Here is a 54,360-nt window from a genome sequence, read left to right as displayed (position 1 = left end):
ATATTGTTCAAAAATGAGGTGCTGCTTTTCCGGTGAGGACGGGCGAACACCCCCGCCGTAGTGCCCGCCGGACACTTTAATTCGTGACACCTGGCAGTCCGGCGTGTCGAGCTTTGTCTCCAGCAAAAAACATAGGAAAGACGGATTTGTCGAGAGAGTCAGTTTACATATAGGAGAGAGAGAGAGAGAGAGAGGAGGCAACTTGTTGAGGAAAAGGAAGAATATAGAAGTGAAGTATCGAAGTATGATGTATGGATCGAATATTGCTTTAAATACTGTAAGTAAAGCACATTGATTTCTATATAAATGTACTGAAGAGGTACAGACAAATGGAGGCAATAATGAATACGAATTGTGAGTTCCCAGACGAGGTTCGAAATCGAGTAAATAGCGAAATTCTTGCGCTAAAAATTATAGCGATAAATTGTGTCAAGAAAGAGAAAAAAAAAACCTTTGATCTAAACAACGAGACTCAGAACTGCTCGAACACGTGTTAAACAATCTGTCAATGTCAAACTGGAAGGTAAACTCTAACACGAGCGCTCATAAACAGGTAGATCTTTGACTCGAGTATCTATAAATTTTTGACTCCATTTGTCTATACCAAAAAATTACAAACAACGGCCTGAATTATGAGTGCAGGTGTTATTGTTTTATAAACAATCTCCGAGTAGAGTCGACAAAGAGGTATCTGATGGACACCTCGAATCGGATCTTTCCCGCCACCCGAGATGGTCTCGTTTTGCACCTGGAGACAGAGGAGCGACCAATCAGAGAAAGAGAAAGGGGACGAGAAACCAATCAAAAGTACAGTTGAAGGGAGAAAACGTATAAAAATTGGGACTTCAAGGTCGAAGGAGATTCTGTCTGACAGTCTCCTCTAACCGTTCCCTGGAGATAGCTCACCGTGTGCTAGTGTGGAAGTTTGTGTCGCCTAGAGTGCCGCGGCGATTCTCATCCTGTCGACAACGCCCAAGGACATAAACTCGTTCGCCCCGGGGTCTCTACACACTAAGGTCGAGGAAGTAGAACTATAGACCTGATGTGAGCTATGAACGTTCCCAAATAAACGGTTGTAAATTGTAAAACACTTGTTTTTCATTTACCTCCTTCGCCACAGTCCATATACGTGGTTTCCCTTGGACTCATCCTGACGCGGGATTGACTGTACCCCTTTTAGTCGACGAATCTTACAGAATGATGAAACATTTTTATAAGCACCGGTTTTTATTTTTTATTTTTACAAAGTGCAAAATAAAATAATAACGAACTAAATACGTACAATACATTAATTTTATTAGAACTGAAAGTAATCTAGATACCTCCAACAAGGACTTTCCTATTATGTCTAATGGTAATAATAGATAAATATAATACAAAATAAGAATTTTTTTAGCAGCTTAGGACACGGGAAAAGCTAAACATGTCTCAAGTCTACGTTAAATACTTGTACCAACTAAATGTGTATAACTTTTATTTATAGTTTTCTCTATATATTTGTAATACGTGTAGAAGCAAAGTTGTACCCATCTTTGCCGGATAATTTTGTACAATAATGTCGACCATTCCCCATATTAATTTCATTTTCTTTCGTCATTAAAAAGTCGTGTAAAAGTAAACAAATACAAGTTTTCACTATAGCACCTACGGTTTCTGGAGATGCCTGAAAGGATTTTATAAGGCATGTTTCCAGGATTCTGTCTATTTATGTGTGTTTATGGCCATTTCAATTTATCCGTTTTAAGTAGTCTTCTAAGAGTACAATTATACAATGCTCCTCTATCACTTTTATCATTTGCAAGAAAGACTTTACTTTATAATTATAGTATGTGCAGCGTAAATTCGGAGGGCATATTATTTACACAGGCTTTCGTAGACAATGAGGGAAGTTCCATCTATTTTCAATCTTGGAAGCAATACTTATCAACTCTTCATAACTTGGAAATTTAGTTAAGTGATGTACATTTTATTTGGCACGATGCTACTCACGGTTGGTCTCTCTGCACAAGCCGTATGATGGGAAAATTTGGTAATCCCAATTACATACCCGGAGTTAAAAGAAAGTATATTACTTTCTTACAAATATTTTACATGTATTTGTTTATCGCATATTTCTTTCTTTCAAATCACTTATAAAGGCAATCTCGTAGGTAGGAACATATCATTGGAGATTGAGGGACAAGCTTAAGAAATAGTAATTGTATATGTTTCTTTTCGATCGGTACTAGGCCTATTAGCTACAATCCAAGTGTAAAAAAACTAACAGTAGCTTAAGTTTACATAATGAAAGCGAAGCGTATAGGTATACTGTCTATGAAGCACACTAAACTGAAGGAATCGACTTAAAAGGTCCTTTGTGCACTATGGAGGTGGTGGCAACGATAGAAACGATTTGCCCTCAAGTTGTTTTGTTTGCCTTCCAAAATAAATTATACTTTTTATCTTAATTCATGTCAGTTGCTACGTACAAACGAAGACCAATCGAAGTTTATTCGTAGGCAGTGCCCGTGATTTTGCGCCCAAGACAAAGCTTATAAGTGCGCCCCTTATTTCACAAGTTGAAGTTTAAAAAAAAAATGAAATTTTGAATATAAAAAATAAAGTAATTGATTACTTACTGTTCTCGCAATTAGTTGTATGTCCTGTGGAATTAGCGCAAAGTTACTGTTGAGAACAAATCACATAGGAACACTCCTTTTTTGATGGAAAAAAGTATGTTTATTTTCTTTAATTTAGAAAGTGTCATTCTGTAATTTCTTACATAGGTTTTTTTGTCTGTATATTTAATAAAATAAGAACTGAAGAGGAGAATAAGGTCCTAAATGCACATCCTTTCTAAATTAAAGAAAATAAACCAACTTTTTTCCATCAAAAAAGGAGTGTTCCTGTGTGATTTGTAACTTTGTGCTGATTTCAATGGACATATGTACAAGTAGAAAATAAATATTATTTTGGCATGCTATATTGATAATATACAAAGTAGTATACAATATGTAATCCTTCTTAAAATAGAGCCTTTTTTATTTTCTTTTTTAATTAATTTACAATAAAAAGTTATAAAATACCGTTTTAAAATGTTTCGGTTAATTTTTCCCTTTTGCTGATAGGAATTACTTTTTAAAGTAGGTTGTTTTAATAGAAATGGCCCAGTCTGACAAGAAAACACCAGTAAATTTCCTGTTTTGTCACGCGAACATTTTTATTATAAGTTTTTCTGAAATACGCAGAATATTTAATTCTGTATGAATTATTTTGTACGGAAAGAGGAAATGTTTCTTGAGTGATGTGATCATTTTTATTTCCTCTTTTAAGATATATTCTAATAATTGCTACAGAAGCGAGCGCATGAGAACACCGGCGAGGGAACAGAAGGGTTGATTTTCTGGACATTATCAAATAAGAAGTGTTCCAAATCGAAAATTAGAGAGGATTTTTGGACGAATACGTACTTTTACACGTCTACTCTCTCTATCGAAGCCGAAAAATTACTTAAATCTCTATCGAGCCGCGTGTGAAAAATATCTCTTCTGACTCAAATTACTTGTCTGGAGCGTGACAGCAGACGTTCCGTTTTGATAAAAACTACATATCTCACTTCCATGGAAATTCCAGCCACATATATATATACAGTATATAATTTATATTTTACAATTTTGCTATAATTAAAACGTATTTATTTTATTTATCGTAACAGTTTTGATAAAGAAAGAAGTGAAAAAATATCGCCCAAATCGATACATCATTGGATTTAAAACAAGAAATTTCTGTACGATATGCAAATTAAAAGCTTTGTTGTCGTCACAAGTGAAATTTCTACTTCTGTTTAAAATCGTAAATCGAGAAAGGAACGAATAAAACATTTTCCTAACGAGTTGGCTTATTTAACGAACAAAAAACGTTTGTTCCGTTTTTATCTCTTCATCGGCAAAAACAATATTCCATTTTCTTTTAATATTTTTATTTGTCATTGTCTTCCAATTTACTGCAGATTTTAATTAAGCGATATTTATTCCATTTTCTTTCTTTTATAACAGATAAAACTTTTTTTTTATCTGTTCGCACTTTCAAATATTTGACGGAATTGGCGAATTCTCCGAATTGCAGCTCAAAATAGAATCAACTGGAAAGAATCTCGTAAAGAATCTTGTTTTTTCTTTGAAATTTCCGAATTTTCTCCAATACAAGGCGAATATTTCACTTTTGCTCTCTGTTATTTTAAGTATCGTCGAATTATGCTAATAATAACTGCATAGATCGGAAGATTAAGAAATTTTTCGCTGCTGGAAACACGGAGAAAGCTGCTTTGTCAAAAATCTATGATAATATCGACGATATAATTAAGGTATTCGTGTTAAAATCTCGTATCTTCTACGTATAAGAACTGAATCGAGACACGTGTTGGATTTATATCGCAGAACACGGAGATGGTGGCTACGATAACAAAAGTTCAAACCGATAAAAGGTCGCCATTGTGATTAACATCATCGACGTCACTGCCGCATTGTAAACACCAAATATACTCTTACAACAAACTGTTTATTGACTATAACGATAAACAATGCATTAGAAATACCTCTAATGTCACTGCGAATAGTGACATTAGAAAATATATATTCCGAATATAACGTAGAATTAGTGAAGAATTTTATATTTAGAAAATTATACACAATTTCTGTATTATTAATAACGACGTATCCGTGTTATCATAGTTAATGTCTAATCTTTATACCCACTGTATAAGATCGATTATTATGATTCGAAAGGTGATAAATATTTATATTTATAAATATACAAGGAATTGTTTCCGTAAGTGAATGGCTAAAGTATCTTCTTTATAAACACTCTTTCATTGCTGCAATTATGCGCGATATATTTTTACTCAAATCGGCAAAAAGAGCTTAAAATATAGAAATTCTCATCCGAATTAATAATTTTTTCTCATTTACTTCTTCTCTGTAGGAAAATAATTGACACTTTCAAGGTCGGGATAATTATTTTCTTACGTAACTATATATAAATTTTGCATCTCGTTAGTGCATATATATATTATATATTATGTATCAATAATATAGATATGGATACATACACGTGTTCTATCGTTAATTGTAAAATTAGAGAGGTAACGAAGGAGTAACGGTCATAAGGAATCATTGATTGATTAATCTGTAGAATAAAGTTATCACTTTTTTATCTGCTCCGTTTATACGACACAATCGCTAATCTTGTCCGATAATTGACGAAATCGGGGATGATATTTATAAAAGCGATAAACAATAACATCTCGGATTCGCCTAGTCTCTTACACCAGAACAACGTGTACTGTACTTTCCTTAAAGCACTTTTTACGGTTTTCTAGACATTCGGCCGGATAAGTAGGAGAAGGTAATTAGATTTAACGGTGTTGTGCCGTGTTTTCATTCACGCTGAGACGAAAATGACGTCGTTTTTAACGAGGAGTTATAACCGGATATTTTAAAGTTTTTGTAATAGAAACTAAAGAAAAATGGAAGAATTAACAAGTAAACAGTTGCTGATATTAAAAGAGGCAAGTGTATATTAATTTCTTTATCTCCATTTTTTCAAATTTAATTTTAATAGAGAATACATAACTTTAAATTTAGGTAATACAGACGACGAAGCAGTTTCTAATCGTCTTTAACATATATATATGTATATATTATCTGTTTTCCTCTTTGATCTCTACAAATTCTTATTCTTTGACTTTAGGCCAGATTGAATGTTATCTAATTTCTATTTGCTCCGAGTCAACTTCGACCGTTCCAATAATCGTTAACATTTTGCAGATAAATACTTGTTTATCTTTATACATTGTTAAAAATGAAATTAAAAATTTCAAGCGGAAGAATAAGCAGTCAATTTTTTAAGTAGTACTTAATACAGGCAATAATATATTAATGCTAAAGTATTTCTCCTCTTTCGGGCCACTCCATAATGTATGAAGTATCGTTTAAGTTCGTTTATACGTTATTATATCGGGGAGAATTTTTTTTTATCGACACTCCGATAATCCTAGTGCAATGTAATAACGTCATGATTTAAGTTTACAAGGTTATCGTCAGTGTCTGCTACATCGTATTTTACATTAATTTACTTTTCGAATTTATTTAAACTATAAGGTCGACCACGGTTTTGCTGATTAATGGAAATTTTGAGAAGTGGTGTGTGTGTGTGTCGTGTAGTTTCTTACGTCATGAATTGAATTACCCATTGTTAAAAGTGTATAGAATTCATACTAGTCGTACGCTAAAAATGTCTCTTAAACCCCGAAACTACTACTCTCGTGTACTGTCTTATATTAAAACCTCAAAACGGTAAATAATTTTTATCTAGAGTTATTGCTCAATTAAATCTATTTCTAGACTTTTTTTATTTAAAAAATAAATTGTGGAATAATACCGTAATAAGTTAAAATTTTCTGAACTTATATAGGCTATTTTTTATAAATACCGTAGTGTTTCAAAGTCCAGCACGTGCTCGACTGTCGAGGACTGTTTTGATACGTAACAGAATGTTCCACGTGATTATAAATTTATTGAAATATATATAAGTATAACCGATAGTATGGTCTTGACACATATTACTTTTCTATACTTACGTAAATAATCCTACTAGTAACGACGAACAGAAAGTATGGTACGTTTATACAAATTCCAGTGTTAAAATTTGTGATGATATCCAGGTATTACTTTCCAAGCTGTTATATATAACAGAAGAAAAGTGTTTTTTAACACTTAGTCTAAGTCAAATAGACACATATACATACGGGCTTATCACATCAGTGTGATAAGCCCGTATGTATATGTGTGTATTTGATCTAGACTTAAGTCTAGTGTTAAACAATATTAAGGGCTAAAAGCGATAGATTATTCCATTGAGAGGAAAAGAATGGCGATCGGTCAGAAAATGATCCCCAAGGTTTTTACATTTTTGTACTCGGGACACCTTGAAACGTCGAGAAATTCAAAAAAATTCGGTTTTTTTTTCTGTATGATGGATGTTAGCGTGTATCACGATTTTGTTCTCTCTTTGAAGCTTAATAACTCCCGTGCTTCTTGTCGAAAATTTTGCAGGGAGATTTGTTTATTAGGGGATCGATTAGACGTGGAGGGGTGGAGAGATAAAGGGGGTCTTGTGTATCTCCAGCAGGATCGGACTTAATGACGACTTTATTGTTCTCTTTCACTCTCTCTCTTCGGCCCTCATAGTCCTTGAAGGACCTTGGCCTCATCCAGGATTTTCATCCATTCCTCTCTATCTTGGGCTTTCCCTTTCCAACAATTCACATTCATCTTTCTCAAATTATTTTATCGTTGCATTTACAAATTTTTTATAAAACCAATCCCTACCCTGAAAATTAAGCTTTTTGCCCTTTTATAATAGTTAAAAATTTTATAAAATTTTAAAAATAAAATATGATAACAGATGGAGTCACCAAATGCTGCCGGGAAAGTTAAGCAATTCATTGCTGGATTTATTTGCTCAACGTATTGACAGAGTGATACATTTTTAACATTAAAATATCGTTATCTTTTTTACGTATTTTATTTTTGAAGTAATAAATTACATATTTTGAGGTACAGTTTTATATTTTGCACACCTGATATTAAATATTGGTAGTATTGTATTTTAACGACAATAAATTTTATGAAAAATAATTTGGATACTCATAAATGATAAGATTTATAATATCTTTTAAAAGTTCTTATTACTGTATAGCCTAATATTACCTAAGCAACACAAAAATGTGAAATGCTTTTCGACAAAGAACTTGTCGAAAAGCATTCGACAATTAATAAAATGTCAAATGCATACATCATTGTTAATCGACAAATACTAATGACGCTGGTTCGTGTGATTTTCTCATACACTTACTATAGATCATATTACAGTTATAAATTCCTGTTTTTTGCCAAATACGAAGGTGCCTACGTATCGTAACCCTGTATCAAAGGATGGCGATACGTAGGCATATTTAACATGTTATAAATAAAGACAGGTTTTACAAAGACTTTATGTAGGAAACCATTACTTTTTAAAGGCAATGTTCGTTGACCATTTCTTTTTAAAGGCACACGGATGCCTTTCTCGCACTCGTGTCGAACTCTGAATACAAGACACCTAATTAAACTACCTTTGAAGTGAATGCGTTTATAATAAGTTTTATCGATATTGTAGAGTTTCAACTAAATGGAAGTGATAAAAGCCATTTTTTTTTTCTTCTTTCGGAAAATGTATTTCTAAGATGTACAGTGGCGTAGCGAGGGGGGTGCAAGGGGGTGTATCATGCACCGGGCGCCACCCTCAGAGGGGTGCCCAAATGGTCTCCAAGACAAACTATATGTGTTTCTGGAGGGGGGCGCCAATAAAGTGTTGGGCGCCAGTTATGTTCGCTACGCCACTGAAGAAGTAGACTCTATTTGGAGACAGAACACAACGAATTTACCTCGCCAAATAGAGTAACCGATATAGATGAAATAGTGGTTATTTCCATCCGTTTGTAATAAAATCGACCCACTGGACGAACAAGTCATTTAGATAAGTAATTGTGAAATAATCGGCAATCTTCGATCGAAATCGTACGTTAAGATGAGGTTAAACTGTAAATTTCTTAAGAATCTAGGTATTCCTTCTTTCTTTATTATTTACTTAAGTTATATTAACTTGTTAACTTCTTATAAAATACATTTAGAAAATTTTAACTAATGATTTGTTTTTAATTAATTAAATTTAAACAGTTTAGAAATGCGGTAGCAGACGTTCTTTCACCCAAACACGACGATAACTTTCTGGTAAGATGGTTGATAGGTAAGTAATATTTAAAGAAATATAATAGATTTATTATTTTTATATATACTTTCTGCACAATTTTTTAATAAATTTTATTTTTACATTTTCATATCAGCAAGAAAATTTAACATCGAAGATGCGGAAGCCATGCTGAGAAAGGTCGGTACAACTTTATCACTATCATTCGTATTATAAAATTGTGTTATATTTATTAAAGTAAATTAAGTACTGTACACAAGGATGAAGAATCAAAGACTGTTCCATTGTTATAAAGGAAAATAGTGAAATATTCAAAAATCTCACTCCTCTCGGGAGGACATTTTTGAATCGAAAATGATGTTAACAGGTGGAGAGTTTTCAAAATTTGATGTAATTTTTCTTCGAATTCGCCTTGTTTATAGCATATATATTAACATAAATATTCAGAAAGAGACGATTTTTTTCTACTTTACAAAATTATGTAAATTCATAATATCTCGAATGGCGAATTAATACGAAAATATGTATTTTTACAGAGCCTGTTATGGAGAAAACAGTTCAATTTGGATAATATCATAAATTACACGCCTCCAGAGGTAAGAAAATATTCACTAATAAAAAAGGAAAATAACGAAATAAATACTTAGAAAATATAACTTATTATTTAGATTTTTTCGTATTATTGGAAATTCAATACTTCATCTCACGACAAAGAAGGAAATCCCGTGCTTTTTATTCGATATGGTTGCTACGATATGAGAGGTATTCTTTTTCTTTTATACTCGATTACTTCCAGCTATAAGTCGAATTTCGACTACTTTATAGCATTTAAAATATGAAAAATTATAATTGTAGGCATGTTTCAAGCCGCAAAAATAAGTGATATAAAAAAATATTTCGCCAAGTCGATGGAAATTATAATTAGAGATTGCGAAGAACAAACTAAAAAGGTTAGTCTCTCGTCTCTCTAATTGGCATTCTGGGTGCTTGTGCCAACATTCCTCTCCGATTTATAAAATATTTTTTCCTTTTTTGACACAGATTTTGTAGAGTTTAATAAGAGATTTTCTATTACAAATTAATATTTTTTCGCCTAATATTTATATGATAATAAGCAAATGTCAGGTTAGGTTAGGTCATTAAAATTTATATTAAATTAAAAATAAAAGAAATAAACAGTTTATAAAGAGTTTAACCTTTCCACAATTTTATCATACGTGTCAATTATATTATTTTATGGATAGAATGTAGGTTTGTATGAATTTCTTCATTTTTAGTGCGTACGAGTCGTACCAAAGACCTCCTTTATATCCTCACCCCCTCGACATTTAACCACCAAAACTTAATAGAATCGATGCCCTTTATATACAAGCTACTGTAACAAATTTCGTTTCTTCATCATTATCCTGTCCTGAGATATTAAACAAAACAGACACCAAAACACACACACTACATATCCACGGAACTTTTTTTTCCCTTTTTTTAAATTACTTTTTTGGGTTAATGTTACCCTCGGTGCCAAGATGGAGGCTCGTCTCTGATTCCAGCGAGGAAACAGTGGGACCCACGTTCTAACCTAACCTAACCTATTCTGATAAATTACTATAATTATTAGCAATCAAATTATTAGAATAGGTTAGATTAGGTTAGAACGTGCGTCCCAATGTTTCCTCGCTGGAATCAGAGACGAGCCGCCATCTTGGCACCAAGGGTAACATTAACCCTTTGTTTGTGTTCAAGAGGTCTTAAACGTAGAGATATGCAAAAAACTCGGAGGGCCAAACTGACACGATTCCAATATTTTCCCTCGTTAAGTATACATAACGGTCGGGAAAGTAAATGTATATTATTTAATTTTTAATTAATATTCGCAAAATATATTACACTTACAACTATTATTATAATTTATTATTAATAACAATTCCTGGAGAAGGGGAAGATACAGAAATTGTTGCTCTTCAATCAAAAGAACGAGGAAGATAAGACAGGTTTCAGGAAGGACTGAATGGTGAAGACAGTCGAAAGATCTATGAGACAAAATGATTCTTGGAATAAATGAACGTTGAAAGCTTACAAAAGAAATTATAATATAAAAAGATATATTATCATAATAAACGTGTCGCTTCTAAGAAGAGATGACACTTGATATATTGAAAAAGTTTTTATTGATCCCAGTCGAAACCGAAATTTATAAAAAAAAAAAAGATTATTTTTATTTTATACATAATTTCATTTAAAAATACTTAAATTTTTATATAAAATAGTAAAATTTCCGTATCATTATTTCGTCAGTTTAAACAATAATTAACTGGTTAATGTTACCTTAGGTAGCCAAGATGGCGGCTCGTCTCTGTAACAGTAGGGACGCACGTACTAACCTAACCTAACCTATTCTAATAAATTACCATAATTATTGCCAACCAAAATATTAGAATAGGGGTAATTTATTAGAATAGGTTAGGTTAGGTTAGTACGTGCGTCCCCACTGTTACAGAGACGAGCCGCCATCTTGGCTACCTAAGGTAACATTAACCAGAAATTGAATACCGTTAATCTGTTGAAAGTTTCTGGGAGATATTCGAAATTTTCGGCTCTAAAAATACTCGAAATATTTAAGAGATTGAAGACTGTACAAATAATTTAAATGTATTTTTATTCATAAATAGCGCACCAATATTTTATAAATGCCATACAGCTTTCGAAGAGTTTTGACAATTAAAGTGTATTTTTCAGTTAGGACGGTACGTAGGAAAACTTTTTGTTTTGATCGATTTGGATCAATTTTCTCTTCATCAGTTTCTTTATAAACCTGGTAATTTTGCTTTTGTTATTAAATATCATTCATTAATTAAACCCGATTTCATTTTAATTAATTAATTAAAATTTTTTTTCCTTATAAAAAAGCGTTTGATGTGTTATCTCAAAGTTTAGTTATGATGGACAACAATTATCCGGAATTACTAAGAAAAGTAATGATAATAAACGGTAAGAATTTCGAATAACTTTTCATTTATATTTTATTTATTTATTTGCTTATTTTCGTGTCGATGCAGCTCCTGCTCCATTTTCTATCGCATATAATCTTATAAAACCTTTTCTGCACGAAAGAACACAACAAAAAATCCAAATTTTTGGCAGAAGTAAGTACTTATATATTAAATTATTATAGGAAAAATGTAAAGAAATACGTAGAATTTATAAGGTTAAGAAATATATTTTGTTCTTGTAATGAAGAGAATTTTTGGTTAATGTTACCCTCGGTGCCAAGATGGCGGCTCGTCTCTGATTCCAGCAAGGAAACAGTGGGACGCACGTTCTAACATAACCTAACCTATTCTAATAATTTGGTTGGTAATAATTATGGTAATTTATTAGAATAGGTTAGGTTAGGTTAGAACGAGCGTCCCACTGTTTCCTTGCTGTAATCAGAGACGAGCCGCCATCTTGGCACCAAGGGTAACATTAATCGAATTTTTTTAATTAAAAACTTATACCGTTATAAATTAGTACAGTTTACGATTAGGATAATGTAAAATTATTATCCAGGTGGTTGGCAACAGATGCTGTTTACGTATATATCTCCTAATGAAGTTCCGGCAATCTGGGGAGGAAAGAAAGTGGATCCGGATGGTGATCCCGCTTGTCCGTCTATGGTAGTGGAATTAACTTTTCGATATCTTTATTTTTCCAATCCATTGATATCATTCCCGTACCTTCAGGTTAGTCCCGGTGGTCCCGTTCCGAAATCTTTTTACTCGTGCTCCAATAAAATTTTTATGGACGAAAATGCCGAAACGTTGATTGTATCACAAAAATCTCATGTTAATGTAGAAGTGCCAGTGATGAAGATTGATTCCATATTATCGTGGGAATTTCAGACCGAAAAACACGACATCGGTTTTGCCGTGTCTTTTAAAAATTCCGATAACAATAATTGCAGATTAGAAGAAATAATCCCCCTTGAAAGAGTGGAAAGTAGTTTGATTCCCGAACAAGGAGAGTTGATTTGTATCAAAACAGGAACGTGTAAGTTTTCTTTTTACGTGTTTATTTATGTTTGATTTCTCGTAATATTTTTATCAATAGAGAGGTTGCGTCCGACGTTTTCATCGCTAAAACGTGTACGTCGGTCGTTTAGCGCCGCCTTTCCGTAAGTCTAGAAGTTTGACAATGGCGTTTGGAACGTCGAGCGTGATTCCACGTGGGACGCAACCTCTCTAATATTTGAGAAGATCGATTTTCTGAGCTGAAATCAATTTAAGCTTATATTTGTTAAATATATTTCGTATAATATTTAAATATTTATTTCAGATATATTAAAATTCGATAATTCGCACAGCATGTTCCGATCGAAGAGGGTTAAGTACAAGTACGAAGTAAAAACTTCTCCAAAGTAATCCGTAAAACAAATATTCAAACGTATTTTATTGTCCAATTAACGTAGTAACGAGATCAATTTATGAAGTTTTTAGGATTCGGAATTGTAATTATAAAAAAACAGAAAATTTTCTGCTTATTTTAAACACGTTTATTGTTTTGTAAATAACGCATTATTCGTATATTCAAGGGAAAAGAATATTTATAAAATATCCCAGATTTTAGGTATCGTTGAAGAATACGAAAGAGGATTTACAAAATATTCGTGGAATTTAAATCGTGTTATTTGTTTATTATTAATATAAATATTGGTTAATGTTACCTATGGTTCCAAAATGGCGGCTCGTCTCTGATTCCAGCAAATGGAACAAAGGAAACACTGGGGACGGACGTTCTAACCTAACCTAACGCCCTATTCTAATAATTTTGTTGGTAATAATTATGGTAATTTATTAGAATAGGTTAGGTTAGAACGTGCGTCCCCACTGTTTCCCTTTTTCTGTTTGCTGGAATCAGAGACGAGCCGCCATTTTGGAACCATAGGTAACATTAACCTATATATTTAAAACTGTTAAGTATTATAATAAAATTTATTTGAATTCTGTACATTCGTAAGATTTGGTCAACTTTTTATTCAGATATATAGTAACAGAACTTGTATCAACACGAAATGAACGAGTAAGTAAATTGTTTTCACCTTAGAAAACTGTTACGCTAGTACTTTCAACCATCCAAATGAATTATAATAGATTCTGTATAATGTCAGAATCGATAAAAGTGTGATTTTTAGGAAGCAGAGAACTGATAAATAGTGTAATAAAACACTAGAAAAGAACGATAAGAAAGCGCAAATGTGAAATTTTCTAACTTAAAAGGAATAAAGTTTATTATTATTACTATTATCATTTTGATAAATGAACATATCGTACCACATAAATATTAAAGGAGTTTCGAAAGTTGTGAAATTATTCATTCTGACTGAGTATCTAATCGAATAATGCAAGATTGTTTCCTACGATATCTTTTAGAATCTCAGATTTTTTCTTTCTATGTAATTTATTTTCTAATTTCATTTGTTTAAATTTACAAAAAAAAAGCAAATATTCTTTTGCACAACATATTTCGGGATTATTGGTAGAATCCAATTACACGTTCTGTAAACAGTTATCGATACGTCGACTGTCGGCATTCCCATTGATAAGAAAGGCTTTTAAATTTAATAATATCAGTAAATAAAAAGTATGTTTTATATATAACAGCAGCCCGTAATAATGAGAATGCAAATGTCGGCTTGTCTCGAAACAGATTGATCGACGTTGTCTGTATATCGAGGTCACACTCGAGGAACTATTTTAAACAAAGATCTCGAAGATAATTTCCAAGTCGTTTTTTGAACCCGTCTTTTTTATTTATAATTCTCTTTATTCTTTCTTTGTAGAAATTTATGCGTTTTATTTATGATTTCTGTAAATTACACATTGTTAGGCAAGCGCCAATAGAAAAATATAAACAAATTACAATAGGACTGTAAAACCCATTAATTATTCGTGAAATTTATTATATCGCCTGCACTTTTTTCATCTTTCCTATATTCGAATGTCGCTGTGATAACGATAACTTTATTTTCTTATCAGATACTCACTGATAGACGTTGTTGGTCTCTAAACCACTTAAATTGGCGATCGATTCCGGACGTGTATTATCGATTTGTTTAAGAATAACTGATAATCGAGAGCGATAATGCGGACATTTGTTACGTTTGTTACTTTTTAAATATAGAATAAAATGCATATATATATATGTATAACTAATTAATTAACTAAAATCGATTTTTATAGTTCCCGAGGCATATATTTTCTTTAGAAAAATGTTGACAATGCAAGATAATATACAATGCCATCTCCTTAAAATTTTAATCCAATTATCATACTTATAATTTAAGTCTATAAAACCAAAAAATTTCTTAATTAAAAACCGAATAGTGTAGTTGTAGCATTATGTTGGCCTCTTTACTCCTAAACTTATTACACCGTCGCTGGGCACAAGATCGGCCTTAGAAAATCAGTTTATTTTCCAAAAACACTGATCTTATGCCCGGTGACGGTGTAATAAGTCTAGGATTAAAAAGGCCAACATTGTGCTCACAAGTATATACCAAAGCTAGACAAGAAGCGTATTATAGTAGAGATTGAGTGATTTGGAATTTCTTTCTATTGAAAATTCAGAAGCTAGGAAACTGGACTAGTCTTTTACAGCGGATGTACTGGCTACAATTAAGCCCGAAATAAGATTTAGGTGGCCTTTTTTAAATGGAACGAATTACTTATCAATTTACAACTTTATGTGTATTAAGCCGCGTGGCGAAAAATTATAGAAAGCCAGTTGTTCACTTTTACGTAGTCGCGCCACTGTTTACGTAAACCATATCTATGTAATGCCGAGTCTCCTAGTTTTTTATATTGTATATCTTGTATATTCTTTATGTTAAACTTAAAAATTGGGAAACTGATTTTTCCTCGCCGTCCTTAATCTATGATCATTCGCTTAATGTTTTTTGGACGGTATAAAAAAAAAAACAGGTAAACGTTGTAGACCTACTAGAAGTAATATTTCGCGACGGTGAACGAAAGGAATTGCATTTCTCTCAATGAGAAGCTTTACAGTGGTTAAAATGAATTATATTCTCGTACATCTCGAATTTCCAGTTATCTGCGGATAAAGTTGGAAAATTTTCGCAGTTGCGAACAATAACTAATATAGAAATTATTCTCGTAACGTGAGAACAAAAATTTTATTTCCGTCAGCGCGAATGCTATATTTGCGTTTCCAATATTTTCGTTTGAACAAGTAAAGATGATCATCAAACTCTTTTGAATTGTCCATTAATATTACTTTTTACGTTTATAAACTAGGTGTTTTATAGGAAAACGATACTGAATTCCTCTGCGTAGATTTTTCTGTTTAGTTTTCACACGAAAATAAAAACACGGTGACACGCGTCTAACGTTCTGTCTAAAGCAGTTTAAAACACGCAAGTTCCGGGGAGGACGTGCATGCCCGACGTCACAACCGACAAAAACATCTAGAAACGTTTAAAACACGCAGGTATGCGGGCGCAGACCATGCGTGTTAAAGGCTCGTCGGAATGATAAAAATAAACGATTGTCGTAGAGATCAATATAAATTTTCAGTAATCGGACACTCGATTGACACGTAGCGCGCGACCGGCTTGCAATCATTAATCGACCCGTAGACTTTATTTTGATCTCGAATATCTCGGCCCGTAGACCGAACATCAAAATTCCGGCTTCGCCACGACATCCTTGCACCTGTTATTTGCACCTGTATACAACATTTTCTTGTGTTTCGGACCTTCTCGTCCGTCATCGGCAGGTGTTTTATCAGTTATATTTCTAAAATACAAAGGTATAAAAAATATATATAACTGATAAAACATCTATCGACGAGAGACGAAAAGGTCCGAAACACAAGAAAATGTTGTATACGGGTGCAAATAAAAGTTTATTTTTTTGATTCAATCTGACTGATTTCATCCGCGAATTAAATCAGTATAAGCCCTATTAATTGATTTTGGTTACAATACATTAATATTGATAAAACATCAATAAATTATTGTTTATCTAGAGAAAATCCCATTCTTATTAACTACCGATTGAAATTATTTACGTTTCTTTTCGGAAAATTCCGTTTCGGCTGTCTTCGGTAGAAATTTCGCCTTGGTATTTCTAAGTAATTCGTAAAAAAAGAGACACATTTCTGTTAAAAAATAAGAAAATTTTTGGTATTTTTCTCGGAGTTATACAGAATTATTTCTAATTCAAATTTCCGTATTAGTTACATGTCGTTTCGAGTTTTAGTGTAGTCTAGTACGTACTGTGTTGTGTCGAGTTAGTGCGATTGAGGTGAGATTTTCGATTCTGGTTATACTCCAAGTTCGAACGTATCCACGGAGGAAAGAAAAACATAGAGTTAAGTGTTGCAATCGTCGCTGAGATAAAACTGCCCATTACATCCACGGGATGAGGTATGAGTCTTTTTATTGTTTTCGTTAGTTTACAACTTAACGTAATGCGCGTAGATGTGTATTTCGGTAAATTTAGAAAATGTAGAGGTATGGTTCCTTTGACATTTTTGCTCCAATTGGTATGCTCTACAACTCTGGTAAGGTGCCAACTGCCTCATTCAGAGCTTGAATTGTGCCTACTAAAGTGTGTTTGGGAGGGGCGCGAATTTGTTTACCCACTTTGAACACTAATAACTCCTGTCCTTTCTGTCGAAAATTTCTGAAATTTTGCAGACAGGTTTGTGTATTAGGGAGATTTATACGAAAAAATTTTGGTGGTTAAAGTGTTCCAGGAGAATCTATAATGAACCAAATATTATACATTATTGTAAATAATGTGTAATATTGGTTGCTGATGTAGCCCAAAGATGGCTAATTGTACCGACTTATCACACCTTGTTTGTTAAGAGATGAAATAGTCCGAGATCAAGTTTAAAAATACTCGTACTGTATTTCGCTTTATTAGTAACTTATAGAAAATGCATTTCAGACTCATAGTCTCTCATCGGTGCGAACAACGAGAGTAAATTACTTCAGTTTGTCGACCTCTTCTTCCAGTTTCTTCCTCTTCTCCAGGGATGTAGGAATCCTCGATATAGTTATTTCTTAAGAATATTCTAACTTCTGTTTGGACTGATGAGGGACTACGAGTCCGAAATGTATTTCCAATACTAATAAAGTGTATATTTTTGAACTTGATCTCTCATTCTGCTGAGAGAAATATAGACTATCGTTAAACCTCTCCCTTGATTTCATCTCTTAATAAACTCCTAAACCTTTTGCCCGCTCTGCACCAAATTTTTTATACTTATTCTCTGGGACTACGAGGAAAATATAGACTTTCATGAAATTTGAACGCCTCCCTCTCTTCCCGATTGGATCTCTTTGACACTTCGTGATAAACGTAATAACGGCAGACTAAAACGACCAGATTTGTAATATAGTTTTTATTTTAATGTTTATCCTTCTTACTTTTTGACTGGACGATACCACATGTATCTGGTAGTCTATATATGTAAATGAAGATGTTTGTTTGTTCGCTATACGCTCCTAGGCCGTTCGATCAATTGCTACGAAACTCGGCAGTTACGTTCAAATACTTCTAATTTTGATCATGTCGTACTTACCACCCCAAAATATATGTTGCATTTCTATAAGTCAATTAATTATTATTTACATTCGATTTTCTGAGTTACACGTAGCGCCATCTTTTGGCAAAAATGTTAACAAAATAAACTAAACATAATTTTACAAAAAAAGGATATATTTAAAAAAATTTATATTATATTCACTTAATAATTTTTCTATAAACGTAATATTTACGAGAACGTACTTTCCCACGTAGTTTATACAATATGTTGCCAAAATTTAAACACTATTATCACATAAAAGCAATTATTCTAGCATTTTTACAACTTTTTTTTTTATTTAACCAAGTTTTATATGAAGTCTTTTGGACGTTAAGGTTAGCAACTTCGATCACGTGCGGGGCCATCACAACCTGTTTAACACGGATAACTTTTCAAATATTAATAGTAGACCCGGTATTAATGAGTAGTCGTTGACCATTCTCGCTTTCGGGAGGAGGTGAACCCCTACTTTTGGTCGAATTACTTCAACCCTTTTCCGCAACTGTCCTTTTTTTCTATCGGATCAGCGGTATGATGGCATTCAAATAGGAAAATTACATAATGGGAGGTTACCGGCGAGCACAAAACAATGTTTTAAGTGGTTTCGAGGGCGCGGAGTTTAAATAATTGATCCGTTTTTCGAGAAATTTGATTGGTTGACTATGCTAGAGCTAACATTAGAAAAAGCGTATCTTAAGAAATTTAATATATTATATTTTTAATTACTGTTTACAAATAAAATTGTGCTACTTTCTTATATAACGAAAGACTTCCATCTCTTTCCTGAACTGAAAACAGTCAGCTAGCAAGGCAGACATTTGAGACTGCCGTGCTAGCTGAATGAACTAATGGCCACGTTGTTAAGGCCATCTCAATTCACTGGCGGCAACATTCTATGACAAGAGGATGGCAAAGCTCGTCCACGATACAAATGACATACGGGATACGTCGAGATTTCTGGTGAACGTTAAATCAATACAGGTATTGCCTAGCGTTGTTGGAGGAGTTTCGATATAAGACAAATTAAACTCGCCTAGCATCAAGTCGGGCAACGAGCGGTCTTGCGAGACATTAACAATAAAGTCTCTGACAATCATGATTGGTATAGTGAGATCTGGTCCGGGTATAATCTTAATGATGTTTTTAGGATACTTAAGCAACGATCGCAACATACAGAGCTTAATTTCTGCTAACGCTGTGCCCGGATGGATGTACACACAGCCGAGTATTTTACGTTCCCGGCATCGCTTCACTCTATCATATGGTGTTTTATGGATATCACTGGATTGCTCTCGAGAAGCCCTTTCCAACCGTATACGTTTTCTATATTTTGATTTGGCTTTTCGACGAGTATAGGCTGACATTGTATTAAGTTTTCTTAATTTGTAACTTTAACATTATATATTCACCATATATATTCACACTAATGTTTTGTGTACGCAATCGATAAATATTGACGAGAACTGTAAATTGAAACTCAAACGAGCGTCGTAGCTTCTCCGAGTCAAAATGTATATTAAACGGAAATTATGTGGCGGCGAAACGACCTCAAAATGGCGGCGCTTCTCCCTCCGCCGCGCGCGATGCGTCGCAGTCCCCACTCAACGTAATGAATTCTTTGATCCTTTAACTATCGAGTGGTGTAATGAAGTTTTGAATGTAGATGATAAATATGTAGCTGCAATGCCAAACTGTATCTCCCGATTTTGTTATCACCAGTTTTCTGAATTGTCTCCCACTACGGAAGCAAATTTAAAGAGGTATTCACGTCAAAAATCTACAAATACACTCCACTCGCCCAAGAAATAAGGCAGCTGTGGAGGAAGGATAGAGTATTTCCTCTCTTCCACTGGTGTTATACCACACAAAAGTCTAGAAATATTAAACCTTAATAAAAACATATACATGGCACTACAGAAAGTTGCAATACTGAAGACATGTTACATTGTTAGGAAGTTTTTAGATGTTGACACACATACCAATAACACAGAAGCTTAATGTAGCACTTGTTTGAGTAGCTAGGCCTTGACTTTAGTCCGTCATAGCACCAGTATCAGCTTAGCGTGACATTCACAATATAATACATTTTCGGTTAATGTTACCTATGGTTCCAAAATGGCGGCTCGTCTCTGACTCCAGCAAATAGAAGAAAGAGACTGTGGGAGGACACGTTCTAACCTAACCTAACCTATTCTAATAATTTTGTTGGTAATAATTATGGTAATTTATTTAGAATAGGTTAGGTTAAGTTTTTTTTAACTCTCCACCCTGTGGCACTAAGAGGGCCTCTTTTAGTAGGCCCATTATGGGTTCGGCCAGGCTCACAATGGGGCGACCGGGTGGTGAGGGACGGGGCCCGACATATCCGAACGGACCACCCTCCAAAAACTTCCTGGGGATTTCTCGACCCGTTCGGATTCGATCCCGGGTCCCCCAGAGCGGTAGGCTTCTACCTTGACCGCTCGGCCATCCGGCCACCGGTTAGGTTAAGTTAGAACGTGTGCCCCCACTGTTTCTTTCTTCTATTTGCTGGAATCAGAGACGATCCGCCATTTTGGAACCGTAGGTAACAACCAATTTTTCAAATTTTAAAAACTAATTATTTTAATTTAATTTTTTTCCTCTTTAATTCTTGATTATTTTTTTTTTATTTTGGAGTAAATAACTTTTCTCTGAATAATGAAAATTATAATTTTATAAGTTTTAGTACTTAAAATAACTTGTAAATTATAACTTTTTTTTTTTAACTCTTTCTGCCCTGTGGGCACTAAGAGGGCCTCTTTTAGTAGGCCCATTATGGGTTCGGCCAGGCCCACAATGGGGCGACCGGGTGGTGAGGGACGGGGCCCGACATATCCGAACGGACCACCCCCGAAAAACTTCCTGGGGATTTCTCGACCCGTTCGGATTCGATCCCGGGTCCCCCAGAGCGGTAGGCTTCTACCTTGACCGCTCGGCCATCCGGCCACCGGTTAGGTTAAGTTAGAACGTGTGCCCCCACTGTTTCTTTCTTCTATTTGCTGGAATCAGAGACGATCCGCCATTTTGGAACCGTAGGTAACAACCAATTTTTCAAATTTTAAAAACTAATTATTTTAATTTAATTTTTTTCCTCTTTAATTCTTGATTATTTTTTTTTTATTTTGGAGTAAATAACTTTTCTCTGAATAATGAAAATTATAATTTTATAAGTTTTAGTACTTAAAATAACTTGTAAATTATAACTTTTTTTTTTTTAACTCTTTCTGCCTCTGTGGGCACTAAGAGGGCCTCTTTTAGTAGGCCCATTATGGGTTCGGCCAGGCCCACAATGGGGCGACCGGGTGGTGAGGGACGGGGCCCGACATATCCGAACGGACCACCCCCCGAAAAATTCCTGGGGATTTTCGACCTGTTCGGATTCGATTCCGGGTCCCCAGAGCGGTAAGGCTGCCACTTTGACCGCTCGGCCATCCGGCCGTCTGTAAATTATAACTATCGGACATTAACGCTATTAAATTTTGATAGTAAAAGCTCGAGAAGGTAGGAGATAGAGGTGGGTCATGTATGTCGAGAGCGGTAGGACTTAATGAAAATTTTATTTGTTATTAATATTTATACTTTTTTTTAAATATAAAACTTACCCGTACCCTCAAAATTAAGCTTTTTGCCATTTTAAAGTAATTAAAAATATAAGTTTTTGTAACAAAATCTGATAACAGATGGCGCCATACATTTTTGCTTAATAATAAGGTTTTTTAAAATAAAAACTCATAACAGCCGGAAAAGTTAAGCAACTCTCGTTGCTAGATTTTTTTTAAATATGTGAAGATATATCGTTAATAAGAAAGTTAATATTCTTTTTAAGTGTTACATTTGTTTCTTTTTTAACATTTTCATTATAATTGATGTTTCAGTTTTAAAATGCACAAACCAAATGTTCATTATTACGGGACAGATTATTATAATTATATTCGAAAATATATCTACAACATGGTCAATAGTTATTTCTGTTGTATATTAATGTATTTCAGATAGTTGAAATGTATGGAATGTAAAACGTCAGCATCAGTCGATCAGTACGCTACATTAACTGTTTCCACCCTGTGAGCACTACGGGGGATTCTTTTAGCAAGCCCACTATGGATTCGGCCAGGACCACAATGGGGCGGTCGGGTGGTGAGGGACTGGGCCCGACATATCCGGACGGACTCCCCGAAAAATTCCTGGAGATTTTTCGACCTGTCCGAATTCGATCCGAGATCCCCCAAAGTGGTAGGTTGCCACCTTGACCACTCCAGCGGTCAAGGTGGCAACCTACCAATAACTGAGAGAAAGTTTGGCGATCGGTCAAAAAATGGCACCCCAAGATTTTCACATTTTTCGACTCGGGACCTTAAAACTTCGAGAAATGCAAAAAAGGGGCATTGCATGGAAGTAAATTATAGGAATTAATATGAAATTAAATTACTTTTATTTACAATTTTATACGGCTTAAAAATAAAATAAGCTATTCGAAGTACCGAATAATTACACAATATTTCGAGTTTACATAGAATTGACTGCTAAATATGTTTTTAGACGGCATTAAATAGAGATACTTTAATTAAGACCACCCGGTATAATCAGTTTTTTGAACAATTTTAATTATAATTTATATTTTTTGTAAATTAAATTTAATGATTGTGCCGAAAGCCTTGGGGATATTTTTAACCGTGTTTTACATATTGAGGCGGAAGAGTAGGCCTACAAAAGAAGGTCGACTCCGCCGTAAAGACAGTTGTTTCCCGAGTGCGAAAAGGACGTTAAAAGAAGACACAAGGTTTTGTGATTGCTTCTGTGAATTTTAATATTTAATTTACATTAATTTAGATGACAAATTCTACGAACCGACATCCAGAAGAACTGTCTGAATCGAAGGATTCGAGTTAATTTCGCGAAACAGGCATAAAAAAATTCGAATAAATTTCTATTGTCGAAATTATACTTCTTTACACTTTACATTGTCCGCGTAGCTCGCAGCAACGGTGTCATTAGTTTAAATTATTACCTTAATCTCCGCAAGTTGCTCAAACACAACGTCCGTATTACCAGTTGTATTTTCATACAGAATCAATTAATTTAGGACATAATACCTAATTTCTAATCGTAACGAAATTTAAAATTCTGAAGCATTAGATTTAGAATCGAAATCGTTTATAATTAGAAATCATAAATAATATTTTCATTAACAATTTTGACGATCATTGTTTATAAATTAAAACTAAATCCTATGACCCAATTGTAGAAATATATTTAGCATTTTATTACCAAATGATATCTGCATTGGCAATAAATAAAAACGAGGAATAATATAGGCTATATATCGTAACTCGCGTGTATTGTTCTTTTATCATTGTTTTCAGTGTTAAATAATTATTGGGTATCGAGGTATACGATATGCGTGTGTCTATTATTTCTTTCCTCTTAAGTAAGAACTTTCGCTTCTTCGTAAAGTGACAAATTAATTTCTAAAAGAGACAAGAAATGGCACTTTTAAAGCGAAAACCTTGGACCTATTTATTCGATTGAAAGACTATTTATTTTTATCGTATCTAATCTATCTGTTGTATAAATATGTTATACCAAGGTCGGTCACGGAAGCAGTTTTATTAATAATTTCTTGTAGGATTTTTGGCAAATTTCCTTCGTTTTCAATACAAACTTTTTATTTATTTGTATAAAGAAAAATTTTATGCCCATTAAAAATTAGATTATTAATCTAAAAATAATTGGCAAAATAGTTTTTAAACGATTCTCCATTGTAAATTTTAAAAAGAAGTCCTTTTTACAACAAAAAATGTTTACAATAGAAGGAATGAAAGTTTAAAGTAGTAATGATAATAATAAAATAAACCAATGAAGGGTAAATTAAACTACATTTTTTCCAAGGTTGTTCGCGTATGAAGATTTTCGATCTCGTAATGAATAATTCAAGAATTAATTTTACATTCGAAATTAATTTGTGTTGAGAATTTCGATCATTAAAGCGATCCACGACCGATAGTAATTTAAAGCTATTTTTGAAAAGAGGCGCATAAAATCACCTGCTAATTAATTAAATATTTATTAATAGCCTCCCGCAGAGGTACACGCATTGGAGGATCATTCTATATCTACGAAAGACATTTAAAAATTCCCGGAAAATAATTATACTATTAATATAAATGTTGTTTATTAAATTTTTAAAAATAAATTTTTCTTTTGAAAACCGAGAGTTTCTCTTCAAATGAATATAAACGATTCGTTATATTCTATGTTCCTATACATAAATGAATATCGTATAATACGTTTTAATAATAAAATTAGGTCTGCTTTAATTCTACGTATTTAAGTGTTTAGATATTCAATTTGTCTCGTTAATTTCCCTTAAAATTCAAAAGGAAGAAACGAATTGAGTTAATGCATTATTAATATTCATCAGAAATGATCGTTAATAGTTATGGATTAATATCAGTGGAAATAATTATGTCAATACACAAGAAATAGGTAAAATTCAGACTGTGGTAACTGTATAAATTTCGAATCTATCCGAATAAACTCAGACAAGGAAAACGTAGTTTAGCTGCGGGCGGGGTCCTTGACGACGCGATAGTCAACAACTACACGTGAGTTTGGATACCGAAATTTTTTCTTGTTTTATTTGAATGGTCGTGGAGTTTACACAATAGATTTTCTACTACTTTAGACGATAGTTTCAGCGAAGAAAAGAAAATAACTACCACTTTACTACAGACGGAAACTATTAACATCGATATAAAACCGATATAAGTGTTTGACCGTTTATATGTAATTAACGCGAAATCTCTTTATAAACTACACGTTCCGCTCATTTTTTAGGTACCCGGAAGTGAGAAAACCGGATACGTAAGAAATTCTTATGACTGTGAGCAATTCAACGCGTGTTTTACCTCTCCCCCTCCCCTCGGATCCGATTGGACGCCCGGACACACACGCCACCGTCAGTCCTCCGGCTTGGATACATCATAACACAGAAGTAGAACGTTGGTAAAGTGGAACGGCGACTTCTCATGGCTTCTTTGGATAAATTAACCCCGATTGAACTACAGACTTTGCACGAGGTAAATTTTTAATATAATAATTTTAACTTATAAATAAAAGAATTATATTGTTGCGAATAGTCATACCTTGATACGAATGATGTAACTCGATTATACACGTAACTCGAGGCAAATAATATTTAAAAATATATATTATAACGGTATTATATATCTGGAAATATATGATTAGTAAACGAATTTTTTTTTTTTTCGAACGATGACCCGTAATTGTGTGAAACATGTAAATAAAGGAAATTAAATACTGTATGACGGATTTGGCCCTTTATTATTTAAATTTGAAATATTGTTAGGTGTTTTTTTTTATTTGGTCGTACGTATAAACCGGTATCGAGTTACCATACATATGTACAGGTATTTTATTAAAGATACCATTAAAGTTATTTAGTTGTTCGAACAATAAAAAGAAGGGGGAAAAAACCACCCTTTATTAGCCGAATCGCCATTTTCCCTGTTGTAAACTGTCCAGAATACCAGAATGTTATTCGAGACAAAAAGAATTTATTTCGAAACAATAATTTTGTAAAATTCGAATGTTTTCGATAATTTGATATTGTTAAACATTGAACGATTCGAAATATTTCGTATTCACTCTCATAACAATATCACGAGTTTTATATTTTATATTATTTATTATTCATTAAAAATCTGCCTACTTTAACTAAAATGAGTTATTTCAGATACAGGAAATTGAAATTATAGTAATGAATAAGGTATTTTTTATGTTAAAAAAATGATTTATTCACGCCATTGTTGAAATTAGTTCATTCGACGGACATAATTTAACAAGCCTTCAATTTTTTGTCAAATTATAAAAAATGTATGTCAATATTTTACACGTTGTTTATCATATATTTGAATGTAAATATTCAATCTTCTCTTTACTAATTTTGGATTATCCAAATGGAGAACGTCACACGAAACTGGAATTTTCGTACCAACAATGCTGTTAGTTCAATTTCAAGAGCAGTGTAGCACGGGTCTGAAAATTGAAAATTACCCGGAAGCCTACCAATGCCCGAGTGGATAATACCGCTGTATGTTGGTAGGTCGCGTATTGGGACCGGCCAGGTGTAGTTTCTCTGGTTTTCTTCACCCGTCAAATACTCAAATTAGTGTCAGAAAGTAGAAAAGTCTTTCCGGGAGGCACTCCCCTTTGGTAGATCGCCCGGTGTTGCGTTACCGTATGCACCGAACACAGCTCATCGTTACCTCGAAATTTTTGACAAAGACGATCGTCCAAAAAACCCTTGGAGGATGCTAAATATTTTCTGTAAGATATTTCGATGGAAATTCCTTATCGGTTTTAAGTGTTTAGGTCGTCGCATTTCATATTTTTAATTGTACTGTATTTTCCTTTTTTTGCATGTTTTTCCGTTAAAAAATAACTTTATTTGAAAAACAATCAGATTTTTTTTTTAAACTCTGTATAAAAGCTGTCGAGATAATAATATAATGTTTAATAAATCGTAGAACAATGGAAGTGTAGTATAATTTCTTTACGTTAATAAACGAAAACATAAAATTTAGTAATAAATGTTAATGAACATTTATTACTAAATGTTAATAATGCAATAAAATCATGTTTATTACTAAATGTTCATTAACATTTAGTAATAAACATGATTTTGTTGCATTATTTCAAAATGCAGAATATCTTTAAAAAATGTAATAAAAAATGATATAAACTATTCATTTCGAAAAGGTTGTAAATTGTATATTATGCGCGACATTCAGCTTTCACTTGGCGAAGTGAGTTATTTCCTGTTTTTCTATGGCGTGCTACAGCGACTTCACACAATATCCTTGAAATATGAGTGTGGAATTTATCAATTTGCATTATCCTATTTTTTCCTCTTTTTATTCTACGACGATATTTCTCGGACTAGAATACAAGGACTGCTTGAAATTTAATGCGGGGCAACGGAGTCATTTAGTGCCGGTTCCGAATGCAGAGAGGACCCCAGAATATAATCTTTTATGTAAAAAAAAAAACATAAAATCGGCGAGGTTTGTGATCGATCCGGGTCCTGACTTCTCCGGTCCCGAATTATACAGAAGGAAATATCTGTTCGGAGCGCGTGGTAACGCCGTGTAATAATATTTAATTCGTATAATTTTTTTAAACATTGGAATCCGATAACACGAGCGATAAAAGTATATTATTAGATTTTAATGACTTTTCAAATACTAGTAATAAAATAAATGGAAAGTGAAATGAAATTTCATTGTTATTTTACAGTTTCGCAAATCTGTCGGCGACGTTCTACAAAGCAAACACGACGACGCATTTTTGCTTCGATGGCTTCGAGGTTTGTATTGTTTTATTCATTGTTAAATTATTTTAACTGGCGAAATAAGTTTTTCTCCCGCGCTTCGCCCTTTTCTAAAGTTTATACGCTTTTTTTTATATTCGTCATTAAAAAAATATTTATTTTCCGGTCGAAATTCTAAATTAGGAACCTTTTTGTTCTTACTTTTTATTGTTCGGTGTTTGACTACGGAAGAATCAACATTTGCATCCGTCGGTAACCAACGAAAGGAATAACAATAGAATAATAAAATGAGAAGCGCAGGCTTCGTTTACATAAACTGAGAACAGAAGCCTGTATTTCCGGTTTTATTATACGAGAGAGTTTCGTTTAAATTATTATTTTGGAAACTGTAACAAAGGCTTAAACTGTAAGACCATTCGCGTAATATTTTAATGGCATAATACCCAATTATTGGCTCAAACTGAAAGTTCCTTCCAGAAAAACTTGATCATTATTATGTTTAAATGCTTATTTTTATCGATTATCGCTATCTCAGATTTTTTTTATATCGTTCCATCGATTACGTGTCTCCGAGGTCTATAAACATAAGGTCAGGACACCAATGTTCCCTATGGAGCCGCCATTTTGGATCCGCAGTTCCAAGGTCACGGTATAGATTACATGCTATCTAAGTGCTGTAAACTGCACGCTCCTTCGAATTCGAGCCACAGAATTCCTTTTATAATTTCAAATAGAGTATTTTTTCATTTAGAGGTTACTCTGACACATAATTAAAGGCTTTAACAAAGTAGGATTCAAAATAAAAAGCTTAGTCAGATGGTTCGTATAATAAACTACCAGGTTAAAGTTATTAGTTTAACACGAGATTAAGAGTTTGTGAATAGCAATTTACCAATAACTCGAAAGTTAACCCTAATTCTAACTCTAACTCGTGTTAGTGAATACGGGGTAAGTCTGTTCTGTACATTGTTGTAATGCGTGTGCTCTCTATAATGCTGCCAGTTTATAGCTTGCTGGGAGGTGGGAGGCCCTCGGTATTAGCAAAGTTATATGTCGGCTTTCTGTAAACTTTTGTAGAGACTTTTCCGGTTTATGTGTCTTGGCGAACTCGAACAGTCATGGAGTTGATGGAGAGGCGACCACTACTTTCTTCATTCCGAGCTTTTTTCAAGGGTTGTGTTAGAAACACGCTGTCTGTAAACGCTCTAAAGCATGTGGCTGGGCTGTCTTGCATTGCTTTTCTTTTATGTACCTTATTAAGGCCTCGTTATATGTGGATCTTTTCATTAACACCATGTCCTTCGACTTGTCGGCTCTTCTAAGCACTATATTATTTTCATTCATCCATTTTCTGCTTTTTCTTATATCATTCGATATTGGGCTGCGCCTTGTTCTTGTGTAATTGTTCTTTTATTTTAAATGCCGTTTTCCACCTAAATCTCTCTTTCTTAAGGTCGCTTATGCAATGTGCAATGTGTCCCAGCATATAATTGAGAAGGTGGCCCGTGGCTGCGTGCTACTCTGTCGATGCTTTCTTATCCATTTTATTTTTCTCTTATAATACTTTCGCATCCTGTCACTTGTCCGTCTTCAATTTTAACCAGTTTTCTCATTTTCATATTCAGTTTTCGAATTTCATATTTGTTGAAATATTGTAAACAATTGCACAATATATTGATATAATATCTGGTATATGCTGCTTATATTTTATAAATTGGCATTCACTTTGTGCAGTACAGTAGGCTTCTAAATAAAGAAGGCAATTTGCCTCGAGTTAGGCAATAAAAATAATGTATAATAATAATTTTTGTGCATAAAATTAGTCTCACGAGATCAACTAAATAAGCTTAATGCTCGTTGAAGGATTACCTGCGGTATTTAAACATCCTATTCTTACATAAGACTTTTTTAGATTCGTGTTATACGGCATGATTATAATATACATAAGTTACTATTACTGTATAGATAAAATATTTTAAGTATTTTATGTATATAGTAAAGTAAATAATAGTAGTACAGAGAAAGTAAATTGAAATCGGATCTGTCTGTTTCTGTTCGCATACCACCTTACATCAGTTGAACCGATTTCTATGTAACTTTATGCATATATTCAGAATAATCCTTCCTAGGATTATTCTGAATATATGCATAAAGTTACATAGAAATCGGTTCAATTGATATAGGGCACTTGTTATTTCCAAAGTCATTCGGTTTTATACATTTTGATAAAATTACAATATCGTTAGCGAGAGTAAGCAGTTCGACCTAGTTCTTATCGGGTCTTTCTCACGAATAAGATGATTTTTTTTTTTTTTTTTGTAACTCTTTCCGCCCTGTGGGCACTAAGAGGGCCTCTTACAGCAAAGCCCATTATGGGTTCGGCCAGGCCCACAATGGGGCGGCCGGGTGGTGAGGGACGGGAACCGACATATCCGGACGGACCACCCCCCGAAAAAATTCCTGGGGATTTTTCGACCCGTCCGGATTCGATCCCGGGTCCCCCAGGGCGGCAGGCTGCTAACCTTGACCGCTCGGCCATCCGGCCCGAATAAGATGTTTTGTCCGAAAACCGACGGGTGTAAAGTGAACCACGAAATTCAAATAAAATAGCTGTGGTCATTTAATAGGACACATCAATTCACATTTAAAGAAACCTCCCTCCCGATAACGGTCAGTAGATAGACTCGAATAAATTGTTTTAGACTGAGCGGATGAGTGGGCAAGAAGTTATAGGGTGGGCTGGTGCCATTCTTGTCTCATCCACGATAGCAAATACAGACAGACATAATATTATAAGTTCTTTTTGGTAACGTATATTTTTTATAAGTGTGAATACAAATATATTAACTTATATCATTTTCTCCAGAAAAGCCGAGTATCTCAGCTAGTTACATAAACTACTAGGCTATATTATAATTATATAAAAAGTATACAATATGACAATAAATTCATAAAAATTACAAACTCTTGTCATAATTTTATAAAATCATTAAAAGGAAAAGCAAAATGTAATTATTTTAAAATTTATTTTCAGCTAGGGATTTTAGACTGAAAGATGCAGAGGACATGTTAAGAAAGGTTTGTTATATTTTATATTTTTGTTTAAATCATTCTAAAACGATTTTAATTAAATTGTTTATATGTTAAAAATAAACTATTAATATTGTTTATCATTTATTGCGAATGAATTACTAGCAACTTCCTCGAAATCCACTCGTCTACTCCAGCCAATAATAAAATTACACCACGCCTGTTTGTCCATTTTGTAAATTTGGATTCGATCTCTTAAAAACATTTTTTTTCCTACATTTTAATGCTGAATTGTTTAATTGATGGTTGAAGTGATTCATTCTCTCGTAATTCACAATTATTAACTAAAGTTATATAACATAAACAGAGCTGGGCTAAATACTAAAAAGGTATTTCAATAAATCATTAACCTCTTTGTTATGCACGCAATCTCCAATAGATAGCGTTAAAAATAAAATCCTTTTCCAAAATGGAAGTATATAGAACCAAGCTTTACGCGTTAGAACCGATTTAATTCTATTAACGTACGGTTAGGAATTTAATGTAAGCGGAACAACTTTCTTGCCAAATATTTTGTTTCTCCAAGTAAATATTTATAAACGTAATAAATAACAGTTTTACTGTGTTCGAGACGAATAAAACTATTATTTATTACTTTTCCGGCTGTTATGTATACATAACAAGAAAAAGTATCAAATTTGTTTCTCCGAGTTTTTGCAAATATCTACGTTTTGAGACTTCCTTAACCCAAATGTGTACATAAAAAAGTGTAAAAAACATTCCGCGCGCGTGTGTGTGTGTATGTTGGCGTCTGTAAGAGACGAAATTCTGCATGATTACTTGTGTCTAAGGAGCAATAATGATCTTAAATTTTAATGGTACCTTTAACCACCAAAATTTGATAGCATCGCAGTTCCTTAATATTAAAGAAGTGTCGTGTGTCCTATCTCGAAAGGTCGAACTTAATAAAGAGGTGATTCGTTATTAACATTAACAATTTTTATTTTTTTAACTCATCATTACTCTCAAAATTAAGCTTTTTGCCATTCGATAATAATTAAAAATATAAAAAGTTATAAGTAAAGGTTTTTTCTTCCAATGGACAAGTTGTATTTATCATGTCTTTCTTCATTATTCTCAATTAACAGAGACAAGATTAAAACAGTTCACTTTATTTCGCCTATTTAACATTGCATTTAGGATTGGTAATTTTCCAATTTCTCTTCGGGATCACGGCTTCAGTGTAAGGATGTTGTCTACAATATAACGAACAAAAAGTTAGTTCGTGTTAATATACTTTTGTTATCCAGAATGATGCACACGGTGCCTAATTTGTGCACACCCTAATGGTGCAGTTTCTACGTGTCAATCCTTTCATTTACTGGCATGTTTCCTTTATCTATTTTTTGTGGACAAATGCAACCCTTTTTCCATTTCCAACAATTGTTGGCTCCTTATTACTTCTTTGGTGATTCATAGCATAACAAAGGTCAAAATGTAGATTTTAATTGTAAATATTTTTACAAGCTGAAACCAAAATTTTCACAAACTATAACTACAATAAAAGCACAAGAACACTACAGATATTCTGCAAAAGAAAAAAAACACTGTCCGAAAAAAATCAACGTACTGAGTATGGTAAGGATCAGACTGACCTGAGTATACTGTACTCAGGTAAGTTTGAATATGATTGTTTGTATATGATTGTTTGTTTATTTAAGCCCTTCAAGACCTGGCTCGTACTTAATTATAAAAAAATATTGTTATCTTGAGGGTCTTACCAGTTTAAATACTAATCTTACCTTCTTTGTAATAATTAAATAAAATCTAAAAATAGCGAAATTCGAGATAAAACAATCTAGATTTATATCACTTATCTAATTGCCTAAATCTTAAATCTAGGGGAAAACAAAACAAACTAAGTTTAGATGAGAAAAATAGATTCTAAAGTGATGATTCTGCCTAACACGTGATACAGACTTCGATGTTTTGACTTAAAGTAAAATGGCGGTCGATAGTACCGGTCGTTGTCACCAAGAGCGCTGTATCTAAGGTCATAGCCACTCTATGTAGTATATTATAGCTCGTTGAACGTAACACAAGAAAGTATTGTAATCATCAAATTTTTACTCAACTAATTTTAGCGATCGGGAATGTAACTCATGTTACGTTCCCGACCGCTAAAATATAATATAATATATATATTATCATCACATTTACCCTACGGATTCTTGGAATCGTGATGTTTGGACCCCAAACCCCAAAAATAACTAAACCGAATATTTAAAAATACAAATATTTTGAACCTCCTACCAAAAGTGCTTCAAATAAAATAACAAATAGCCCAATGGTTTTAAAATAAGAATTGAAGTACTTTTATTTTTAATACAAAACCCAACTCTGATTATAAATTATTATATTTAAATTGTAGAAATTAAGAAATTACAATCATATTAGATTCTAAAAATTAATTTCATACTGAAATGTAGTAATTTCCATTTAGCATCTTACTTGGAGAGTAAAAAATAAAATTGACAACATACTGAAAGATTATACCCCACCAGAGGTAAGTCTGTTTTATTTCAATTTTTATTAGAAAAATAAATATTAATATTTTCATATCTTGATGTACAGTATTGTGTGATCTTAATTAAAGTACAGTAGAGCGTCGAAAATTGGCGTCAATTGGGGACTGGGGTTGTTCCAATTTCCGACTTTGTACGAAAAAATATATTAACCTGTCCGATGTTCAAATTTTTCTCCGTTGCGTGTCGCTTCGTGTCGAATTTTCGTCGATTTTAAGCCTAACGAAAATTTTTATAATAATAATCGAGGCTGTCGTATCGTTAAAAATTATTTCTTTATTTTGTACAAACAAAATAAATATATTGAAGAAAATAAAAAACATGAAAATTATACTTTAGAAGTAAATTTAGTATCAAAAACGTTCGATTCAGCACGACACAGTCCGACTGAAAATCGTTCCAATTTCCGGCCATTTCAATTACCGACGTTCCAATTAACGACGCTCTACTGTATTCCTATTCAATGCTGTTTAGAAAGACATTTGTAAAACTAGCACCAAAACTCGTCACTATGGCATGGTTGGCGCAGCGAGCAACAAAAATAGTGTTATTTGTAGGGACACTTAAAAATTATGGTTTACGACGAATGTGTTATAAATTTGGATCCTTGAAAACAGTATGATATTGCACGTGATCGTGGTGGATCGATTAAGGGCGGCCGTCAAATGCCCTTTTGGGTTTTACGCCTTCAGACCCCTGTCTCTGTATAAAACGAGTGTCTTATACAATGTTGCTAGCAGTGTAAAACTGCCATAGTGGCAAATTTTGGTACTGATTCATTTTATGGAGCGTGTGAATTTTGCCGATGGGGAGAAGTTAATCCCTCTTCTTGTCAAGATGAACGAGGGATGCGAAAGTAATGAGGGTGGGGTTGTCCATACCGAGATAGTCACCTTTACAACACAAGTCGTTTATTTGGAAAGACAATGTTTACACGATTCCGGTCCAAAATCTCTTCTCTTAAACGGATATGTAGAAAGTTCGGTCTATGGTCACAGTCTTTTATCCGCGCGATCGGAAGAAGTTCCGATGGCAATCGGCGCCCCCGAGGCAAACTGGCTGGATCGTAGGTGAAAGCGACGAAGATGGGCTCTAAGACAATAAGGAAACCGACTAAGAGAAGGAACAGGTTGAGAGAGAGAAGCGACCACACTTGTCCTTGAATCTCGAGATTTATAAAGGATTTCTCCCCAAATTCTGAATTTGATTGGTCCCGAATCTCTCTCTCCCCACCTTCCGTTTGGCCCCTTTTCTGTTTCCAGACGAAATTAGACGACCAGATCGAAGCGGAAAAGTTTGCTCTGCGTTAATCAGTTTGATACCTTCGTTCGACTTGGTCCGCAAGTGTTGGTCGAACTTTGAAAACTTTCTCTGGTATCTCACGCCATATTTTTCTTCTCTGATACCTAAGGTTTTTTGGTGTGTTTTTATTACTTACAACGCGATAGTTCTTTTAATTAAAGGAATGTTACATTTTGTCATGTGTACGAGCGTCGGAGTCAAATCTCGATCTTTCCGATTGACATTCTAAACATTCCAACCCGTTAGTTCGCACCTTCTGGACAAATCTATTTCATACAGTGTTTTTTATAACAAAATATTTTCTCAAATGAATTGAATTTTTGTACGTTTAATGAGATTCAGATTCTATCTGGGACTTCACAAATGTCTTCCACGTGCCCTGAAGTGTTAGCAAGCCAAATATGAACAAATATGGTATATATCTTGTTATACAGCATTAAATAGGAGTGCTTTGTAATAAACATAATTATAATTTATGCATGTTAATCATGTAGGTGTAAAAAATTCAAAAGAACATTTTGATATGTTTAATATATTAAATTCTTTTTGAAATAAATCATATACTAAAAGACTATCGAAAGAATTTAATATAAATCAATGCTCTCAAACACTACATTCACAGACCAGTTTTCTTTTATTTCAATTCTTCACAACAGACCAGTATTGCAAATCAGAAAACACTGTTGTAAATTTCAGTTCAGTTAAAATTGAAATATTTCAAAATTTTTTGAAATTTGATTAACTTTTTCTTTTAGGTTTTAAGAAAATATTGGGCGCTGGGATTTTTAGGGTACGATCGAGAAAATTGTCCTCTTTGGTTATGTAGATATGGTTGCATTGACTTCAAAGGTAAATCTACCATACATTAATCAATTTTTTTTGGTATCAATTAAAAATAACTCAATGGTAAGTATTGTAATGTAGTAGTTTATCTTCCTAATACTTAAAATTAGATAGTAATTTTGGTTTATTGATAGTTCTCTAATTCCTGGTATGAAAAACTTATAATTTTTTTTGGTTAAACATTATTTTTTATACTGATTTGTGTAATTTATAATGAGATGCCCAAGTGTTACCAGTTACTTTCTCAAAATTATTATTAAAAAGATTAAATTACGTAAAATTAAAACATTACCTTTTAGAATTATTTTGTTCCGAGATAAATAAATGTGCAAATTCTTTAAAGGTGTTATTTATTCTGCGAAAAAATCTGACATAATTATGTTTTATGCATATGTGCTGGAATTGAGTGAATCCAAAATGAGAGAACGAACAAAAAAAGTAAGTATTATTTATTAATCATTACAAGATTCTATTACATATGATATTTTGTTATATTACTCTGAAAGAAAACGGTCTACAAATACGGATTATCAGAAAACGGTCCTGTCGGGAAATATCTGCATATTTGTAGTAATAATTCCACTAAAAAAAATTGTGATAATGTGATTGTTAAAGAATGGATTATGTTAATTTTAGTGAATAATTTGCGGGCAACCTGCATCAACTTTTAAACTGATTATTTCTCAATTTGTTGAGTTTTTAACTGCAATTTAAAACAGTTTTTCCTTTGTCTAAACTTACCAAGGATACTGTACAATCTATGCACAACTTTTCAGCTTTTTTAAAGATGCTAGGAAAATCCTTTCCTTGCCCCACACATTCATTTTTTCCAGAAACCATACCTATGCTTCACCTTTGTTCTCTTGTTTTATGTGACCAATCCACATTTTAATTGATATCATTAGATACTTCTATTTAATTAAACTGGTATCTTGAAAGCGATAAATTTCCAGTAATTCCTCCTCTAAATAGTTCTCTGAGCACTTATATACACTAAACTAGACAGTTAGCTTCTCTATGGTGAATAGGTGCTAAGCGATCAATTCTTGAATCTGTGTTATTGGATATTGTAGAATGTAGGTGCAACTTTCTTAATAAAACCATTAATAATAATGGAAATTATTTGACACTTTGTATGTACTCAGACAGAATAAATAAGAAACTATAAAAACATTTCATAGTCAAATACTGCTAGCATCCTTAGTGTGTACAATTATTTGAATTGTCAGAATTCACTTTATAGAAATAAAAAAAATGCAATACATATGATAAATTCAACAGAGTTTCTAAATAGTTCTCTGAATGCGTTATATACAGAGAAGAAAGAATTAACTGAAAATTTCTTAGCTTTAAATTTATATGTCTAGTAATAAAAAATGAACGTTAGTGATCTTAAGATGAGGTTCGCATATACAGTATATCTTTGGTAATTTTGGGGAAAACCATGATGACAAATATTTCTGCAATACACAAAGGATTTTTCATATTTTCTAAAGATGCTTTTTGCACCACTTTTACTTTGGTCAAAGTCACTAAAGGTTTATATTGTCTTTAAGCATGAAAAAAGAATTAATTGCTCTTTATTTTTCCTAATATCATACAATAAATTTATCTCCAACAATACATATCTGTAATTATGAAATGAAAAACAAATAATATACATTCACCATAGCAAAAAACTGGTTGTTTAGAATAAAACTATACACACTACCACAAAATCCAGCAAAAGGAATAAAAATTATTTACTTAAAATAATGTATACATTATGGAATAAGTATACATTACAGTAATTTGTGGTTTTTGTGTAGTTTCATAATATACATTATTTGTAAATAGATTGTTTTCTATTAAATTATTGTAGACATTAGAGTTCTTTGCTTAAAGAAACTTTTTACCAATCATTTTTCATCACAAAAAAGAAAATTGTATTACATTTAAATTTTAAATTATGCATTCTATAATCTTTAATATATAATTTAAATATAGAGTTGTCTTTAATGTTATCGGTCATTCAAAACACATTGACGAGATAAAAATTTATTACTCTCTTCATGGGCGTAGCCAGGAAGGGGCATGGGTGGGCACGGCCCCCCAGTTAACCTGGAGCCTCTACTAGGCCCCTCTCATAACAAAATCCTGGCTACGCCAATGACTCTCTTTGAATATTTAAAAGAAATACTGATATGTACAGATAACATTCTGCATTCTCATCTATGTTGATGGGCCCTTAAGTTTCAGTTCTATTTACAATAGAGAAAAGAACGTGCTCTGAAAAATATCGTGCATAAAAAAATGTATTAACACATTAATTGTTATTAAAAAATATTTTTTTATCAAATTTTCTCAATGGATTGAATTAAAGAAAAAATTATCATTTATGGCCATATTCATGACAAAGGATCAAGAATTAAAGTTACTAAAAGTAATTGGTAATTGATTAACTTTTAAGTGAATGCTTATTGGCTAACTTCTAACTCTAACTTTTGATCCTTGATCATAAATATGGATGTGAATGATATGATATAAAATTATCTTTCAAACATCATTATTAAAAAGCAGGATTTCTTTTCATTAATATGAATGAAACTTCACAGCATTTATATATAGGCCTATTATAATTCAGAATTCAATTACAATAAATAATGAAGTTATGTATATAAATATCATCTTTATACATGATTAATTTATTATTGAATGTTTTACAGACTGGAAAATTAGTTGATAAACATTCATATATATTTGATATGGAAAACTTTGTTCTGCAACAAGTAACTTGGAAACCTTGTAAGTGTAATTGCATTTGAAAACATTTAATGTCAGAATATTACCATTTCTGTTAAATTTTAATACCTAGAATATGATCATACCAAATTATTTGGATTTATTTTTGATTTATGAAAAGTTGGCAACATTGCATATTCTATAGTATGTACAGTACAAGGGTGGTTTTTTTAAACCTCTGATGGTCCATAAAACAAAGACAAGTGTAAATGAATTTTGGTAATAAATTCATTTTGTTACGTATAAACATGGTTACTTTTTGACATAATCATTGTGAAGATTGAGGCATTTGTTATATCTGTGGAAGTTGCTTCAGTGCTAAGTTGGCACTATATGCTGGGTGTTTATAAAGTTTCAAACACCCAGCATATAGCTCCAACTTAGCACTGAGCAACTTCCACCTCTTTCCTAAACTGAAAACGTGGCTAGGAGGGCAAAGGATCGAGACTAATGATGATCTTCAAAACAACATTAAGGCCATCTCAAGTCACTGGCGGCAACATTCTACAAAGAGGGGGATTGAAAAGCTCGTCCACAGATATGACAAATGCCTCAACCTTCACAGTGATTATGTCAAAAAATAACCATGTTTATACCTAACTTTTGGTAATAAATTCATTTTGTTATTTACACTCGTCTTTGTTTAATGGACCATCAAAGGTTGAAAAAACTGCCCTCATATATATTTATATATACCATTTTGGATAAGTGTTTACATTATAGCAGAATTAGAAAATATTACTTTTAATGGAATAATAAATTGAAAACAATCGGAACATTTTTTAATTAACAATCCTCCTTCAGGAAGGAAATGTTCTGTTACTACAGTGATATAACAGAGATGTTCTTATTAGTTAAAATCAATTAATTCTTGTTGATTTCTGAGTTTATCATATTTAATTTATTTATGAAATCTTCCATTTCAACCTCTAACTAAGCAGTTGAACTTATAATTATATGTTTTTGTTTAAAATTTCATCATTAAATAATAGCGCGGTTGAGGCCAAAGTTTTCAATGTGAAAACATAAATGTCGGATATTCAGAGCTGCTTTTCTGTAAGCCTAGAAGTTTGACAATGGCATTTGGAACATTGGAATATCAGTGGAAATCATGTTCAAACGTCATTGTCAAACTTTTAGGCTTACAGAAAGGCGGCGCTGAACATCTGACATTTACATTTTTGCGTTGAAAACTTCGGCCTCAACCTTGCTAATAATCACAAGATGGTTGAAACTTATTTGTAATTTGTATTTTTTTTAAAATGAAAAGTACATGTGTTTATCGTCATCAGGCAATAGAACAGAATATGGATTCAAAATTAAACTGATAGTATTTCAAATTAAACCAACAGAAAAACAGGAGAAAGGAGAAGTAATATTTATATTTATGTAGGAAAATCCAATGCTCTGGCAGGTTAAGTTAAAGGCAAGGTTAATGTAGAGTAGGTTGGTTACGGGGACCAGAAGTTATATATTCAATATATCATATAAACCAGTGATTTTCAAACTTCTTCAATCCACCGCCCCCTTTGTTCCAAAAAGTTATACCCAACACCCCTAACCCATTTTCTCTTGTGTGAGAAAAGATTGGAAATATTCTTAGGAAAACTTTTCTATGAATCTCACACTTTGTGCCTTTACTGTACATTGTTCTCAACATCTAGAAACCATTAAATGCAATGTTTCCTCTTATCACTTTAACTGAGGAAAGGGAACTGTTGTCGGTGACCCCAACTTTTGCCTTTGGACACCGTTCAGTACTCTGCCTCCAGTGCCCCCCTAGATTTACTCACCGCCCACAAGGGGGTGTTATCGCCCACTTTGAGAAACGCTGATATAAACTAAAGTAGGGTCAGAACTTGAATGTAATAATACTTTTGATCCTGTTTGGATAATGTCCAATTATCTAATACTGATTTAGCTAATTCTATTGCACATTTATAGCCCAGTTAGAGCTCATTGTTATAGAACTTTTTACATTAATAACACATTTTAGATGTAGTTGATACTGTTCAGGACCTTGGTATAGTCTTTGATTCAAAGCTTTCTTTTAATTAAATATCATATTGAACAATAACTAAAAAAATCTCAATTTGTAGGGGTATGTTGTGGAGAAATTTCAAGTAAAAGCACACTTTGGGCTTCAGTTTTACTAACGTACGAACTTTAATAGATTATGCTTTACCCAAATGGTCATCATTCCTGCTTCCACTCTGCATAAATTTCATTCAGAGTTGACTAAAATCTATCTCCTTTTAAATAAGATTGCAAACCTCCCCTCTCCTAATTCTCCTAAGGTTGCTCTTGTGTGCTTGGGTTTTCCTTGTTTTTTAAACAAATGGAGTATTTTGACAGAATATATTCTTATATATCAATATATTTTAATGGTCTCCTCCCTTCTAAATTTTTTTCTTTTAATTGTAGAGATTCTACTTGTTTAAAACTTTGGCCTCAACCTCGCTAATATAAACGCGAAAACGTGTACGTCGGTCGTTCAGCACTGCTTTCCTATAAACCTAGAAGTTTGACAATGGTGTTTGGAAAGTCAGTGGAATCATGCTCGACATTCCAAACGCCATTGTCAAACTTCTAGGCTTGCAGGAAAGCGGCGCTAAACATCAGACGTATACGTTTTCGTGTTTAAAACTTCGGCCTCAACCTCGCTATTTTTCATTTGCCTGCCTTAACATTACACTTAAATTATTTTTCTACATATATCAAAAGACTGCTGTAACCATTAAATATGTATTCTTTCTTGATGTTTTGAAACTAAATTCAATTGTAAAAACCTTTATGGTCATTTTCCACATTAAAAATTTTATTAATTGTATTTTTAGTCCCATTTTTAAACTTTATGGATTTGTTCTTCGTTTGTTATTGGGGATCAGCCATCATTATTGTTGTAACATTTCATAAATAAATAAATTTTGCATATAAGATGTTCTTTTGATGCTACGATATATGCATGGCAAGCATTCTAGAAGTCATGAAATTATTTAAAGCTAAATTATGTTGGGAAACTTAATACAAAGAGATGGCATCTGCCTTATAACGGTGAGAAGCAAAACTTCCTTAAATTCTCATTGTATCCAAACCTCGGCATCAGTTGAAGATATATATAAAAAACCTATTGCCAACTAAAACAGGGCCATAATATTATTACTACTTATTACTGCTCTGTGCAACAACCAATTCTAAACCTGCCAGAGCATTGGATTTCTCTGGTTAAAATGTTGCTTCTCCTCCTTTTCTCCCATTGGTTTAATTTCAAACCCATTTTTTGTTTTATTGCCTGACTATGATAAGTTATTCCATTGTGCTGTTTTAATTATTATTAAATAACACCACAAGACAATTGGATGTTTTGTTTGATATTAACTGCTGTGTATAATATCATCATAGATTATAGCGTAGACTTCACTATAATCTATGATTTTTTTAATGTCGGAAATCATATATATATAAACAAATAAAATTTAATCTTTGTTCCATAAATAGCCTACATAATCTAATGGTTTTATTTCAATTTTACAGGCTTTGATTTGTTATCCAAAATTTTAACATTTTATGAAGATAATTATCCAGAAAGACTCAAAGCTGCTTATTTTATCAATGGTTAGTTTCTCAAATATAAATTAATTTAATTTTCAACCAATTTGATTCAGATGTTACTTAATGCAAAATAAAATCCTATTGGATATAATTATTGTAATCAAATGGATGAAAACATACTTAAAATGTAAAAATAATCTTTGTAGGAAAGTGTCTTATTATCTATATTAAAAATAGAGAATCTTATTAAGGAGTTGTATATACTTATAATTCTAATGAACTTTATTTTATTGAAAGCAAAAAATATATAAGTTAATATAGTATGCCTATTTAATGTAATAGCTGGATCTTTGCTACATCTTGAAAATGATACTTGTAGTCAAAAATTCACATATTTAAATTCCAGTAACAGGTTTAATAGAATAACAACATTTTTGACCAAATTAACTAGTTATTAATTAGTCATCTTCAGTTAACAATCTATCGAATACATGGTTTTAATATATAAGAACAATATAATTAAATTTAACAAGAGATGGTGCCTAATGCCTGCCTCTACTACTAAATTACTTAGTAGTAGTAATATAGCCCAATATGATTCAGCAAGCATTTGGCTTTAATAAACAACTATAGGGTATAGCTGTTTGTATTTGTAAAAGAATAAAAATTTAAACATACTTTATGTTCCATTATGTTTAAAATTTTGTAAAAAATTTAAAATTAAAGCAATATAAAATGACACTAGTATCTGTGAAATATATTTTTATTTTAATGTTTTTATTATAATGTGCATTATGTGGTAGAGGGTATCTGCATCATGGTAATTGACACAAGCAAGTTTGTCGTGAACCTTATAAATTTCCAACCTTTCTAAATACTTAAGAGAATTGTCAATTCCAGTAAATCTGATGATTTTTGCCTCATCTCAATTCACCTGGATTTCATGGTGGCAAGCATAAGCTACCAAAGCCATATTAGAGGGGTTCCTGTAAAGACAATAATGTTTTTGACCAAATAACTATTTATTTTATTAAACTTGTTACTGGAGTTTGAAGGTGAGAATGTTTGATAATATGTTACTATTAAGAAATAGCATATAACTAAACTTAATTTCGAAATATTTATGCTAGCTTGGTTGACATTTAATGAAGTAATAATTGCATTTAATAACTTACAGGTAAATAGTGCCTTCTAAATTATACGAAACAATTTTCTAATAATGGAAGCTAACATGTTATATTAATAACAATAATCTGCATTGTTTTGCATTAACCAACTTAAGATTGATTTACATTTTTTTATTTATATGAAAAATAAAATATTCTGATTAAAAATACTTTTTATGACTTCAGAATCTAAAATTCTTAATTATACAGATTATTATTAATATTTTTAATATATATATTAATAGTGTATTAAGATTATTCAAAAAATTATAAGTTTATTAAAAACTTATTGCTTAATTTCTTTTCTTTACAGCACCATTTGTTTTCCAAATTGCACTGACATTATTAAAACCATTTATTAGTGAAACAAGCTTTAGCAAAATTCAAATATTTGGAAAAGGTATGTCATTTTATAAATTAAAATTTCTTGTATAAAACTGATTAAAATTATTATATTTTAATATAATATATCACATTAAGTGTCTTTGTTTGTTATGAATTCAATTATTCATTATAACAATAAGCATCTTTTTCACTAACTACCACTAAAATATCTTGTTTGCACTTATATGCTAGAGCAGATTACTTTGTTATATGTTGATTAGGAAGTTACAGAAGATCAAAATAGACAGCATGTTACCATTGAAAATGACTCAACCATCATGAAATTGTGCAGAGACTTCGGGTAGTCAACCAGTTGATCATCTCAAGACTGTTGTGCAAGGAGCACAAAGGCAAGGGATGAGTGATTTCTTCATGTGTCAATTCTGCAAGATTGCTTTCAGACAAGCACTTCAAAGGAAAGGATTTCAGCTTGAACAGTGAGAAGATTAAATGAAGCTAACATGAGTGCAAGACAGCCTGCAAATGGCCAATTTTTCATCAGGCAAACAGAGTAGACAGGCTATAGTTTGCCAATGAGCATAGTGACTGAATGTGACTCCATTGATTCACTGTTGTGTTCACTAATGAATCCTGATTTGCTCTGTACACTCTAGATGCAAGTAAGGAGACACCCAGGAAAGTAATACTGCATTCTTAATATTACTCCTAGATTAGTCTTTGGTAGTGGTTCAATAATGATGTGGGCAGGCATAACTTTAGAGAGAGACATACTGACCTGTGTGAGCATCATATGTAGGAAGAGTCACTAATTTCAGTGTTACATATGAAACATTCTTGATAAGTATATGATGGCTTTTGCACCATATGTCAGTGTTGAATTTCTGCTTCTGCCCTAACTTATAATGCTAACCCTATGCTGCATGTATTGTTACTGAATACATGAACAAAGTTGTTATAAATGTTCTATTCTTGCCAGCATGAAGTCTGGACCTTAATCTCGTCAAGCATGTTAGGGTGACAGCTTTAAAACTATCCTGTGACATGAAAAGAGCTTGAGAGTATGCTTTAAGAGGAGTGAAAGAACATCTCACAATAAGATGTTGTAAATGTGATTAGATCAATACCTGCATGTCTAAATGAGATGCTAAGGCTAACAAGGAGTAAAAACAATTTTTGTCTTCATGCATTTCCTTTACATTAATTGCAATTTTTAAAAATCTCTTTCGCTTGCTTGTCTGTAATAATTTTTACAAAAAATCATAACATTATTGATAATTTCAAGTGATGCAATAATTCTGTCCAACAGTTTATATTATTTCCTGGAACAATCTGGATCTGTTGTATTAAAAGAAAACTGGATAGCAGCTGTCCTAAGAAAGACTCAGAAGATATTTGCACTTCCAGGGGTGGTAGCCACATTACATGCTATATTTGATGGAGAATTAAGTGGACAATGTCCTAGGTTTTTTTTTTTGAGGCCAAGATACACAAACCAGCATTGCACCCACTAGTCCAGTGATTCTCAAACTTTTTCGATCCACCGCCTCCTTTGTTCCATAAAGTTATACCCAACGCCCTCCCCCCATGTGAGAAAGGATTGGAAATATTCTTAGGAAAACTTTTCTATGAATCTCACGCTTTGTGCCCTTGCCATACATTGTTCTCAACATCTGGAAACCATTAAATGCAATGTTTCCTCTTATCCGTGTGACAGAGGAAAGGGAACTTTTAGCTTTGATCATTGTTCAGTACCCTGCCTCCAGCGCCCCCTAGATTAACTCACTGCCCACAAGGGGGCGTTATCGCCCACTTTGAGAAACGTTGCACTAGTCAATAAGTGTTCTCACCCTACATATTGTTTGGAGAAGGCATACACAAAGCATACTATAACTCTAATGCTCATGTTTAGCTTTGTAGCTAGGTCTGCACTTGAAGCTAAGGCAGCCATTACCAGTGAGCTTGCTTCCACTCCCACAACTTTGTACAGATTTTACAAAATTGATGGATACAAAGATATCACATCAGTACCAAATTTTGATGTGGTAATACTCACAAATGCTCACTCCTTAAGGCTGGTTACTCCACTTTGCAGGTATTAGACTTGAGGGCAATGCTTTTTCTTATAACAGAAAATAATTACTTTTAATTTAACAGTACCTTTTACAAGCAGAAACATGGAGTGCTTATGGGCTCTCCCCTCTTTGCCACTCTTGTGGAATTCATTATAAGGAATGTTGAGTTTATAGTTTTTAGTTTCCCACTGGTCATTTGCTACCTGCTCTTATATCTATGTTATGTAGATGGCATCTTGCTTGCATTAGATGGCAGTGAGGAAGAGTTGTGTCTATTACACAATTTTTCTATAGAGCAAGAACAAGGCATAGAAAACAAGTCCAGCAGGCAATCTCCGTCTGCCACAAGGATGGTATGTTACCACAGTTTGTCCCTGCCCTTGTCATTTCCACTCTCATAAGTAGAGCATTCTTCATTCCATCCACCCAAACATATGTAAACAAAGAGTTGCAGATTATTTTTGTCACAGTATGCAGAGCAAGATATTCCCCAGCAAAGTTTAGGTATCTCTAACTGTGTCAGAAAGTCAATATACCGTATTTACTCGCATATAAGACAAGGTTTTTTATTCATTTATCACAGCTTCAAATTTCTAGGTTGTCCTATATGTGCAAGCAAAAGATTCTTTGTGTTTTTGCAAATAATTTTTGTGAACTGTGTATTTGCGTTTTTTACCAGATACTCATCCTCTTGTATTTAAAAACAAAAGTATTTTATCTAAGTCGTTCGATTTCGTATTGCTATTCATCGTTACTCCTGACAATATACAAGAATGATTCAAAGCTTTTGAATTGAATTCCAGATTGAAATTCCAAACTCACACTGGAGCACGATATCTGTTTTCACGTGAGAAAAGATTAAAACTTATGAATTTCTTCAAATTCTGATTTCCAAATAGTCATAAGTGTAATCGATGGAGAGTGGATTTGACTGTTAAGAATTGGAAATAATGGTTCCTGATTAAGGAAAAATCTTGTAAAATCGACAAAGTTTAAAATGCCAGTAATTTTTGTGGAACAATGTGTGCATTTATGTTCATTTGATATTTTAGTTGTGATTAAATAAAATTGGAATTCTATTAATAAATCTAATTTTTTTATTTTGATCTTTAAAGGGACACCTCGTCCTATATGTGAGGTCGTCTTATATGTGAGTAAATATGGTATGTTGACATTTTGAATAATTCTGCTCTACCAACATTGTGAGAACAGTTTGTCGTGTTGGTAAAGGAAAGGACCTACCCCAATGTCACTTGCCACAAAGAAAAGTGTGTGAAGGAATGGTTTTAAAATAAACAACTGAAGTGCCTCTGACCGGTGTGGTTCTTCTCTCGGTAAATCACAAACGTTTTCGAACGTTTTCTTCTTCAGGCGTGATGGAATTCTGTGTTCTAAAAATTTAAATATCCCATCAAAGTTGACCGTTGATTTAGAAAAAACTGCATTTTGGAACGCTGTCGTGAATGCTGGAATGGTTTTACCAGATAGGGGTGTCAAAACAGACTGGCCTGCCTAGAGCCCATATATCAATCCCATTAAACACTTGCATGCTGATTGCTCAACATTTGTGAGTGACCTCACCATTGTTCTCATGGAAGAATGGATGAACATCGTCCAGCTATGTACCAAAATCTGGTGGAGAGTGGATGCTGTGATTAGAACAAAAAGAAATCTTTCACATTATTAGTGTGTTTGTAATAAAGACATCTGGACACCTATACTTTTCAACAAATATTTTTGATCATATTGATAAATATTATGAGTATACAAGAAAAACCACATTGTGTATGTATATATATACAGTCAAACCTCAGGTTTTGAATGTCTTGCCTTTTGAACTCATTTTTGTCCTCTGTTGCCAAACAAGCCACTTGGCAGAGTGGCTTGTTTGGCACTGTAGTGTCCTCCTCAGAGAAACTATGAGGAGGAAGGATACTAATTATGAATTAAAATTTAATGTCAAATACAATTTGGAAAAGATAAGAATACATGAGATATAACCAACTGATGAAGGGTCCAAAATGTACATATTGGTTTAATAAAATCTCATCAGACCAGTTTTCATATGGAAAGTTCATTATGTCCTTCAAATTTACAGCAAATTCAAAACAGCTATTAAGATTTTAATTTGATTGATTAATTTATTTTAATTTAAATCAATTGAAACACAATATTTTAGAAAGTGTGGATAAAGTACTTCTTGTCGGTCTTGATTGGTGTGGTTATGTTTCGTCCAGCAATTGAGTCTCCATTTATAGCACTTCTTTGTAAAATGTTAGTCTTAGTTTCGGATGGCAGTGATGGAACATTTTCATTTTGCTTTTAATGTATATAGATATATTATTATATTGCTTTTATAGGCATTTTTATGCATGAAATGCAGCTAAAAATGTTTTGTTTTAGGGGAGTCAGGAATGGATTAATCCATTTTATATTGCTTATGAAAAAATTGGTTTTTGAACAACTTTTAGGACTGAATTAAGTTTGAAAACAGAGATTTGTTGTATATCATACAGTACATGTGATTCTTCTTGTGTATTCTACAATATAGATATGCACATCAACAAAATGATTAAAACATACAAGATTCTGGAAATTATATATAATTTTATATATAATAATATATACATTTCACTTACACAAGGCAACGTCATCAAATAATGGAGCGCAAGAATTTTTCTTATGAATCCCTAATATTTTTCTTTTCATAAAGAGTGAAGAAAATAAACCTATAATTCCAGCCTTTATTTTGTAATTTATCAGGTTCCCAACATAATTTTTTTTGTATCAAATTCTAAAAAAATCAGACTGAAAATATTGTATGTAATGTTTATAAATTCAAATATTCTATTCAAGTACCCTTAAAAATTATTAATGGATTCAAGAAATAATTTGGATTTCATAATGTTGTATAAATGTGATAGTTTCTTTTTAAACAATCGCAAACAAAATCTTTTTTAACCAGCAATTGAACTTTAATGTAACTTCCGAACATTTTTGGCCTTCACCAAGGCCTGCTTCAGGTAATGAACTGACTTTCAAATTGGAACATTAGAACGATAATGTTTGACTTTAAACTTTGTATATATCAAATTCACGTGGCTGATTAACTTTGTTCAAATTTCTCATACAGGTACTTCCACATGTGCGCCACCGTCTCGCAGTCTTTAAAGTTAATACAGTTGCCTTTCAAGTTGGCTTTATAAATTTCCAGGCCTCCAAGTAATGAATATGGTCTCTTTAAAAGGCCTGTCTAATTAATCTGGTGTTCCGGAGGTCTGCATGTACTTCCGGGTCGATGGTGTACGTGGACAACGTTCTAAGGTTCCAATTTGGAAGTCAGTTTAGTTCATTACCTAAAGCAGGCCTTGGTGAAGGTTGAAAACATTTGGAAGTTATGTTAAAGTTCAATTACTGGTTAAAAAAAAAGTTTTTTTTGTGATTGTTTATTTACTCACTCCAATAGTTTTGAGAAGAAGACTGTTATAGTTTCTTTTTATATTTGGAACCTGATGGTGGATTGAGTTGGTCAAAAACATTTGTTCATTTAAAAAATCCTGTAAAAACGATCCTGTCATTTAGAGCATATTTGATTATGTTCAGTTATTGTTTAGATTAGTTCTATCATAAAAATATGTATGGTAGGTAATATTAAAAATTTAGAAAATTTTTTACATAAAATCAATTTTTCAAAATATGAATTTTAGACGACTGGAAAGATGTTCTTTTAACTCAAATTGATGCCAGTGACCTGCCAGTTCATTGGGGTGGAACAAAAGTTGGAGTTAATGGAGAGCCTGATTGTAGTGATACAGTAAGTAATGTTTTATCTCATTCTTGATATGCAATGGACACAAAAATCATTTATAATCTTAATTAATTGCTATAAAGTTAATATATCTTATTATAGATTAGTGCAGGTGGGACTGTTCCTAAATCATATTATTTGCAAGAGAGTCAGAGTTTTACAAATGAAAATGATGTTGAAACATTAGAAATAGGATTAAAATCTTCTGCTACAGTTGATATTTATGTTTCTGAAAGTGATGCTATTCTTCAGTGGGAATTCAAAACCGAAAATCATGATATTGGCTTTGGTCTCTTTTATAAGTCAGATGAACACATGCAACAAGAAGAACTTATACCAATAGATAGAGTTAACTGTCATCTTGTGCCTGAGACTGGATCGTGGTTTTGTGAAAATGAAGGCATTTGTAAGTATATATTATTATAAAATCCTGTTAATAGCTAATTATCTCTATTTGTTGAATCACAATTTCTTAAAAATTCAAAAATCTATAAACAGTAATGATGAGAACTTAATATTAAATATCTTGACACAATTTTGAAGCATTTCACCATTACAAATTGGTATGTTAGAAACTAACATAACATGCTCTATATTTTTACTACAAATGAATCTTGATTGTAGATATTCATTCTTAATTACAAGTAAATATTACTACTATGAATTATATATAAATAAATTTAGTTATAGTTAATTGTTTATGTATATTTCTAGAATGTTCTATTTTTCTCTTGTCTTGATATGTTGCCTAGAGGAGCAATAAACCTGGCAGGGGAGGGTGGACGAGAGAATATGGGACATCTTTTCTTTTTTGTGTGTAGAAGGATGGAGGAGGTTACTATCGTTGAGGAGAAGAGCAAGGAAGATAGCCAGGTAATAATGGTTCCCAACAAGAAACAAGGATTGCCTGATATCCGTACTATTCCCATTTTTTACAATAAATACTACATTGCAACAATCCACCATTTAGGTAACTCTCTCTCTCCCCCAGTAACCCGTCTTAAATTCAAGAAGACATATACAAGGCATCGCAAGTTTCAGTATTATACATTTATTGGGGTTAATACAATTTGTAATGGAAATTGTGAAAGACAAATATTGTTTTATGCTTGTATGTACCCTGCTGGGTACTTTATACTCTTCAAAGACTGCGTTAATTTACACTACAGACTCTTGTACACCTTTTAAACACAGCCGTTTATTGCTATCATTCACCCTGCTGGGTTTCCATGCATTAAAATTTATACTACAATATACCCAAACTATCTACTTTCCACGAATATTAACTTCTTTTTTTGCGAGACAATAAAAATAGCTAATAAAACATTGTACCAGGTTTTATCTTGTTTGTGCTACCAGTGGTATAACATCATTTTTCACAAGGGTAAAGATAGAGAATAAACAATAGGAATGGGAGGGAAGCTGCTCCCAGAAAAAAAACTTTTAAAAAATTTCATTATCTCTAAAGTTAAAAGGAAAAAGTACTGGATAAAGTCACATTGTGATGATTTGTCTTAAGCTCTCATATCAGAGAATGAATGGATCATTTGCCATTCACTCACCAAGAAATTTTAGGATGTATTGGTAGTGTTTGCATGAATGCAAACACTACCAATACATCCTAAAATTTCCAACTTAGAAACTAAAGCTCTGCATCATGCATGTAATCATGTAAGTAATGGAGATGCTTTTAAAATATTCAGCATAATGTCAAGTTACTCAGTAGAGCTAGTGAATTATAATCTTGCTGGAATATTTTTACAATAAATGCATGGACTATGGACATGCAATTTTAATAACAGCATCAGATCAATAATCAGCACACACTACAATATTTTTACCTTAAAAATATATCTTCCATATCTTCAATGACACTATGCCACCATACCCTTTTAAATTTAAATTGTGCCTCAGCTTCTATGAAGATAAGATAGGTGAACACAGATCAACTGTGTTCACCTATCTTATCTTCATAGAAGCTGAGGCACAATTTAAATTACAAAGTTGTAGAACATCTCAAAAATAATACTGAGTATTTTAACCAGGTGAAAAATGTTCCAGGAGAAGCAGCTGAACACAGTCAAAAAATGGTGGGAAAAGTGTGTGAGACTTCTTTACTTGTGTCCAGCTGCTTCCCCTTGAATATTTTAACTGGGCAAAAACACTTACAATTTAAATTTATACTATTTTCGAGATGCTCTACAAATTTGTATCTTATCTTTCGTAAAGCCAAGACAGGATTTAGCCCCACAAAAGGGGATTGGGAATATATTTAGCTAATATGCAGCAGTAGCAAGATATAGCATGATGACATTTTTTTTTGATACCAAGGCTTCTCAATGGGATTAGGGGAAAGATAAAGTAGTAGTATTCAAACAGTTACTTCAAATTAAGAGAAAAGCCATTTTTGTAGTGGTAAGAAAGGTGCACATAATGAAAATGAAACTTCAGAGAAAACTCAGTTGTTTGCACTACGGTATTTGTTAACACTAAACAATGATTTGAATTTTATTATTAAGGATTTTGTCATCAGGAAAAAACTGAAAACAACAAAGAATCCTGCATGCAAAACATTGTGAATATGAAGTGTATCACATAACATTTTATCTTCAATGTATTCATTATTTAACAATAACAAAGTTATATTGTGTTTATTATTTATATCATTAAACACCAAGAGACTAAAATGGCTTTGTCCAGAAAAAACTTATAGTATTTGAAGACAATTGAAAGATTAGTGGAATAAAATTAAACTTTTTGTTTTTAATAGAATCAAGAGCATGATATAAACCAACCAAAAAAGGCAATCAGTCTTCTTTCAACTTTCAATAATGTTAGCTAAATCAGTATTTTTGTGTGTTATATGTGCTATATGATATTTATCTTTTTGGAAGGCATGATTTAAAAATGCAAATTCAACAATAAAATTTCAAAAAATTTTTCATTTTGTCTAATTCAGATTTCATCTTTTTCCAAATTATGCAAAAGAAAATATTTATTAAAAAGTTGAAAGCTTCCCATTTATTTTGTTTTTAAAGGCGGCCATATCCATTTAAATTTCTTTTAATGATCATTATTCTTTACTAATTTAAAAAGAGCTTCCAACTTATATTTCTCTTCACTGGTTAAAAAATCATAAATACAAAATTTTGACTTACTTGAAGTTTGTAACAAAATTGATTGAAAAACAACTTTGAAATTAATGATGATGAAAGTCAAATATCCCGAACAAAAGTCTCCACCACTTCATTTACTTGTTCTAATTCTTTTCTAGGCCATCCTCTATCTTTTATAAATGGTGAATGCAAATGACCAGGATTCCATTCTATTCCAGCACAAAACAAACAAATTAATAAGTTAATTCAAACCATAAATACAAAATATTTAATAAATAAAAATTTTTGTTTTAGTAATATTTTATCTATCACCAATTTACAGTACAGTACAGTATACGCTCACTAATCTGACCGTATGTTGCACGGAGCCGCAAAATTAGCATAAGTGCTAGATTAAGGGTATAGGTCTAAAAGTATGCTTAAAGACAATAACTGACTTGACCCATCCCCTTTGGAATTAATTCTTTTTGGAGGCAAGTGGGAAAATAATATTGCATCAGCATGCAATACTGTACCCAGAAATAGTAGTCATGTGACACATCATGTTTTATCTCTATAAAAATGTGAGTGCATAGGTGATTGATTAAACTGGAGAATATGCCAGATAATTGAGGCGCCACTATAATTCAAAAAAACATGCCAGCAATTCAGATGGTATATAGCACCCCAAGTTATTTAAAGCACTTTCCCAATTTTAAAAATTGCATATGATACAGAATTAGTACAGAATAAATCAACCTTCAAGTATTTGAATATTGATTTGACTGAATCAATTAAACATTTTAAAATGTTGTATTTATCAACATTTAAAAAGTTTTGTGCACTAGAATGCACCAACCAAATGCCGAAATTCTATCGGGCTAGTTTAAGGCTAATTACTAAATAAATTACCTAAGCAATTTGACTTTAGAGGGAGGCGTTAGGTGCCATACCATATTAACATTAATAATTATAATAGTTTACATAATTTATTTAGTAATTAGCCTTAAACTAGCCCGATAGAATTTCGGCATTTGGTTGGTGTTTAGTTTTAATATATCGGATTTAGAATGCACTAGAATGCTCTGAATATTAACTCATAGTTTATCTATCTATAAAGATTTTATTAATAAGCTGGCTTAGATATATATTTTAAAAAGTATCATTAAGAAGGCTCCTCAAATATAAATAAAACTTTTTATAGAGCAGAGTTAGTATTGCCCTTCAATAAAACTGAAGCATTTGAGTTTCCTGGAGTGTCTTTAGCTGTGATAAAAGTCTTTTTATGCTCCAGCAGTTGTTTAATTTAAATACACTTGCTCATATATTAAAAAAGCAATATAAAATCTCATCAAGTGAATCTTTAATTATATATATTATGCTTGTAGCAAAAATTTTATTTACATGTGACAGAGATTTTGAATTCAAACAGGTAAATAAAAAAATATTCTGTTCTATGTTAGTAGGCAATAATAATGAAATAAGTACTTATAAATTAATTTTGTAGACATATAAATTATTATTATTTATACCAAGAAAATAACAAAAATAACTTTTCTTTTGCAGATATGTTGAAATTTGATAATACTTTCAGTTTGCTGAGATCAAAGAAGATTCGATACAGGACTGACATAATTCCTCCGAGTACAAAGTTATAACATATCATTTCTACACAAAGTATTTTGATGAAGTAATTAATATATTTACCAATTTATTGGTGTAATAAAAATATTTCTACAATAGTCATAACTTGTAATTTTATCCTCCAAATATATTTGCTAATCACATCTCCAAAAACTAAAATGAACAAGAGTGTATTACTGTATTTTCCGGCGTATAAGACGACTTTTTAACCCAGGAAAATCTTCTCAAAAGTCGGGGGTTGTCTTGTATGCCCAGTCGTCTTATACGCCGGAAAGTACGGTAATTCTTTTTAATGTCCGAAGTGGTCTCCAAAAATACTTGAACCATTCACATTGCTTTATTTGGAGCATAAAATTTTAAGAATGTTGCTAATCTCATTTTTATAA

At 32.6% G+C, this 54,360-nt stretch overlaps 2 protein-coding genes across 5 annotated transcripts; both read left to right on the top strand.

Annotated features, from left to right (window-relative positions):
• The first annotated feature begins 207 nt into the window (after positions 1-207).
• Positions 208-13,770, top strand: LOC136982631 (SEC14-like protein 2). 2 transcript variants are annotated; one of them, XM_067279190.1, is made up of 12 exons: positions 208-242; positions 8,757-8,826; positions 8,924-8,967; positions 9,324-9,383; positions 9,456-9,549; positions 9,643-9,737; positions 11,521-11,599; positions 11,692-11,772; positions 11,841-11,927; positions 12,334-12,440; positions 12,507-12,813; positions 13,099-13,770. In XM_067279190.1, exons 3-12 carry the CDS (start codon positions 8,956-8,958, stop codon positions 13,182-13,184), a joined length of 1,008 nt encoding a protein of 335 aa, XP_067135291.1. In that variant the 5' UTR covers positions 208-242; positions 8,757-8,826; positions 8,924-8,955; the 3' UTR covers positions 13,185-13,770. The 2 variants fall into 2 exon arrangements, with proteins under 2 accessions (XP_067135291.1, XP_067135290.1); XM_067279189.1 differs by lacking the exon at positions 208-242 and adding an exon at positions 5,251-5,545.
• Positions 13,771-17,085: 3,315 nt separating this feature from the next.
• LOC136982608 (SEC14-like protein 2) lies at positions 17,086-53,990 on the top strand. 3 transcript variants are annotated; one of them, XM_067279150.1, is made up of 12 exons: positions 17,086-17,209; positions 27,718-27,787; positions 30,786-30,829; positions 33,285-33,347; positions 35,424-35,517; positions 35,855-35,949; positions 38,217-38,295; positions 41,827-41,907; positions 43,324-43,410; positions 49,135-49,241; positions 49,338-49,641; positions 53,897-53,990. In XM_067279150.1, the coding sequence occupies exons 3-12, from the start codon at positions 30,818-30,820 to the stop codon at positions 53,986-53,988; spliced, it is 1,014 nt and encodes a 337-aa protein (XP_067135251.1). In that variant the 5' UTR covers positions 17,086-17,209; positions 27,718-27,787; positions 30,786-30,817; the 3' UTR covers positions 53,989-53,990. The 3 variants fall into 3 exon arrangements, with proteins under 3 accessions (XP_067135251.1, XP_067135249.1, XP_067135250.1); XM_067279148.1 differs by lacking the exon at positions 17,086-17,209 and adding an exon at positions 25,388-25,478; XM_067279149.1 differs by lacking the exons at positions 17,086-17,209; positions 53,897-53,990 and adding exons at positions 25,388-25,478; positions 49,950-50,074.
• Positions 53,991-54,360: the final 370 nt, after the last annotated feature.

Source organism: Centruroides vittatus, unplaced genomic scaffold (genome assembly GCF_030686945.1).
Source record: "Centruroides vittatus isolate TY-2023 unplaced genomic scaffold, ASM3068694v2 contig_854, whole genome shotgun sequence".
NCBI lineage: Eukaryota > Metazoa > Arthropoda > Arachnida > Scorpiones > Buthidae > Centruroides > Centruroides vittatus.
Note: the sequence above shows the minus strand (reverse complement) of the source record. Positions and strands in the feature narration are given on the sequence as shown.

Excerpts from the sequence above, each read along its gene's own strand:
- LOC136982608 (XM_067279148.1), top strand. The coding sequence starts at position 25,428 with ATGGCTTCTTTGGATAAATTAACCCCGATTGAACTACAGACTTTGCAC. Across the intron at positions 30,830-33,284 it reads CAGAGGACATGTTAAGAAAG|CATCTTACTTGGAGAGTAAA; the intron begins GTTTGTTATATT and ends ATTTCCATTTAG. Across the intron at positions 49,242-49,337 it reads AGCCTGATTGTAGTGATACA|ATTAGTGCAGGTGGGACTGT; the intron begins GTAAGTAATGTT and ends ATCTTATTATAG.
- LOC136982631 (XM_067279189.1), top strand. The coding sequence starts at position 5,504 with ATGGAAGAATTAACAAGTAAACAGTTGCTGATATTAAAAGAG. Across the intron at positions 8,827-8,923 it reads TCTGGTAAGATGGTTGATAG|CAAGAAAATTTAACATCGAA; the intron begins GTAAGTAATATT and ends TTTTCATATCAG. Across the intron at positions 11,773-11,840 it reads AAAAGTAATGATAATAAACG|CTCCTGCTCCATTTTCTATC; the intron begins GTAAGAATTTCG and ends GTGTCGATGCAG.